Below are 72,089 nucleotides of genomic sequence, written 5' to 3'. Positions count from 1 at the left end.
GGCAACGCTTAGCCTCATGCATGAAAAGGAGACAGTGCTTAGTCTCGATGTAAGGGAAGGTAGAGCTTAGCCTTATGCAATTAGGGAGGCACCGCTTAGCCTCATGCAAGAAAAGGAGACAGTGCTTAGTATCGATGGAAGGAAAGGCAGAGCTTAGCCTTATGCAATTTAGGAGGCAGGGCTTAGCCTCATGTAAAGAAAACGATGAGTGATAGTAGAGTATTTCTTAGTTGGAGGTGCTTGTGATAGATAATTTGCTATCTTGAAGGTAGTGACTCGATGTGTCTGTAGATATCATTGTCTTATTATGCCTGCATCTAAAGAAAAATTGTGAGTTTTGCGGGGGAAGGTTGGTTCACGCTTTTGTCTTCTGCTTTGTCTGTGCTCCTGTCTTGAGATCCTGTTTTGAGTTATACTGGGTAACATCTGGCGGTTCATAAAATTAAAGCTTTCGAGGAAATATATGTTGCATCTAATGAATGTAGTTATTTTAAAAATATAGTAGTATGCAATATCAAGTAAGCTAGATGAACCAATGACTGTGACATATTTTAGAGGCATTGTGACTTCTTTACTTTAGAATTTTGAGGGTCCTCCTAAAAATTCTGCCCCAGATTAAAAGCAATTTTCTGACTGTCCTGCATATGATGAAGTTGGCTGAACTTGCTTCAGAATTTTGAGGGCCCAGTTTCTGACTATGGAAAAAATAAAAATTTTATTGAGATGTGAACGAACCCACAGGGCTGTCTACGTATCCCCTCTTAAACGGGAATCAAGTCAAGCATAGTTCAGTTACATCAGATCAGGAAATATAAACAATCTAAACAAAATATCTTTTGACTGCGTCTGAGTTGATAGGTTTTGGCCAAACTTCTCCATCTATTTCTGCAAGTATGAGTGTTCCTCCTGTTAGTACTCTGTGAACCATGTAAGGTCCTTGCTAATTGGGTGAAAATTTTCCTTTGGCTTCATCCTGATGCGGGAAGATCCGCTTCAGCACCAGCTGCCCCGGTGTGAATTGTCTAGGCTTGACCCTTTTGTTGAAAGCTCTAGACATTCTGTTCTGGTAAAGTTGACCGTGGCATACCACATTCATTCTTTTCCCGTCGATGAGAGTCAGTTGTTTATGGCGACTTCATATTCATTATGCATCACTGAGTTCAGCCTCTTGTATGATTCTCAAAGAAGGAATTTCTACTTCAGCGGGAATAACAGCTTCAGTACCATAGACCAACAAATAGGGAGTTGCCCCGATTGATGTGCAAACTGTAGTACGATATCTAAGTAGAGCAAATGGTAACTTCTCGTGCCATTATTTATGATTATCTACCATCTTCCTCAATATCTTCTTGATGTTCGTGTTGGCGGCTTCCACAGCTCCATTTATTTGCGGTCTGTATGCTGTGGAGTTCCTATGCTTGATCTTGAACATTTCACACATGGCTTTCATCAAATCGCTTTTTAAATTGGCGGCGTTGTCAGTAATGATTGACTGAATCACTATCCTCATGTTGCGTTGTCTCATTACATGTCACAGTCGTAGGTTCATCGGGATAGGTAATAATAATGCTGAAAAAAAAAATAATAATAAATACGAAAAGCAGTAATGCATTTAAAAATCTTAAAAACGTCAACAAGTGCGGCTCAATGGCTCGAGCAATTATTTTAAAATAGAATACTGAAAAATATCTCAAATGCTCAAAACTATTTTTTTTAATTATACTGGAGTTCCAGCAAAGTATACTGGAACTCCAGTATATTATACTGGAGTTCCAGTATATTATGCTGGAGTATTTTCCGGATTTTGAATAGTGTTTTCGTTTAGATTTATCTTTACATGAAAAATGGCTAAATTTAGATGACTTTTGAAACTATGGCTATTTTTGAATGACCACTTGTAAATCTGACTATTTTTGAATTTCTGCCCATTGCTTTTTCTTATTCAAACTTGGCCCACGGCCTATTATGCTTACTCCAAACACATCATCTTATCTCAAGTCATTTTAATTTTCAAAAAAATGAGAGCTACTATCGAAAAATAAAGGAAAATTTACCTACCATAATACATAGTGTTATTCCACTGTATCAATCTTTTTCTTCAACCCTCTCTCTCTTCTCCCTCAACTCTCTCTCCTTTTTCCATCTCTCTTCGCAAGGCCACCGTCCAACTCGGCCGCCGCAGGTCATTTTCTCTGACGGAGCTCTATTGGAGCCCAACCAAACAGCCGCCTCTCTCTCTCTCTCTCTCTCTCTCTCTCTCTCTCTCACACACACACATCTCCACGATCAGATCCAGCAACCTCTCTCTCTCTCTCTCTCTCTCTCTCTCTCTCTCTCTCTCTCTTCCCTTCTCTCATCTCCACCTTTAGATCCAGATCTGAAAATCACAAAGTCGCGATGGGTCCATTACCGGCAGCGAAAACTATGGAGGAGAAAGATCAGATGCGTCACCAGATCTGGATCTAACGGAGATGCCGGAAATTCATGATTTCTTCTCCTTCTTTGTATCTCATATTTAAGTGTATTTGTCTAACAAGAGATGGTCGGAAGATGCTATCTCCGGTGAACTTTCTTGTGTCCTTTGTTATTGAGTCACATACAATGATACAAATACATCATAATCTATAAAAATACACTCAAATTTGAGTATATTTTGTATTTTTCAATGTAAATACAGTTTATTTTTTTGTATACAATAAATTGAATACAACTGAATATCACTTTATTTTTTATTTTGTTGTTTGAATACAGTAAAATTGAATACAATATAAAATAGTTAAGAATGAATATTGCTGAATATAGTGTATACAACCGAATTGAATACAGCATCATACATCCCATGACAAGTAATTAGTAGCTACAGAACGTAATTAGATAAATTATATCACGCCCGACAATAAGCCTCCAAACCATAGTTATTTCAGAAAAATCCTCAAAAATAAATTAGTATGGCATTACAATTTCTCAATCCACGTTAACCTGAGAAATAATAAAATTAATATTAATGGACTATGACACTGGAATTAAGTTTCTCCAAGCAACGGGCGTAAACACAACGTGACACCGCAACGACTAAAATTCATAATGGAAATCGTTGCGTTTAGTTCAGTACACCACTTATACATTAGAGGGGATTAGTGGTGGCAAAATGATTAAAAGAAGACACTAATCCACCCATATTATCCATTAAAAAATGGGTTGGATAATGAACTTTTTGAAAACATATCAAATATGGACAAAAATCATATTATCTATTTAGAGAATGAATAACTAATGGATAACTAATGGGTTTAATTTTTACATTTGTAAAGTCTCAAATTGGGGGTTCCTCAATTTGGAAGACTAGGAATTCTCCCAAAAGTCATCATATTCAAGAAGTCATGGATAATATGGATATCCATATTATCGCCGGTTAACCCATTTTTTATCTATATTAAATATGGGTAAGGTCAGATTTATATTATCCATTTTGACCCGTCTATATCCGGTCCGACCCGCCCATTTGCTACCCCTAGAGGGGGTGAATAGCATATTGACCTATTAAAAGTTTATTCTAAAAATTCTCATGTTATACCTAAAACCAGGGTTTCCAACTAGTTAGCAGTTTCAGGTTACAAAACTCTTTATAACCTAAGAGACTAACCTTAGTCACTCAACAGTATGCAACTAGCTAGATGATTGCAGCTACTCTCTATAAATTAATTTATTAGTCTAGATCTGAAAATAAACTCTCTCAGAAATACTCCTTATAAAAGTGCTTCTACGATAAGCACAGTAGATTACAACTGAAAACATATATATACTAAACGATCAAGACAACTAAAACTAGACTAAATCAATTGCAGGAACTTGGTTCTTCAGTTTATCTTTCTCTTTCTCTTGCAATTTTCCAGCTTGCATGTATGTTTTTTCAAAGCTCTCTATGCAGGTGTGTGAACCTGCAATAAAACAAATGATACACATATATAACACACGGTTAGCAGTAGGGTTACTTAAGAGATAATCATGAAGAAGTCTTCGTACCATAGAGAGTAAAGAAAATAAAGATTTTCTTTATATTATTCTTTCCCATAAGGACTTTACTTCATTATAAACTTGGCCTTTGGTTGAATATTTGAGATCTATCAAGATTCTCCAAAAATATACGCGGGCATAATCTCATTACAATTAAAAAATAATCTCAACTAGTGCAAAAATGAATCCTACCATCTTTAGGATTTCATGTAGGACACAGTACAAGAACCAACTAGTAGAACCAGGGTCTCAAACTTACCAGACCTACTCAACCAGGTTACATGTTTGTTAATCATCAAAACTCAATTCTAACAATTACAAATAGAAATAAGATTTTTGCCCTACATAATTAGAGATAGAAAGGAATGAAAATATCTTGAGAGCAGGGGAGAGATAAAGCCAGCGAGAGAAGAAAGAAATGAACAATTTGGTAGTGTTAGAGAAAGATATCAATATTAGGACTTTGTTAAAGATATAAAGATTGGAAGAATGTTGGAGTCAATGTCATACCCCAACCTTGGGAGGTGCGACTGGCACACGACTCCCAAAGGCTCGTGCGAACCGACGTCTGTTCTTACATTCTTTTTATTCATAAAACTGGGCCATTGAGGCCTTCAAGCAATAACACCAAAATTAACATGTGAATAACTGGTTTGCAAAAGAAGTATCATCATTCCATATATCTTCATAACAGTACGCAACAAGGTTACAATCCCACTCATTTACATACAACCATACTTTAGTCTACAACCCTCTAAGAGTATCAAAAAAGAGTACATGTTTATATGACTTGGCCGGGACAGGGCCCCACCATACCCAAAACGTTTAGAACTTCTGCTTCAGTACCTATTGACTTCTGAACTGCTACTCCAAAGGAGTGGAGAGCAACAACCAATTAGTTGGAATAACACCCTACTGGGGAGCGATGTCATCAGGTCTATATGCACTTGTGGGCATGAACACACTACCCAAAAGAGAAGGAGACGAGCAATCTGGGGATTAAACAGTAGGGACTATAAACTTAAAAATCATGCAAGTCTTAAGAAGGGCTAGGCCACTCATTGGGATTATACACTGAATCAAATATAACATTATTTAACCCTAATTTGGAGCATATAGTATCATATCGTACCCTGCCTCACAAAGGACTCGGTAAGTTTCTTTCTTTTATCATATCATACACGGCCATATATGTAATGACTCGACCGGTCATTTTGAGTATTTTAGTCCCGATTCCCTATTTATTATCTCCTCTATGTTTTATTGTGGACTTGTCGAGTGTGTTTGATTTTGGTTTCTGGTGAGTTTCGGAGTGAAATGGGACATATAGTCCCTATGTTGGAGGTTTAAGTTGATATAGTTGAACGGAGTTTGACTTTTGTGTAGACGACTTTGGAATGGAGCTTTGATGGTTCCAATATTTTGGTCTTAGAAGAGTGTTCGGATGTTGATTTGTAGGTCTGTATGTCGTTTCGGTGTGAATTGGTGAAAGTTAAAAAATTAAAGGTTTGGAAGATTAGAAAGTTGACCGGGCATTGAATTTATTGATATCGGGGTCGGATTCCGATTATGAAAGTTGGAATAGGTCCTTCATGTCATTTTATGTGTGTGTGCAAAATTTGAAGTCAATCGAAATTGTTTTGGTATGAATCGGCATTGGTTTCGTAATTCGAAAGTTTATAGTTTCATAGGCTTAAATTGGGGTTGCGATTCGTAGAATCGATATTGATTTATATGATATTTGGCCTCTAGTAGGTCCGTTAGATATTTGGAACTTGTTGATATATTCGAACGGGGTCACGGGGGCCTCGGATGTGTCAGATCGAATCCGAAACAAGTTTTGACTTGTGAGATTGTTGAAGCACTACTGCTTCTGGTGCAGTCGCAACTGAGCATTTTGGGCTGCATGAGAGAACCTCGAGCCACAGAAGCGTGTTTTGTTATGGTCAGATGGGACTGCAGGTGTGGTCCATGTTCCGCAGAAGCGGACTCACCAATACGAGAAGTGCATCGCAAAAGCGGAGATGGCCAGGGAGGCCTTGGATCGCAGAAGCGGACAATGTCCGCAGAAGCGCTTGTGCAGAAGTAATAAGGAGTCCGCAGGTGTGAGTCTTCTGGGCTTAAGTTGGAACCGCACCTGTGATGAGTTTTTTCTGGTGCGGCATCGCAGATGCGACTAAAGGTTCGCAAAAGCGAAATCGCTTGGTAGAAAAGTGCATATTTTGAGGGTTTGATTTCATAATCTATTTTTGGACCTAGAGAGCTCGGTGTGAGGCAATATTTCAGGAGAGTTTTAAGAAGAACATTAGCTTAAGAAATCCTAACTCGGTTTGGTTAAATTACGCGAATCTATTGTTAATTTATCATATAATTAGTGATTTGAGTTGGAAATTTGAGGAAAAATTATGAAACTTTCTTAGGCTAAAATTTGGGGATTTGGAATGCGATTTGAGGTTGGATTTGAGTAATTCTTATATGGTTGGATTCGTTATCGAGTGGGTATTTGGATTTTGTAATTATGGTCGGGTTCCGAGATGTGGGCCCAGGTTGACTTTTTGAGTTGACTTTTTTATTTCTTTGCAAAGATCATAATTTTTAATGTTCGAAATAGCTTCCTATAGTTTATAGTTATGGTATGAAATTATTTTGTCTAAATTTGAGCCGTTCGAAGTTGGATAATCGAGGAAAAGGCCTACTAGTGGATTGAGTAGCGTATTTTGAGGTAAGTGTCTTGCCTAACTTTGTGTGAGGGAATTACTTCTTAAGATTGGTGTTGTTTGTTATAATTGTGATGTGTGGAAGCCGTGTACGCAAGGTGACGAGTGTGTACACAATCTAAATGTGGAAATTTACCGGTTTTAGCTTTGTAGATTCCTTTCATGCCTTAATTGAGTTATTTTAACATGTTATATTTATCATTATTAATCTATTTTTACATGTTCTACTTGTCTTATCTCTTACTTGCTAATTACTCTACATATTTAGTTGAAGTTCTTGTTTCCTTTATCCCATATTCATTATTTAATTGTTGAACTCTTTACTTAAAGTTGTTATTCTTGGAATATCTTGTTGATGAAATTGATATTGAGTTATAAAGGTCGTGATTCACATTGAGGCAAGGTGTTAAGTTGTGAAATACTATTCTATTGAGTTATTCACTTCTGGTTGTTATTGTTGAGACTCTTGTGTATATTGTGGTTGAGCCATGGGTTCTTTACTGTGAAAACACTGTTATTGTTGGTTTCTTTGGCAAGTTGTGATATTGGACACTTGAGGTGTGATTTGTAATATTGATACGCATGCGGTGGTATACGGTTTTGGGGTTGAAACACATGCGGTGAGATAAGGTGGGCTTGATACACGTGGCTAGTAAGGGAACTACTAGAAGTCATGTGATGTGATAAGGTGGGCTAAAACGCGGGATGCTATTTAGGGAAAATGATTTTCAAAACTAAATGCAAGGCTCCCGCGGTGATATAAGGAAAGATTGTGAATTATTCTTGTGATTTGAGACTACAAGGAGGTACCTCGGTAGTGACTTTTGTTAGTATTTCTCTAATGTTGTACTTGTCTTTGGTTGTTTTATTTCCTTAGCATATCATTCCTCGTTTTCTACTTATTGCATTATTTGCTTTAGCTCCGTATAGCTAACCTTGATATGTTATTATTGTTTCAATTTCATTGTTATCATTACTACACTGCCATACACTTGTACAGTTTTTCTTATTTATTCCAGTAGGGCCTTGACTTGACCTTGTCACACTATACTAAGGTTAGGTTTGGCACTTACTAGGTACCGTTATGGTGTACCCATACTATACTTCTGCACTTCTTTTTGTGCAGATCCAGGTAGCTCCTATCAGCCCAGGTATTAGCGAGAGCTCAGCTGCGAAGACTTCAAGGTATACTTGCCGGTGTCTGCAGGCCTCGGGGTCCCCCTCTTTCTAGACTATTCTATCTTCCTTATCCTTTGATAGACATTGATGTATAGGATTATGCAGTACTATTATTTAGAGCTTGTGGCTTGTATTCGCTGAGTCTTGAGAGTTGTATATGCTGAGTTGCAGAGTTTACTTTATATAGTTGCTGAGTTTTGAGATTTTAATTATCATTTCAGTTATTTTTGCATGAATATCAGGGTTACTTAGTCTTAGGGACTAGGTGTCATCACGACATCCTACGGAGGAAAATTGGGGTTGTGACAACATAGAGAGCTCGTCATACTCGGCCACACAAGGGCTCGGTAGCATCTTACATTACAATATTCCGTACCCGGTTACATAGAGAGCTCGATCGTACCCGGCCACACAAGGGCTCGGTCGTACCCGTCTATACAAGGGCTCGGTAGTATTTCATGTCATACCCAACTGATTAGTGGTTGTACAATAGGTATCGTACCCGACCGTCTATAGTGCGGCTCGGTAATATAACTTAGATACATACACATATAAATGAAATGCAGAATCAACTTCAAGAGATATTAAGTTTAGACTCATAACGAATCATACTTCCCGACCACAAGATACCAACAAGGAACATTTTAAACTTTTAAAGGAATACCATCAACAAGAATGTACGAGAACAAGGATAACATGATCGGGAGGGGCTCAGAACCAACTAACTCCTTACAATACAGGAAGGCCAAATACATTGTCAGCCTCTTAAAGTTGTCCTCCTTTTTCACTTAAATACTCAATCTTAAGTCTGTTCCATTTGAACACTTTAACAGGCCTTTACTGTGTCATTTAGACACAAAATTTGTAGGCAGCAAAATACAAAAGGTGCGTGTAATTTACACACCAAAGTGACGAATAAAACGAGCACACGTGGATTTAACTTTAAACAATTATTTAAAAAAAACAGAACCCCACCCCACGCCATCGTCATCTTCCCCAACGACCCCTCCTTGCCGGAAAATTAATTTTCAGCTATTTCTTTTCCAACTATGTCTTCTATTCCAAAAAATTGGTCTTTTTTTTTTTTCTTCTTCTTCTTCTTCTTCTTCATTCTTCCTTTCTGGGCTAAAATTACAGAGAGTTTGACTGTTAATATAAGATTCCATAACCAAATTGAATGGAGAATACTTTTGTGGTAACGAAAATCAGCGATTAATATTAAAAAAAATAGAAAAAATAAATATAAAAATAAGGACCCTACCCCACCCGCCGTCATCTTCCCCAACAATCCTTCTTCGACAGAAAAATTAATTTTTCAGATATATTTATTCATCTTTCTCATCATCTTCCACACTCATTTCTTCTGCCATTTTTTAAGCCATAGATTCGATACCATTCTTCATCTTCCTCTTCCTCACACCATCCCATTCTTTCTCCTTTTATATCCAAACTCATTTTCTTTAAATATTTTCTGGTCAATACCTAACAAATTATTTCTGCCATTTCAAGTCATTTTTCTATTAATGTTTGAGCCACCTTTTTTTTTTAGCCATAGATTCGGCCAACTTGGAATAGGAAAATATTTTGGGTTTTTAGCAATAGATTCGGCCAACAGGTGGTGATGGTGGAATAGTTGGGTTTGGCATTTTTTTATTTCTTTCCTTCACAGATTTGGGCTTGTTTTGCATTGTATTATTTTGAGAGTAATTTGTGAATGAGAGAGACTGGAAAGTGATTAAAAAAAAATTAAGAAACCAGATGCCGAAAAAATTAGTTGGTTACTCTAGATTTTCTGATGAAGAAGGGTCAGCTAAGAGGGGAAGAAACGAAAAGAAAATAAAAAGAAAAGATAAAAGAAAAATAATGAGAAAAAAGGGTGAGGAGTTTGTTTTTCGGACAATTTCACGCGCTTGAAAAATGTGAGAAACACTTGCCTTGCCATGTAATCTTTTTTTGTCTAAATGACACAGTAAAGGCCTGGTTAAAGTGTTCAAATGGAACAGGCTTAAGATTGAATGTTTAAGTGAAAAGGGAGGACAACTTGAAGGGGTTATCGATGTATTTGGCCATACAGGAATCCTTTAGAGGAAGAGAGATAAATACTTACACCAAATCATGCCAAGAAAATAAAATGCCTTGCATACCTTGTTGAAGAACTAATTACTCTTCTATGACAATTAACTTTGCCTATAACGAATCTTCAGTACCAATACCACCAGATGATATATGTTACAACAACGATTCCAAGTTTTCTTCAAGCTAAATCCAGACAGAACCTTTTTTCTGATTCTGTTTAGTCTATTTTGAAATTTCTAAGGAGATGTGAGAGCATTTTTGGTGAATTATATTGAGTGGTACTCATAAAAAATGAAAGAGAATGAGCCGCACTGCCTTCATATATGTATACCAAGCATTGAAAACTCTGTCGCTTCTACATGCAAAATGGGTCGCCCCGCTTTGACCGTCGTGCCCAGTGAGACAGCTGGCGAAATCTGGTCGCATGCACTTGCCTTCTCTGCCCGGTAACACGTCGCCATCTGATTGGTTTGCGCTTTAAACCTCATAGATCCTCCATTTTCATATGTGGGTGTAACAGTCAACTTCTTTGTAGGTCATCCAACACAGTTTTAAGGAATTTGAGCTAGAATAAGGCCTATACATTCAAGTAAGCTACAAATACTTTTTAAATTGTAAAATGTAGCATCTTAAAATATATGTATATGATTATAAAAAGTATTAATATAAATTGATAAATTAAACAAAAATGTCAAAAATTCTTAAAAAGAAATGTCATCTAACTATAGCGTATACATAAAATGTACCACATTAAAACATATCTAAGTTTAATATAAAATAATATAATGTGATAAATTAAACATAAATGTCAATAAATCTTTAAAATGGTATGATCTAACTACACTGCACAAATCTCAACATAAAATAGTCTGCAACTATATTCTCTATTTATAGTCCAACTTCTTCGATTGCAATCAAATTATCTTTAACATTCTCTATTACCCTATAAATCTTTATAGAAAAGGAGAAGCAAAAAAATATAATGATGCCAAGTGGCTTAATCACAATTCAACACGTGTCATTTTTTAGTACACATCTCCAACAATGTTGGAGTTCAAAATCATTTTAAACTAAACAATGTTGGAATCGGCAATTTTTACATACTTATTTGGGGCTTTTGCATCTATACCCGATTTTGGGGTCACAATTGAACCTATATCCACTTTGCAAAAAAGTTTGCAAGCGTCCCCACTTTACGATCAACTTCAGACTTATCGGGCCTGAAGTTAAAAAAAATTAGTCTGAAGTAAAAAATTTCACTTCAATGCAATTAAGGCCAAATAGGTCTTAAGTGCAACCAATAGTTTTATGCACTTAAGGCTAATAAGTCTGAAGTGAAAAATTGCACTTCAAATGCACTTAAGACCAATAAGTCTGAAGTGAAAATTTGCACTTCAGATGCACTTAAGACCAAAAAGTCTGAAGTGCAACAAACATTTTCATTCACTTAAGGCCAATAAGTCTGAAGTGAAAATTTGCACTTCAGATGCACTTAAGGCCAAATAGGTCTGAAGTTTAACCAATGATTTCATGCACTTAAGGCCAAACAGTCTGAATTGCAACAAACGTTTCCATTCACTTAAGGCCAATAAGTCTGAAGTAAAAATTTGCACTTCAGATGCACTTAAGATCAAATAGGTCTTAAGTGTAACTAATGATTTCATGCACTTAAGGCCAATAAGTCTGAAGTGAAAAATTACACTTCAGATGCATTTAAGGCTAAAAGGTCTGACGTGCAACAAACGTTTTGCTACACTTAGGCCAATAAGTATTAAAGTGAAAAATTGCACTTCAGGTGCACTTAAGGTCAAAAGGTCTGAAGTGCAACAAACATTTTGCTACACTTAAAGCCAATAAGTCTGAAGTGTAAAATTGCACTTCAGATGCACTTAAGGTCAAAAGGTCTGAAGTGCAACCAACGTTTTTATACAGTTAAGGCCAAATAGGTCTGAAGTGCAAATTGCCCAGAAATAGAAAATTGTTATTTGAATTATAACAATCCAATATACAATATAATATCTAAATCTACTCCAAATGAGCTCAAATTTGAAACATAACCTCCAAATATCACCAGGAACAAACCCCAATCATCAATTTGTCAAAACACCAATAAATTTAATAAACCCATATTGCAATTAAGAAAAAGAAGAAGAAGAAACCCTAAGCAATAGTAAAAAATAAAGCGTCATAACAGCTCGCTATTGTAAAACATCATTAACAACATTAAAATACGTTCACAACCACCATATAAAATCATTGTCACCTGAAGAAGAAGGAGGAGGAGAAGAAAACGAAGGAGGAGAAGGAGGAGGAGAAAGATGCCTGAAGTTGTTTTCAAAGTGGGTACAAGTTAAAACTTTTTAAAACAATGGGTATAGGTTAAATGGGGGCGCCCGTGCAATTTTTACTACTTATTTATGCAAAAAGGTTTTTATAAAAAAGGAAGAAAAAAAAAACAAAACAATCGGAGGTTGAAGCCCACGATTGATAGTCTTCCCAAATGTGGGCTTCCAACAAAAATCCTAAACTAACTCAAATTACTTATTTTAAATTACTTTTGTAATTCTTGTTTTCTCTGCTCAGTTACGAGTCTGCTTAATACAACATATTTACAAATATGGCTACCAGTTCATGAAACCTGACTAATTTCAAGCTAACTCGTTGCAATGGAATCTAGGGGTAGACATAAAATTCGAAAATACAAATTTCGAACCGGACCGAATTAATTCTGTATTTCGGTATAATTCGATATCAATTTTTCGATTATTCGTTATTTTCGTACGGTCCTCGGTATTGAGGTTTCGATATTTCGGTATATACCGAAATACCGAATTATTTAAGTATTTCATGTGCTTCCTAGTCCTACACTGCCCGGTGCCAGCGGCCCAACCCAAAATTTTAAGTTTGTATTTCTAATCCAAAATTTTAAGTTTGTATTTCTAGCCCAAACTTTTAACTTTGTTACCCTTAACCCAATAAGACTAAGTCCAAGTCCCTTGCTCTCTTTCCCTTGTTTCTATTTTCTAACCATAGAAATTAGGAATTAGAACTATCACTGTAATTTTGTTTCTGCATGTGTAGCATTTCAACATTTACCGGGTATTTGGTTATGAGTTTTTCTTGCAAATATAGTGCTATTTCAGTAACTTCCATAATTATTTTGGAGTAGTCCATCAATGAGGAAAGGTTTCATTATCTGCCTTTTTTTAAAAGCTGCCTTCATTCTAGAAAAATCAATAGAGAAACTATACACATGATGTGCAATTAAAGATGTATATTACTCTTGATCTGATATGTGTATGGTTTCTTGGTCCGTTTTAGGTGTTCTCGGTGGTGTCACCATTGAAGGAATGTAGACATTCATTCATCTAGTCCATATATTATCATCGTTTTAGATGATGATATAAGCAATTCATAGTTAGCCTTGTCTGATACATTTTGAATGTGGGAATTCCGGGTCCTTTCAAGCCTGAAATGTCATATTTCATAGAGTTGATTTTACGGGATAAAAAGATAACATATTCAACTTTCACATAATTTTTAAGTGAATCATCTTCTCTGCTGCTTTATTTCATAAATTTTTAACAATCTTCAAATACATGAAACTATACTACTGAAACAATTATGTGTAGTACCAGTTTCGTTCTTTCTGTTTCTGAAAGTAGGATTCACAATTGTGCACCAATTTGTACTATATGCAATGAAGAAGCAACATGATATATACTAATAAGTAATCTGCCTTTCTAAGGTGATTGTAGAAAGGCCTTAATCGGGAATTATGTCACTAAGTTCTTTAAAATGAAGAAAAAAAATTTCTTGGCTCTTTAATATCTGATGCATCACTATATTCTTGAAAAATTACTGTTTATCGTAGCCGGTAGGCAGTACATGCTGCGAAAATCATATATGAGTTCTGGAACTAGACAAATTTTTCATTTGTTCATTAGCTGTAGTTTGAATATTAGCATATACATCCTCCCTTTTTCTACCATATTATTTTCTAAGCAATATTTTCTTTTTAAAAATTATAGTTAATATTTTTCACACGCAACGTGGGGTACGGATACTAGTAAAAGTAAAAAGGATAAGAAGAAAAAAACTTCAAACTTTGAATATTAGTCTATTACGTTACTAACAATACCAAGAGTCACTTTTTTAATCTTGTTAGTTGCTCTTACGTCTCCTTTTCCACTCAGTTTCTTATGAATTTAAGGTATATTGAATGTGGTATTCATTTGGAATGTGAATCCGCAGAATCAAACCTCTCGAAAAAAAGTAAAATTTTAGTGCCAGCAAACCTTTGAATCTCTCGATCAACATAATCAAGCGTAACAATTCAATCTGAATGAAGTATTACGATATGAATCCCCACATTGTTTCAAGTTTTGATAGGATCAATTGATATCTGATGCCTTATATCTATGTGGACAAAACACACATTAAAGGATATATTCACTCTTACTGTTACGTAGCTACTGACGCAGTTACAATAGAAGAGGAGTAGAGAAATTTTAGAAACCAATGCGGGTGTGCAGCTTTGTGCGAAAGGAAATATCAAAATGGGATTTAAGAAACACAAGGAAAGTGATATAATCAGGACCGGAAAAAAAATTCAGACACTTTTAAGAAGGATTAAAAGTTCTAAGAGGGAATCGATCCTTGATAAATAATTCAGCACTCAACCAAGTGGCCCATTCAGTCTTTTTGGAGAATGGGTGCCGCAAGTTATATTCGATCAATTCTAGGAAATATGTATATAAAATACTTAATTTGACAAAATAATCATAGGTTCACGTGCACCATTAATAAAGCATTAAATCCGCCCCTGTCAATATGAGACACGTTATAATGCAATATAGAGAAGAATATCGTTCTTGTGATATACAGAGCTATAAATGGAGGAATGCTCTATAGATGAAGAGGAAGAGGAAGAGAAATATAGTCGGAAGAAGAATTTAAAAAGCAGAAACAGAGGAGGAAGGAGATAAGTAGGAGTTGAGCCAAAAACTGAGCTAGAGGAGGAAGGATATGAAGTAGGAGTTGAGCCAAAACCTAATTCAAAAGCAGAAGTTGAGTCAACAGGAGAGAAAGAGATACAGAAAAAGAGTAAGAAAATGGAATATGGCACAAATGCATAGGGGAAAGAGCTAACAACAGAAGAAGGCCACAAGAAGCAGAAAATAGAAAATTAAGCCTAAAACAAAATTGGAATGATTGTGAAATGTAAATCTTTAATCTTTTTATATATACGCCAAACAAGAGAATTAGAGCTGAGTATTCGTACGATTTTCGCAATTCTTCTATTGCACTTTTAGTTACACCCTCCCTCAAAACAACCGGAGTTGGGCTTTCATACTATATTGGCAATTCTTCTGTTGCAATTTTGGTTACACCCTCCCTTCTTTCCTCTTCTTTCTCACCCTAACTACTTTTCTTTTCTACTCTAATTTTTTTCAATTTTGATTTTTTTTTTCTTTTTTACTGTCTTTTATACTCTTCTAATTTTGATATAATAATCTCTTTAGGTTGATGAACGATAGAAAACGAGAAAGTAAAAATGGTGCAGGAGTTAGCAAAGAACCACAAATTTTGATATGAAACTAAGCAACTCGAACTTGTATGAACGATTAAGAATAACAAACTGTGGAAAAATATAGCTCCTGCAAAATGTATCTTTTCCCTTTTCTCCTTTTGTAGCCCTTTGTTTTTCAAAGAGAAGCAGGAGCAAGAAAAATCGATGTGAAAAACTTAGCAACTCAAATCAAAGAGTAATGCACGTTGCATGGGTAAACTAGAATAACAGATTGTTCACAAATTAATGTAGCTCCCGCAATATCGATCTCCTTCCTATAATATTAGCAGTAACATAAATTTAATTCTATATCTTGTTGAACTGATCGTAAGTTTAGCCCGATGGGTTTATCCTGCCTACTTTGCGTTTTTGCAAACAAAAACTTAAGCAATTACAAATACAGAAAAGCTGTAAAAAAGGCTACACGCGCAAAATAAAGAAAAAGAATATTTTTTAAACTATAGCATGCAAGTCTAACCCTGTTGGCTAAACTTTGTATTATTTTCATCCTACTTACCTTGTTGAATTGGTCACAACTCAAAAGTTTAGCCCTAAATGCATAAACTTCCAGTCTTTGAAAATAAATTTGCTCAAATTATGATGAAAAGTTAAACAATTTACTAGATGAAATTACAAATGCGAACACACATATAACCAAAAAAATAGACACTAATATGGTCGATGTGTCTCTATCTTGATTAAAAGAGATATTTATTTTATACTTCAAAAATCTTACAAATTTGTATCAATCGTCTAAAAGAAAGTTTAATTTGATGATGCAATTTTGTTTCATCAAATGAAAGTTGGGTAAGACCTAATCAGTTTCGTTTATAATGCTTCAAGAGTTATCATGCAAAGCAACAAACTTATATTTAAAGGGCAAAATGGTCATCTCCTTTGTGTATTAAATAAAAGGATGCTATTTGTGCACAAGATTTGCATAAAACGAGGTTAGAAAATAAACATTAGGCCAAAAGAAGGACACCCTATGCAATTTCGTGAGTGATATGATCAACCAGAGCTCCGACTTCATAAATTCTAAGAAAGGTTCGGTCTACTGGATTTTTCGATTCATTTTATTTCTCTTCCAAAATTAGGAGAAATTTTAATTTTGTTGTTCCTTCTTTAACCCCCAATAAATAAACCAAAACCAATTTCATCATTTGCAATAATATTGATAACAAAAACAACATTTATCAACAGTCCAATTTCTCAACACTAAGTTTTTTTAAAAAAATGACAAGATAATTGATGACAGCTGTGGGATTTAAACCCACGCCCTTTCGGACCAGAGCCTAAATCTGGCGCCTTAGACCACTCGGCCAAACTGTCGTAGTGTTATACACTATTAGTTTTATTTTATTATCATGATCTTGTGATAAAATCTCCATAAACCATAATATACAAATGGCAATAATTAAGATTTGTTCAAAAATCGAAAACTATTCCCGCATTAAATAGTGCATTTACATCTACATAATTAAGTAATGATTCAAATTCAGACCCATTTTCGTTGGTTTTCTTTCCCTATAATCTAATTAAATCCTTAATCCTATTCATCTATCCATTTGACCAAAATTGATTTTGCTCCGTTCCGACTATCTTTTTTTCTCTTTCTTTTGGTAACACGATCCGATAATTCTGACTTCGTTTATATGGAATCGTAATTTTATATAATTGACTTAGAGATACTGAAATTTTCGCATAATATTTTGTATTTTCCACATTAGCCATAACCTTCCAATTTTACTAAAAATGAACAAAGCCAAAAAAAAAAAAAAAAAATCATACTCAAGCCTTTTTTTGAGCCTCCGATCAGACATTTACAATGCCAATTTCCTAAATGCTGAAGAAAGAGCATTCACATTTCGTCCACCGACAGATTTAGCACGTTACTATGTAATTAGAGCCATGTGATAAGCTCATATTATATAAATCCTACTCTCTGAAAAATGTACTGTCAAAATCGTGCTGATTAAATTACTAACCAGTTTTAATATAGGCTCAGAGCCTCTGACTTTCACTTAATAATTCACTTGCATCACAATGTGAAATTTTGAATTCAAACTCATTCCATCAAAGAAAAGGTTTTTTCTTTTACCATTTTGTATTAGATCTCTTGAGCTGTTAGGGTTATTTGTAAGGGGCACAAGTTATCCCGAAATTGTAATAATGGAATTATAATATGAGGATTAAGTAGTGACCGAATTACTTAGTGAATATATATATAATTAATTAGTAGAATTTATTTAGTTCATTGAACTAAAAATATGATATACGGGGTATAAGTTGGTATAAACTTTTATTTAGAATTTTAACCTTGGATTGTTTAAAAGACTTTGGGGGAAGAGTCCCGAAGAAACGCATTTTTGTTATTTTAGTGTCTATCCTGGGATTAATTAATTTCGAAATTATTATCCCACTTTCAATGTGGATAGACCTAATTATGAGATTAATTAATCCCGAAATTCAAAAACTCGGTTAGGTTGCCATCTAGGTCTCGGTCGGGGGCGACTTCCAAATTATGGTCTCATTCTTCCGAAATAAAGAGTCCCTATATCCTTGTGGTTAGTGGAGAACAGCCATTAGACCAGATTTGTCTGACTACGCCCGCAGCTGACTACTTATTGAAAGACCGAACAGGAAATGAAAAGTCATACTACAACAACTGTAAATAAACATTCCCTCCCCGCTCTGACTTTGATCGACTTGCCCGCACAATTCAACCAAACGTGAAATAAAATTAGGGATCTTTACACAAATAGCTGACCATATTAACTATTTACTTTTTCTAGTCATATACACATGTAATACATAAATTATGCATATATTATACATTCACCGACTATTTTTCGCAACTATTTGGGTTAATTCTTTGTAAAAATTATCCTACATCTAATTCCGAAATTATTAACTCTTATCTCACATGGCAAATGACCCCATACAATAGTTGAGTCTGGAATCAAAATCTAGTTCTTTTGGACTCAAAGAACCAAAATGTCTGGAAAAAAAACATAGAGACCAAAATATGTATAACACCCTTTTAAAGGGCGCTATACCTTAACGGTCGTTTGCCCATTAAGGTATAGCGCCCTTTTAAAAGGCGCTATAGTTGAACTTGAAAAGAGCGGGAAGGTATAGCGCTTTTTATTAAGACGCTACCCACATAAAAACACGTCCCCTTCCCTTCCCCACCAAACCAGAAATCCCCCTCCCCCTTAAAACAAAAACAAAAAACAGCGGTCCCCCCATTGTTAACGAAAAAAAAACTCGAGTGGAGCCCATCGGTCCCACAAAAAGTATGAATTCTCGATCCCACATCCTTGCTAAGGCATATTCTAGTAGTGGGTTGCTCATTTCGGCTCCAAATCACCATATCTTCAACTTTCCTAAAACCTTAAATCGAGGTATTCCGACTTAGTTTTTGTTAAAACTCGTATAAAAAATGCATATTAGTTGTTTTTAATGTGCTCTATGTTATTTTGTGATTGTTTTACGATTTAACTAATTTATTATTTTTTATCCGGACTATAGTATTAGTGTGCTAAAACAATTAGTAAAATAGAGAAATTGTTATTAGTTGTTAAAAAAATATATTAATTTGTTATTTTTTACTGTGATATATGTATTTTCGTGATTATTTTTTTATTAAATTAATTTATTGTTGTTATCCGCTTTAGATTAATTATTTGCTAAAAGACTAGTAAAATAGATAAATTGTTAGTTTAGTTCCCTGTAGTGGTATCTTGTTGCAACGACCAGGCTTGTCGTTTTGAGTAATTACTCTCTTTTCTACTATTTGAAGTCTTGAATAGCTTCATATAATATATTATGACGTGTGTGAATCATCGGTTTTGATTTTTCAGGTGTTTCGGGATTAATTCGGAAGAATGAATTTCATGTTGGAAGCTTAAATAAAAAGGGTTGATCGGAGTTTGACTTTTGTGCAAACAACTTCGGAATAGAGTTTTGATGGTTTCAATAGCTCCGTATGGTAATTTTGGACTTAGGAGTATGTCCGAAAAATTACTTGGAAGTTAATAGTTAAATTAGGCTTGAAATGGCTAAAATAAAAATTTAAGCTTGGAAGTTTGACCGGAGAGTTGACCTTTTTGATATCGGGGTCGGAATCCGATTTTGAAAATTGGAATAGGTCCATTGTGTCATTTATGACTTGTGTGCAAAATTTAAGGTCAAACGGATTTGATTTAATAGGTTTCGCATCAAATGTAGAAGTTGGATATTTCTAGTCGGTTTCGATGTCGTTTCTTCAAGATTTAAGTGGTATCACATTGAGCAAATGAGCTCCAAATTCAGTTTTGATTGAAGCATTAGATCCGTATTGAAATTACGGATCCATAGCAAAAAGAATCGTTGAATTCAGACATCGTATGAGAGAGTTATGCCTATTTCCGTGTCTTTTTCCGTCGCCGCGAGCGCCCATGGTAGCGTGGGGAGCTAACCCTGGCATTGGAAAATTTTGGGATACTGGAAAGGGCACCACAGGCAGCTCCCCATGCTACTTGTGGCTCTTGAAAACGTCAGATGCTCTATAAACGGGTTTTTTGGCCATTTTTGACATAAAAATAGTTGGTGAGCTCGGTTTTGGCGATTTTCAGAGGCAAACTTCACAAAGTGGACTGGGGTAAGTGATCTTAACTTGATTTGGTCCGTTATTCATGAATCTAACATTATTTATAGTACTTATTTCATGATTTGGGGGATTAGAATAGAAATTTTCCAAAAATTGATTTGAGGGTTTGAATGCCGATTCGGAGTCGGAATTTAGAAAATTTTGTATGTTGGACTCGTGGTTGAATGGGCGTTCATATTTTATAACTTTTGTCAGGTTCTGAGATATGGGCCCCACTACTGATTTTTGTGTTAATTTCGGATTTATTTGTGAAATTTAGCATTTTCATATGGAATTGTTTCCTACACCTCGTGTTGATTGTGTCGAATTATTTTGACTAAGATTCGAGGCGTTAGGAGGCCGAATAGCGAGAAAAAGGCTTATTGGAATAAAGAATTGCCCGGATTGAGGTAAGCAACACTTCTAAACTTGGTTCTGAGGATATGAATCCCCGAATTTGGTATGATATGAATTGTTTGGAGGTGATATACATGATAGGTGACGAACATGTTGACGTGCACCACCGAAAGTGTGTCTTGAATAAATCATGTGAAGTAGTAAAATTAAAGAATTATGTTATTATCTGAACATGTGGCACATGTTAGAGGAATTAAGTTGAGGCTATTAAAAAAGATCATGTTTAGGTTAATAAAGATCATGTTTAGGTAATGTGTTGTTATTTTAGGACCCATGGGGTCGTGATACTGTTGAATTAATTGTTCTAAAATATACATTTCACACTCATTAATAATTTTTCATTATGAGCATATTTATGGGATTGAGTAGCGCAATGCAGCAGGCCATCTGACTTTATATATGTTATTATTAAGTGGATCGGGGTTGCCCGCCTGCAGCAGGCCTTATAGGCTTTATTATTAAATGGATCGGGGCTGCCCACCTACAATAGGCTAGAATGGCTTTATACATTATTATTGTTCAGGATCGGGGCTGCCCACCTGCAGCAGGCTTTATTGGCTTTATTATTAAATAGATCGGGGCTGCCAGCCTACAGCAGACCTCATTGGCTTTATTATTATACCGATCGGGATTGTCCGCCTGCAGTAGGCCATATTGGCTTTATATCACGCTTGGGCTGAAAGAGACCCTCCGAGAGTCTTCACACACCCCCAGTGAGCATGGTCGACTTATAACGCTTGGGCTGAATGAGCCCCTCCGTAGTCTGTGCACCCCCAGTGAACGTAGATGATTATATATATTCGGGATGGATTTCCCAGGGCATGGACTTGCTTTACTTACTGCTTATATATATGTTTGCGATGGATTTTCCCAGGCATGGACTTGCCTTACTTATTTATATTGTAATGAATTTACCTGGACATGGATTTTGTCCGTATCATTTACATTTGGGGATAAATGACCCTAGGGCTGGATTGGCCTTATACAGTATTCGGTGATTGACTGTCAGTTGATGTGTATTTATATACGGGTTGGAACACTCTGGGCTGGATTGGCCATAAATAGTACCGAGTGACCAGATAATTTGTGACCAGTATTTATATGAGGTCTTTCTACTGAGATATCATATTCCTCATATCATGTAGTATTGATCTATTTCAATTGTACTGAGTTTAACTGTTAAATTTAAAAGCATGCCTACATTTCGTACCATTATTTATACTGGACTGTAACTGCGGAGCTCTTCATTGCTTTCAGCCCAGAGGTTAGTCTTGTTACTTATTGAGTTAGTTGTACTCATACTACACTCTGCACCTCATATGCAGATCCAGGTGCTCCCGGATATGGCGGCTGCTAGATTTCGAAGTTAATTCTATTGGGGACTATCAAGGTAGTTGCTTGACGTTCGCAGACTTAATTCCCTTCCTGTTTAATTTTTGTACTGTTCTATATTTTTAGACAGTAATTTTGTCAGTCAGACTTTGTATCCATATTAGATGCTCATGTACTCGGTGACACCGGATTTTGGGAATGTTATATTTGAAATTGTGAGTTTCTTCCGCTGAATTTAATTATTTTATGCTCAAACTTAAAAGATATGGTGGTTTGTTGAGATTGTTGGCTTGCCTAGTATTGAGATAGGTGTCATCACGACAGGTGAGATTTTGTGTTGTGACAAGTTGGTATCAGAGCTCTAGGTAACATAGGTCTCACGAGTTATGAGCAGGTTTAGTAGAGTCTTGCGGATCGGTACAGAAACGTCTGTACTTATCTTCGAGAGGTTGTCGAACCCTTAGGAAATTTTTACTTTCTTGTATTCTATCGTGCGAAATTGATTCATCTTGACACATAACTCTTTGAATACCTTCCACGCATTTTGTATGTGCATATGAGCGCTCGGTATTAGCTGTGCATCGCCGGCTTGTGATTCTATGAACGAGGTTCAAGATGTGTATTCTGTGTTTTGCTGATGGGTCAGTCTGGAGGACTTGAGACCAGGTTTAGACCGCAGCTTAGGCTCGGTAGCTTCAGTTGTAACCTATATATTTGGGCTCATATGTCCGGTAATGTCCCTACGAGTGGAATTTGTGGCTCGATAAGCGGTAGAATGGCTTTGTGATGAGTATGATGTAACTGTGGGATGTGTTAAGACGATTTGAATGTGACGAGAAGTGTTTCCTTGAAATGTAAAGGAAGGCCATTTGGTGCTTTATTTTCGTTTTGATGTGATGTACAATCTCGAGTGTGAATGTTTTGAAAGATCTTTCACGTTGTTAAATTTTGGGAAACATCAAATTCTCGTGTCTGGTTAATGAGTTTGGACTCAGATAGATTAAGTGATTTCATAGTAATAGTGGCTGCGAAAGGGTATAACAAGATGCCAATTTGAGACTAAGCAGGTGGGTTATCTCCTGTGGGGTAATCTATGTAAGTGTATTCCTTATGATATGAATAGAAAGTTTCTTTTCTGCCAGCGGGGCGTATGTGTTGAGACTTGAATTTGAATCTGGTTGAGAAAGTTGACTTGAGTATTAAGAGAATGAATGCGAGATTAGCGGATGACTGGGTATTTTATGGTTGGTGTATCTTGAGCTTGAGAAGAATTTTCGTTGAACTGACTGCGGTATTAAGGCAATAATAAAGCATGGGTATTGTGAGTTAATCTATAGCTTTGAGCCAAGTGGGGGAATCTGCTATTGACAATTCAATTCATGGTTATGTGTCAAATTTTTTTTGTTTTGGTCTGAAGTATACTTGGGAATCAAAGATGACTTGCAGAGGTGGAGTCTGAGAATGACTTGAGTAAGAAAATTTTTGGATAAGGGTCATATTGCGCTTTATGAGTATATGAAAAATCATGGGATGAGTAAATTGTTATTTATGAATGATGTAGTGCGCACGGAATATGAATTTGATAGGTGGTATTGAAGTAGAGTTACTTCTTTAAGTGTTGTTGTACTAATGGGGCACGTATCTTTTGGCCCATTTTGGCGGTGTAATATGGATTTGAATAAAGGGGGTGACTCTCGAGAAAGTTTTAACGGATTTGAGATTAATATGTAACAATTGAAAATTTTTGGCAGATTTGTTTATGACTAAAATCTGAGATTTAAGTTGGATGGTGTCGAGACTTGTGGTATTTTTGTATATTATTATGGATTTTATATTTCGGTATCAGAAAAGTGAATAAAACGGCCTTAGACTCAAATAAGGTATTTTTAGAGTGGGGGTTTCGGTTGTGGTACTTATAGGGGTAATTATGATGTGGTGAGACTCTACAGATATTTTGGTGGCAATATTCTTGGATTTTGGTAACCTACGTGATTTGGTCGAGTTAGAGGAATTTAGTTCTAATAGCTTGGTTATGTGTAGATGGATTTCAAAGTATTCTTGATGGTTTCTACCATGGTTTGAACCAGATATTTTCTACTGGTGTGGGAAACGTGTTGTGTATTATGATTTCCTCCTAGAAGGAAGCAAGAGGAAGGTTTCTAACTAACCGGGTATATAATTTGCTAGTGACTCAGAGTTGATAATGGGATTCTGGTGCTTGTCACATGATGGCATAATAGATGTGGTGTGTTGTGCGGGATTAGGGTTTACATGTGCAAGGTGGCAATTCAGTCTTGAAGAAAATGTAACGAATGTTGGACAGCATGGTCAGTTTCAGATATTTCGATGAATGTTATAACTGCTCGGTAATTCCTGAGAAGGGTGCGCATTTCAGAAGGCGCGTTGTGTTTTGACTTACGGATGTTTATCGGTATTGCAGTACTCACCTAGTTGATAGATTATTGATATTCAAATTATTGCTATGTGGCACGGAAGAATTATGAAAGTATTCCTCATGGGATTATCGTGCATGAAAAATGTGTTAGTCATTCGAGTGCTAGAGTTGGGATCAATTACGGTGATTCATGTGTGTGATGAATTTGGAGACTGGGAGTTCTTAGAAGTATATTGTTTCAGGGTTGCGACCTATTTGAGGTGTCTATTTTATTTAAAACTCGGTGGAGGCACTAGTTGCGTTAATTATTTGTGATGGCTATGCGCTATGAGTGCGCATATATGTGAGGTTTGAGCCCATGTGCGGGTAATAGATCAAGTATTCATACTCGGAAGAATGCTTAGGCTATTATATTCCTAGATTTGACTGTTAAGCATAAAGTTATAACGTTTTCCGTATTCGTACCTTTGTTGAGAACTATCTGGGCTATACTTGAGGTTACAAGGAAGATGATTCCCTAAATAAATGGGGCAGTTACTAATTCTGCATTAAAAACAATTGTCGATTTGAAGTGTGATAGCAGACTTTGCACATGCTTACGCTATGACGTGCTATTTATACCAATCTAGGAGCATGTGAATCTTATTTTATTTATCATATACATGTGTACTTATTTGATTGCTCCTCTATGATATGCTTGGACTAGAGGCCTGTGACCATGCCAGGCGGATTATGTTATTGGCACATGAGTTGTCTGTACGAATCCATATACTGATATTATTGGCACGTGAGTTGTCCGTGCGGGTCCAGATATTGATATTATAGCACGTGAGTTGTCCGTGCGAGTGATGTTAACATGAGCTCTAGAAGAGCGGGTTACTGTTATTAAATTTGTGTCTTGATTCTACTATATATAATGAGCTTATAGCATTAGAGTTGTGGTGGTGCCTGTTGGACTTACAATACGAGTCTCTACTTTGAGACATCTTCCATTTTAGGTACAAGGTTGCGCAGTTGTGAATTAAGTTATATTGGTGTGGCATGTCAATAGGATAGTTGCGTTTAATAATATAAGGTCATTGGACCTAGAATGGATACTATCAGGTTTGATTCCGGTATATTGGGAGGATAATATTGAAAGTCGGCTTAGGAGAGGATTGTGGTTCTGGTTGGGGCGAGAGAGCTCCATGGCTAGTTGATCTGATGACTGGTTATGAGTTTTTGATTGTTATTTCATCATTGGCAGTATACGAAGATTTTGGAATGAGGTTCTGTTGAATGAAGGGTTTTATACTAGTACTTGGTTGGTTTTGAGTAGTTACTGTGATCAGAAATGGTGTTACGAGTATGCGAGTTGTGTAGTATGTTATGCGATTGTATCTGAGATTATGGCTAAGGCGTAATACAACTTATTAAGACTCGTACAGTGTGTAGATGTGAGATTCAGGCCTCGAAACGAATGTTTGGATGTTGGAAATTGGATTCCAAGGTTAATGAGCTAAGGCTAAATTAGTGATTTTCAGTTATATGGTATTGTCACGCCTATACAATATAGAGTGACGTGGGATCACCCCCGGGTATGTGCGTAGTAAGGTGTAATAGTGATTTGATGGCTTGAAAACAACTCTTGGCACGTTCGAGGACGAACGTATGTTTAAGTGGGAGAGAATGTAACGACCCGACTTGTCGTTTTGAGTAATTACTCTCCTTTATACTATTTGAAATCTTGAATAGCTTCATATGATGTATTATAACGTGTGTGAATCGCTGATTTTGATTTTTCAGGTGTTTCGGGATTAGTTCGAAAGAATGAAATTCATGTTGGAAGCTTAGATGAAAAAGGTTGACCGGAGTTTAACTTTTGTGCAAACAACTCCGGAATAGAGTTTTGATGGTTCCAATAGCTCTGTATGGAGATTTTGGACTTAGGAGTATGTTCGAAAAATTTCTTGGAAGTCAGTAGTTAAATTAGGCTTGAAATGGCTAAAATAAAAATTTAAGTTTGAAAGTTTGACCGGAGAGTTGACCTTTTTGATATCAGGGTCGGAATCAGATTCTAAAAATTGGAATAGGTCCATTATGTCATTTATGACTTGTGTGCAAAATATGAAGTCAAACGGACTTGATTTGATAGGTTTCATCATCGAATATAGAAGTTGGATATTTTTAGTCGGTTTCGATGTCGTTTCTTCAAGATTTAAGTGGTATCACATTGAGAAAATGAGCTAAAAATTTAGTTTTGATTGAAGCATTAGATCCATATTGAAATTACGGATCCATAGCAAAAATAATCGTTGAATTCAGACATCGTATGAGAGAGTTATGCCTATTTCCGTGTCGGGAACGATTTTCCGTCGCCGCGAGCGCCCAGGGTAGTGTGGGGAGCTAGCCCCAGTGCTGAAAATTTTTGGGATACTGGAAATGGCGCCACAGGTAGAACGCTACTTATGGTGCTCGAAAATGTCAGAGGCTCTATAAACAGGTTTTTTGGCCATTTTTGACATAAAAATAGTTGGGGAGCTCGGTTTGGACGATATTCAGAGGCAAACTTCACAAAGTGGACTAGGGTAAGTGATCTTAACTTGATTTGGTCCATTATTCATGAATCTAACATTATTTCCAGCACTTATTTCATGATTTGGGTGATTAGAATAGAAATTTTCCAAAAATTGATTTGAGGGTTTGAAGGCCGAATTGGAGTCGGAATTTAGAAAATTTTATATGTTGGACTCGTGGTTGAATGGCCGTTCATATTTTGTAACTTTTGTCGGGTTCCGAGACGTGGGCCCTACTGTTAATTTTTGAGTTAATTTCGGATTTATTTTTGAAATTTAGCATTGTCATATGGAATTGATTCCAACACCTCGTGTTGATAGTATCAAATTATTTTGACAAAGATTCGAGGCGTTTGGAGGCCGAATCGCGAGGAAAAGTCTTATTGGAATAAAAAATTGCTCGGATTGAGGTAAGTAACACTTCTAAACTTGGTTCTGATGGTATGAATCCCCGAATTTGGTATGATATGAATTTTTTGGAGGTGACACATACGATAGGTGACGAACATGTAGACGTGCACCACAAAAAGTGTGTCTTGAATAAATCCCGTGAAGTAGTAAAATTAAAGAATCATGTTATTATCTGAACATGTGGCACGTGTTAGAGGAATTAAGCTGAGGCTAGTAATAAAGATCATGTTTAGGCTATTTGCTGATATTTTAGGACTCATGGGGTCGTGATGCTGTTGAATTAATTGTTCTAAAATATACATTTCACACTCAGTAATAACTGTCCATTGTGAGGATATTTATGGGATTGAGCTGCGCAACGCAGCAGGCCATTTGGCTTTATATATGTTATTAGTAAGTGGATCGGGGTTGCCTGCATGCAGCGGGCCAGGATAGCTTTATACATTATTATTGTTCTAGATCGGGGCTACCCGCCTGCAATAGGCCTTATTGTCTTTATTATTAAATGGATCGGGGTTGCCCGCCTACAGCAGGCCAGAATGGCTTTATACATTATTATTGTTCTGGCCACCTGCAGCAGGCCTTATTGGCTTTATTATTAAATGGATCGGGGCTGTCCGCCTGCAGTAGGCCTCATTGGCTTTATTATTATACCGATCGGGACTGTCCGCCTGCAGTAGGCCATATTGGCTTTATATCACGCTTGGGCTGAAGGAGCCCCTCCGAGAGTCTGCACACACCCCCAGTGAGCGCGGTCGACTTATAACGCTTGGGCTGAAGGAGCCCCTCCGGAGTCTGTACACCCCAAGTGAGCGTAGATGATGATATATATTCGGGATGGATTTTCCCAGGCATGGACTTCCCTTACTTATTTATATTGTAATGAATTTACCTGGACATGGATCTTGTCCGTATCATTTGCATTTGGGTATAAATGACCCCAGGGTTGGATTGGCCTTATACAGTACTGAGTGACTGACTGTCAGTCGATGTGTATTTATATATGGGTTGGAACACCCTGGGCTGGATTGGCCATAAACAGTACCGAGTGACTGGATAATTTGTGACCAGTATTTACATGAGGTCTTTCTACTGAGATTTCATATTCCTCATATCATGTAGTATTGATCTTTTCAATTGTACAGAGTTTAACTGTTAAATTTGAGAGCATGCCTACATTTCGTACCGTTTTTTATACTGGACTGTAACTGCGGAGCTCATCATTGCTTTCAGCCCAGAGATTAGTCTTGTTACTTATTGAGTTAGTTGTACTCATACTACACTCTGTACCTCGTGTGAAGATCCAGGTGGTCCCGGATACGGCGGCTGCTAGATTTCGAAGTTAATTTTGTTGGGGACTATCAAGGTAGCTTCTTGACGTCCGCAGATTTGATTCCCTTCCTGTTTAATTTTTGTACTGTTCTATATTTTTAGACAGTGATTTTGTTAGTCAGACTTTATATTCATATTAGATGCTTATGTACTCAGTGACACCAGATTTTGGGAGTGTTATATTTGAAATTGTGAGTTTCTTCTGCTGAATTTAATTATTTTATTCTCAAACTTAAAAGATATGGTGGTTTATTGAGATTGTTGGCTTGCCTAGTATTGAGATAGGCGCCATCACGACAAGTGAGATTTTGGGTCGTGACACTTGTGGCCTAATGTAGTGCTCGTATTTGTAATGTAGTGCCCTTTAGCGTAGTAAACTGTAGTGCCTTTAGCGTAGTATCCTTGTAGTTATTGAAATTAATCATTTAAGTATCTCTTATACCCAAAAATACATCAAAAAGCTGATAGTTCAAACACAAACTTTGTCCAATTCCAGTCAATGATCATAAGAAAATAACATGAGAAAACAACAATATTTTCCGGACTAAGTATTGTTATATGAATATTTAATAATTAAATATTGTATAGTTATAAAAATTAATTATTTAATTTTATTATAGTTAAAAATAAGTGAGTCATAAAAAAAATATAATAATAAAACTAATATATAAAATAATAAAACTAACATATAAATTAATAAAACTAACATATACAATATTAAACTAACATATAAATAATAAACTAACATTTAAAATAACATACTTATTGAGTTATAAATCGGGAAAATTTTCTCATCATGAACACAAAAATTCAGGATGCCTTGGCGCTACTGGGCCTCAAATATCGAGCCCGGAACCCATATGTGAATATTTAATAATTAAATCTTGTATAATTATAAAAATTAATTATTTAATTTTATTATAGTAGTGAGTCATAAACAAAAATATATAATAAAACTAACATATAAAATAATAAAACTAACATATAAATTAATAAAAATAACATATACAATATTAAACTAATATATAAATAATAAACTAACATTTAAAATAACAGACCTATTGAGTGATAAATCGGAAAAATTTTCTCATCATGAACACAAGAATTCAGGATACCTTGGTGCTACTGAGCCTCAAATATCGAGCCCAGAACCCATATGTGAATGTTTAATAATTAAATTTTGTATAATTATAAAAATTAATTTAATTTTATTATAGTAAAAAATAGGTGAGTAACAAACAAACATATAAAATAATAAAAATAACATGTAAAATAATAAAACTAACATATTAAAGTAAAATAATATAATTAATATTGTTCAATTTACAGTAGCCGACATGGAGGTTCTGCCTTTGCATCTCGGACCTGCCACGCTAGAGCTATTGTTGCTACAGGGCGAGCATAGGTCGTCCTACATATGGGAGGGACAATTACTGGCCCAGATATTCCGCGCCAGGAGAGTAGACGATATGTGGGACTTTCTTAGGGCCCACTCTCTCCATCCCTGTATAGTCAGACGCCTCCACGATAAGGGTTTTTATAGGATTGTGGAGATCGGCCGGCTGCAGCTGGATTGGTCGTTGATCACGGCCCTGATAGAGCAGTGGCGACCAGAGACGCACACATTCCATTTGTCCATTGGCGAGGCCACTATCATGCTTCAGGACAGGGAGGTCCTGTATGGGCTGCCCGTTGATGGACACCCTGTTGCTTTGCCGAATTCCATCAGAGAGTATACGAGTTTGCAATACCTGGAGATGCTGCAGCGGCTCACCGGTTTCCAGCCACCGGATGAGACTTCATTGATTGGGTCCAGTCGTCTGCAGTTGACGCCCGTCCGACAACATTTGGAGGTGATGCACGCTGACATCACAAATGATACACCAGAGCTTCATATTCACCGGTACACGAGGTTGCTGTTGTTGCTTATGTTTGGAGGGGTTTTGTTCCCGAACACTTCGGGGAACCTAGTTAGCTTGAGATTTCTTTATCATCTTGAGCAGCTAGATGATTTACATTATTATAGCTGGGGTATTGCTGTTCTCGATTACTTGTACAGGCAGATGTGCCGGGCGATCATGGGCACCCAGCGAGACGTTGCAGGATTTTTGCCGCTGCTGCAGGTGAAAACATAGTCGAATACTCTCTTCATTATAACATACCTAGTAAAAATATACCTTAAATTTTACGTCCATGTTGTATATTAGTTTGGGCCTAGGAGCGGTTCCTGCAGTTGCAGCCACCTCTACCACCCTTAGCTCCGGATACACCACCTCCGATTCTCCCTTTAGCTAGGAGGTGGGTTGATAGGCGAGGATATGGATGGGAGTACGAGGCTCGACATAATCTCCCCTATTGCAGGGATTTGTTGGATTTGCTAGAGGGCGCACAAGTAAATGTATACCTAAGTTTACTTGGCATGGCTTTATATGTGTTGCGTATACTCACTTTTTCTGTTTTAACTTAATAATTCATTTGAAGGCCATACAACGACGAGCTAATAGCTGGCTTGCCCGATTATTGCTCGACCGACCGAATTATGTAGAGCTCTTCCGTCTCGTTGATGTGTCTCGATAATGTCGAGCATCATGCCACCAAGCGAGTACTTCGCCAATTTGGTCGCCCACAGCTTGTACCGCCACCGCTCGCTTGGCATATGACACATTACTAGCGGGATGATCGTTCTAGGGTTGACCAGACACATTACTAGAGGGTGCGGTTGTTTGGACTGCAGGGAGCAGCCGCTTTGCATGAGTATGGCCGGCAGGTTATCGATCTGGCTTCCTGGACATTGAAGAGAGCCCGAGATGATGAGGGATTAGGACATGAGGCTGAGTATGTGGCGCTAGAGCAGTACCACCGTGGGCCACCAGTGGAGCCGGAATATGGTCGACATGGCAGGCGTGCCCAGATAGGTAGGGGTGTCCCACGAGGTAGGGGTGTCCCACGAGTGTAACGACCCGGCCGGTCGTTTCGGGAGTTATAGCCCTGTTTTCCCCATTTCTGCTTCTTTATGTGTTATTTAGCTGTATTGTGTTATACAAGGTTGGGTTGTTCGGGTCCAGAGTGGTTTCGGAGTAGAATGAGATACTTAATCTCTTATTTAGAACCTTAAGTTGGAAAAGTCAACCGGATGTTGACCTATGTGTAAACGATCTTGGATTTGAATTCTGATGGTTCTGTTAGGTGATTTTGGACTTAGGAGTATGTCCGGAATGTAATTTGGAGGTCCGTGGTAGAATTAGGCTTGAATTGGCGAAATTAAAAATTTGGCGATTTTGGTCGGTAGTGGAAAATTTGATATCGGGGTTGGAATGGAATTCCGGAAGTTGGAGTAGGTTCGTAGTGTCATTTGTAACGTGTGTGAAAAATTTGAGGTGATTCGGACGTGGTTTGGTTGGTTTCAGCATCGGATGTCAAATTTAGAAGTTTAGAAGTTATTAGGCTTGAATCCGAGGGTAATTTGGTGATTTGATGTTGTTTTGAGTGATTCAAAGGTTCGACTAAGTTTGTATGTTGATATATGACTTATTGGTATTTTTTGTTGAGGTCCTGAGGGCCTCGGGGTGATTTTGGGTGATTAACGGAACAAGTTTGGATATTGGAGGATTGCTGAAGCTGGAACTCAGCTGTCATAATCGCACCTGCATAAGCGAGCGGGATATCGCAGATGCGAGGTTGGAGGAACTGGGCAGAAGGCGCAGGTGCGATGAAATTCCCGCACCTGCGAGGCCGCAGAAGCGCACAAGAGGTCACAGGTGCGGACAATGTCGAGCTAGGCTGGGTCCGCAGGTGCGTAGGATAGGTCGAATATGCGAGTCCGCAGATGCGGATAGGTGACGCAGAAGCGGAAGTGAGGAAGTCAGGCAGTGGCCGCAGGTGCGAGGTATTTTCTGCACCTGCGTGGTCGCAGATGCGGAAATGGAGCGCAGGTGCGGAGTCTGGGCGTTTAAGTGACTTGCGCAAGTGCGGTTGTTTGGACTGCAGGTGCGGTGGCGCAGAAGCGAGACATTGTCCGCAGCTGGGAAAAGCCTGGGCAAAAACCATAAATAGAACCCTTCGCGCATTTGGTTCATTTCCACCATTTTCAAGTCGGTTTTTGGAGCTTTTGGAGTGATTTGTGAAGGGTGATTCAAGGTCTATCAGTGAGGTAAGTTGCTTGAGCCTTAATACTCATATGTATGGTGATTTTTCGTTGTTTAATCATGTAATTAGTGAAAATGAGGGGTTAGGGCTTGGAATTTTGGAGAGTTTAATTTAAGGATTTGAGGGACCAAACGATGTTGGATTTTGATAAATTTTGTATGTATGGACTCGCGAGTGGATGAGCTTCCTAGTTTTGTAATTTTTTTCAGATTTTGAGACATGAGCCCGGGGGCCGGGTTGAGCCAATTTCGGGTTTTGGGCTAATTTGATAGTTTTTCTTATGGAATTCATTCCATTAGCGTATATTGATGGTATTGTACCGATTGTGAATAGATTCAGAGCATTTGGAGATCGATTCGAGCGGCAACAGCATTGCGGGGTAGAGATTTGACCGTTTGAGGTAAGTAACGATTGTAAATCTAGTCCTGAGGGTATGAAACCCCGGATTTCATATCATTCTTCTATTTTGAGGTGACACACATGCTAGGTGACGGGCGTGTGGGCGTGCAGCATTGGGGATTTGTGACTTGGTCCATCCCGAAGCAACTGTAAAGTTGCATATTTTGTTGAAACTATATAATACTTATATGTTTTAGAAAGTGTTTTTGTAAATTGGGATGAATGCCATGTTTTGGGCCTTGTGTCAGTGCTGTTTGGACCCTTAGGGGCCTTTTTTTTTACTATCCTCTCATTGTTTTCGATTGCAAATCTATACTCAGTCATGATTATGCTTATTTACTGCATAACTCAGTTTTATTACTCTATTTTGATGCATATAAATATTGTTTTGGGTTGAACGCCCTGTTTTTACTGAAATGCCCGAGTGGCTTGAGAGGTTTATGACTGAGTGAGGCCGAGGGCCTGATTTGTGAGGATATTTATGGGATCGGGCTGCACGCCGTAGCATGTTCGATATAGGTCAGGGGCCTGAGTGATTTATTCCATGATTTGGATTGATATAGCGCTTGGGCTGAAGGAGCCCCTCCGGAGTCTGTACACACCCCCAGTGAGCGCAGGTACCTACTGAGTGCGAGTGCCGAGTGCTGAGTGACTGGGAGGCATGAGTGATTGTGAGGTATGTCGAGTGGCATGAATGATTGTGGGGTATGCCCTAGAGGCATGAGTGACTGTGAGGTATGCCCGAGAGGCATGGGTGACTGTGAGGTTTGCCCGAGGGGTTGTATATGAGTGATGTTTTTTCGAGGGGCTGTTTATGATTTCATCATTTTTGCTCAATTTTGCATTGAGTCTTTGTTTAAAAAATTGTTGAAACATATCTTTAAATGATTTTCACTGGAACCGGGTTTAAACGAGATGATTTGATTCAATCACTGATTTTTAAAGCATGCTGTACTTTACTGAATTTTTGTGATATGAACTTGATATGCTTTATTGCTCGTCACTACTGCTCAGTCTTTATTTATTGTTGTTATTTACTGAGTTGGCGTACTCACGTTACTCCCTGCACCTTGTGTGCAGATCCAGGTATAGCTGGGCATGGCAACAGTTGTTGATTATTCTGCTTGCAGATTGTTTCGGGGATAGCAAGGTAGCTGCTTGGCGATCGCAGCCCCTGCTCTTCTCCCTCTTATATTCCTTTAGTTGTATTTAGCTATTTTCCAGACTATGTTAGTCTTGATATTGTCAGACAAATGGTAGTAGATGCTCATGACTAGTGACATCCCGATATTGGGTTTTTCCTTTCCGCACTTTTGTTTGATTTGAACTTCTTTACGAAGGTTTTTTTATTAAATAGCAATAAAAATATCGGTTTGTTTTGAAAATGAGTCGGTTTGCCTAGTTCCACGATGGGCGCCATCACGACAGGGGTTAGTTTGGGTCGTGACAATGAGGTAGGGGTGTCCCACGAGGTCGTGGGGGTCGGCAAGGAGGTGGTCCCCAGCAAGGGGCCGTTGAGTCACCTGTTGAGGATGTTAGAGTTGATCAGCCGGGTGACCACCATGAGCCAGACCATTCTCCCAGAGATATGCCATCATTCAGCCTTCAGCTTACTCCAGGGACTTCGCATGTGACCCCGTCAGCTCCATTATTGATCGCGGGCACAGCCATTATGCGACAAGAGTGGGATCAGTATTTTCCTGACCCATCGACCGTCGTTGATGATCATCCGACACGATATGTGGATAGTGGGTGCCGACTGAATTATGGCTCATCATCGAGGGATGCTGAGAATCTTTCATAGGTGCAGGTTTGTTTGTATTACTATTATTTATATTTATTTTTATCTCATTGATTAGTCATAAATATCTAAATATTTTTTTAAAGGCTTCATCCTCGCCCATCACGGAGGCCACCTTGTGCGATACTGACATGGCTGCGACGGATGATTATATTCAGGAGCCTGACGAGACCATAGTAAGACAATTTAAATTTATGTGACTTAACACGTACATTACTAATACATAAATCATAGACTAAAATATCTTATTATTTTGTAGGTTACAGCTGGATCAACGACCCCTTCTACCGAGCCTGCTAGCCCTACTGACGATCATGCTGCAGCGCATCCTTCGATAAAGAGACGACGGAATGAGGATGATCCTGATAGTGTAGCCAGGCGGGATGGGATGCGCCTCAGGCCAACGGCTACTTTAAAGCACACAGGATGTGGGACACATTGATTTTTATTTTATTTTATGTACATATGACATTCAGTAAATAATAGCAAGAATTTTTATTGTTTATATTATATGAGCATTATATTTTTATTTCTCCGGTTCTTCGTTATTTTAATGCTACAACACAAACACAAACATAGCAACTTATTATAATTTAAATTTAGTACAACTAATGAAAATATATGACACAGAAAACATAAAGATAAAATACTACACTCACCACATACATGTATTTGTTTAGTCACTACCGCCTATTATTCTCTACTCCAACCACTTAAATTTCTCTTCCAGCCTATTTTTTTCTTCTTCCGCCTCTTTTAGTTTCTCCTGCACTGCCGCAATTTCTCGTTGCATTTCAGAGATCGAGCGTTGGTATTCACCGTTCATATTCCAAATATACTGCAAACATGATTTGTAGTATTCCTGGTTAATGGGTTCATCATACCATTCCTAAAACATACATTGATTTCCATCATTGCGTCCAAACAATTGTTGACATATCCAGTATCTGCGCCCAATATTACCATCTGACCAACATGCCTTCAAAATCGCATGTTTGCCACAATAACACCTTGGTTGGTCATTGCGTCCAGACATTTGTTAATGCAAGAAAAATAAAAAATTTATGGAAAGTTTTGCTATTTGTTTTGGTTAAGCACAGATAATAACTAAAATGCGCTAGTTATTTATAGGCAAGATAACACACATAATGTAGTATTTCACCGCACTATGCCTCGTGTGTTAAAGATTCTCATCGGCATTGATGTCATAATCACTATTCTCTTTCTGACTCTGTGCATCTGCCAAATCCCGATTAAATATGTCGTCTTCGGGCAATTGAGTAAGGACAGGACCTTCAGGATGCTCGTTTTCACTGCACAACCAACAAAATAATGAGTTACTCAAATTGATAAATACTTTACATATAGCTATATCACTTCACTTACAAATCGTAATGTGTTGACATCCCATGATGGACATTATCCTGTTGGTGATGACTCCCGGATGGACCACCATGATCCAATACATCAGAACTAGGCATATTCTAACTAGGCGTTGGTTCATAACTTGTAAAATTCATATCTGGCCGGTACCCCCTGTGAAATATATGAGTGTTAATATAAATTCAATACAGAAGTAATAAACATCGTAATACAAAGGAAAATTGAAGTTTACCACTCGTCTTGTGGATTATGTAAACTAAGAGAGAAATTATTTCCTCGCTCCTCATTCGTCCGTGGAGATAAGTTTAGATTAGGCCAAACTCTTTCAGCCGGAACCTGTTCGGCTAAAACTGCTCCAAAATAACTACTCGATGAGTGAGGGATATCCCTGCTTTGCGCAACCTCATTATTGCGAACGTCTTCAACCTTGACGTACATTTTCAATATTTTTATCACAAGAAATTTCCGGTATTTATCCGGAATGCTCAAAAAATCTCTCAGAGTTTCATCATCCTCGATGTTAAACTCAGCATAACAAGCAACCCCTTGCGGAGTGACAGAATACGGATATCTTTCGGTTACTTTAAGGTTCACCGAACGTTTGCTCACACTCATTTTTTTACATAACAACGATACCAATGTATCGTACTCCATTGTAAGTGGCAACTTAACATGACACTGTGGAGATAAACTATATGTTACTGACTTATTCGCCACCACAACCGCACCCCCTCCCTCCCCCCCAATATAATGAAACCCTTATTCTTCGCACTTCAGACATTATGACAAAATGCAAAACAACTTAACGAAGAAATATTTCAGAAGACTTGAGAATATTTGTGAATGGATTTTTAGAAAATCCTTAACCTCTTTAAATAAGGTAAAAACCAATTCGGGGGTACAATTCTTTTAGGTATAGCACTTTAAATAAGGACGCTATACCCAGTTGAATTATTGTTATGTCAGTTAAGCCCAGAAGAATTATTGGTGGACCCACATAATATGTATAGCGCGGTAAGGAAAGGCGTTATATATAGCGTCTTTTAAAATGGCGCTATACCTTAACGGGCAAACGACCGTTAAGGTGTAGCGCCCTTTAAAAGGGCGTTATACATATTTTGGTCTCTATATTTTTTTCCACACATTTTAGTTCTTTGAGTCCAAAAGAACCACATTTTGGTTCCGGACTCTCCAATAGTTGGGTGACTTTCATTTGATTGTAGCATTGGTTAACGTGAGAACTGGCATGTTGGTCGTCCTCATTCCCAGCAAACTGCAGCACACTCAGCTCTTCTTTCCTAATTTATTTTGCAGATTGTAGATACCAAAGCCAAATGATTAAATTGATTTCATGCTTTATGACCCTTTAATTAATTAGCCCATATTTTTTTATTAAAAATCTATTATTTTCTTAAAAAAATAAATCTCTTTTGTAGTCTTTTAAACTTTTAAATGAGCAAGTTAATGTCACATTAGATTGAGATCTTGAGTTCGAGTCTTATTTATCTAAAAAAATATTGTACGGCATGACCTCAACGGGATTGATCTTGGCGAAATGTCCCCAACATAGTTCTTTAATATTTAAAGTTTAAAACTCTTGTTTGGTGATGGAAAGTAGAAAATTGATGATCCATTATTATGAAAATCATTTGAATGGTAATTTATGCTTAAAATTTTTAGTTCAACTATCAATTTAGTGATTTACCGTAAAAAGCTCAAATTATATTATTGGACCTTTGAAAGTGTTGTAGAAGACAAAATAAATCTTTTTGATTTGATATTATTTGACTAAATTGGTGAATGGGGATTATTTCTGTTAGTTTATGGAAGTTTTGTTTTAAATTGAGAAATTTTCACAAACCACTATTGTTTAGTGGTTATTAGCTTGCTATAACTACCATTTACTAAATTACTTCCTATAGCTATGTTTTCAGTTGTTATAGAGTGTATTCGATGTATTTAAGCTACTGTATTCATGAATACAGTAGAAAAACTCGATGAAAAACAGGGGAGTCCAGCTAAGCAGAGATTGTATTCGACTGTATTCGCGAGCTGTATTCGTGAATACAGTAACGTAAATCTGCATAAAAAAGGGTCCTTTCAGCTGCTTAAAAACGGTAAGTGAATCAATTAATGCGATAGACTCCTAATATAACTCAATTATAACACGCAGAATCTGTATTTCCAGTTATAGAAAATAATCCTAGCCGAAAAATATCCCAAAACAGAGCAATCTCTAGATATTCAATCCTTCCTTTCTTTGTTGCTATCGTTCGTGAAAGTTCTGTTTACTAAATAAAATTCAAAATTCATACAATTATATACAGAAATCGGTATAATTCGATTTTACATATGGCAAGTTTAACCGTGCTACTGCATCACTCTCGCAAGTGGAACAGTGAGAATAACTATGTCAATTATTCGATTGAGGGGATACTGATAAAGGAGTATGCGTCGTACAATGATTTGGTTGCTTCAATTTTGAAGCAACTCGCCATAGATTTGAGCTCAAAATCAATTAAAAGTGTATACAAAGTGGAAAAAAATTGCACGCCAATGGAAATACATAACGACATGGGTTACAGGGTGTATATAGAGTTGAAAAAGAGAACAGAGAATTCGAGATGTATCTTTTGTGTATAACAACAATGGACAAAGAAGTTGTAGTTGGAGGTAGTTTAATTCAAGGCGACCTAGTGCAAATACATGAAGCAAATCAAAGGTGTAAATTTGATACAAATGATACACTTTCTCTTGATTCTGTCAATTCAGGTGAACCAATTAAGGTGTTCGAACTGGAAAGGGATTTGATTATTTCAAAAACTAATCGAGAGGTTATAGCTGGACAAGTATATAAGGATAAGGCTACATTGAAAGAGGTGATGGAGGATTATGCAATAGCTGAAAGGTTTCAATTCCGGGTTGATAGGTCTAATGCTATCGGGTTTGGGTGTTCTTAATTACAACTTGTTGAACATCATGTTATATTCAATTGTATGGTTATGTATTCTGAATTTTTGTATAATGTATTCATGGCAGAATATTTTAAAAATACAGCATGTATAATATATGTATTTCATAATATATTATTTCCTTCGTTCTATATCTCTTTTATTAGTGTTTATGTAATTGAGTTTTCTGAAACAATTATTGGATATATACATATTTAACACGGTATTCACATGTATATATGTATATTTTGTAATAATGTATATATATGTAACATTGTATTCACATGTATATGAATGTATTCTGTAATCATGTATACTGATCGTATGTATTACGTAAATGTATTTGCAGCTATACATTATTATATATGTCAGAGGATTGTGAATGGAGATTTAAGGCTTCTAGCATTAACAAATCACAAATGTTCAAAGTTGGAGAGTTTAATGATAAGCATACATGTCCGTTGAAGGATAAGGTGTATGAGCAATGTCAAGCAAGCAGTAGCCTTATCGATGGTATGATTAGGTCCAAGCTTACTAATCATAAGAGGAAATACACTCCAAAGAATATAATTGATGATGTGAAATCAAATTTTGATGTAGATATTAGTTACATGTTGGCGTGGCGGGCTAAAGAAAAAGAAATAAATTTTTTGAGAGGTGAACCGGCTGATTCATACAATAAATTACCAGGGTACTTATATACAATGGATATGACATATCCTGGTTCGTACATTAGAATGGTAAAATCATCAAAAATTGAGATCATGTATGTGTATATATCTTTGTATGCTTTTATAAAAGGGTTCGATCATTGTAGACCCATTGTGGTAGTGGATGGCAGCCACCTAAAATCGGCATACATAGGGACATTCGTCTCGGCCAGCACGTTGGATGGTGTAGGTGAGTATGTTAAAAAAAAAAAAAATATATATATATATATATATATATATGAATTATAATAAAATTTGTTAATTTTACTGCCTAATAAAGATTGAATGAAATTTTGTTAAGATGTATGCAATTGTATTTACAGGTCATATAATGCCACTAGCATATGGTGTTGTTGATTCAGAGAACGATGTTGCTTGGTCATGGTTCTTTGAGCAATTCAAGGAAGCATATGGTGAGAGGGAAAACATGTGCATCGTTTCAGATAGGAATGAGAGCATTATCAAATCTGTATCGAGAGTGTATCCAATGGTACCACATTTTGCTTGTATATGGCATCTATGGAACAACGTATATAAGAAATCCAAAAAGAGTCATTCAAAGTTGAGCAAGATATACTTCTCGATGGCAAAAGCATATACTCAGGATGAATTTGATAGTCTAATGGAGAAGGTGGAGAAGGTAGATATTCGGGTGAAAGAATACTTGGAATTAGCTGGATACAAAAAATGGGCTAGGTTGTATGCACCTGTTAACCTAGGATGGACCATGACATCAAATATTGCTGAATCAATCAATGTCGCACTTGTATCAGCAAGAGAATTGCCAATATACGACTTCCTCGAAGAAGTTAGGAAGATGTTTGGACGTTGGAATTGCAGCAATCGGAAAGAAGCTTCGCACACGTACACAAAGCTTGGAAAAAAGTACCAGGAGATGCTTACTTTGAATGAGGCAATGTCTATATATATGACTATAAGTTTTTTTTTTTTTTTTGCTTTAAGTCCTTGTATCATGTATTTAGACCTGGTATAACATGTATTTATTTCTGATACAATTTTTACTATTCACATACGGCATGGTCATTGTATTATAACAGTTGTGCATGTTTTCTGTTTTATGAATTGTTTTAAAAATTGATCATTATATGTATACATTACTTGTTTATACATTTGCATTTCATTGGTTGAATTCGGTAGTTTTGTTTCTAATCAGATGCATTTCCTAAGCAGATAGACTATATGTTAATGTATATCACTGTATTCATTAGTTAAATGTGATCATCTTTAATAGTCTACCAGCCTAAATATAGACTGTATTCCACTGTATTCAATATATTTCATTGTATATCACTGTATGTCATTGTATTTTATACATACATACATATATGTTTGTATTTCATACAAATATATATTATATTTAGATTTATGAAAGTTAAATAAAAGTTTACTGCTGGATATTATTTTTTATTGTATACATCTATACTGTATTTAATACGTCTATTCTTTGAGATATATATGACTTTTTAAAAATGTTCAAAACTTATAGTTCTATATTTAAATATAGGTTGTACCATCGACTGAATACTTGCATATGGTGAACGATGAAGGAAGACATTACACTGCTTGCCTCCTAGAGAAAAAGTGCAGTTGTGGGCGGTTCCAAGTTGACGAATTATCATGCCCATACGCTTGGGCTGTCTTGAAGAGCAAGTTTCTAATGCTAGAAGATTATTGCTCAGACTATTACAAATCAAAGTCTGTTGTAATGACATACGAGGTGCCCTTGTATCCGCTTCCTGACCGAAATGAATGGAATATACCAGCACATATATCAGAGGAAGTTGTCTTACCACCTAAATGGAAAAGACCTCCTGGAAGGCCAAAGAAGAAGCGCGATAAGTTGTTCAGTGAATTGTTGCAGAAGAAAAATCAACATTCGTGTAGTATATGTAGGCAGTGAGAACATAATAAGCGTACTTCTAGAAATGCTCCACGTAAGAATTAGTTCATGTTCTGATTTGTATTACTGCAATAACGATATGTCATAGATTCCTGTGACAATTTGAATAATACATATTGATTTATTGGTGTATTGGATTATTGCGTGATGAATATTTTTAGTACAGTTAGTAAAAATATTATTTAGTAAACTGCTGAATACATACTGCATTTATTTTTTTCAATAAATATGAATACATGCAGGTGAAGTTATATCTGAAAACATATATACAATATACTGAATACATATAAATACAAACTACATTATATGTACACTACAATCTGCTAAATACATATGAATACATAATGCTTAATATATAGTAGAATATATATATGAATACATTATGTAGATATATTTGAATATATATGAATACAAACTGTAGTACATATACAGTACAATCTGCTGAATATATATGAATACATATGAATATATACTGCATATATCTGAATATATATATACAATATGCTGAATACATATGAATACAAACTGCAGTTATATATACACTACAATCTGCTGAATACATATGAATACATAATGCTTAATATATATTGGAATACATATGAATACATAATGTAGAATATATTTCATATTTTTTAAGTCTGGTCAAAATGAAGTGAAGGCTGGAGAAATGCAAGAAGGGAACATGGACTTTGCTGGAGAACTATCAATGACTCTTGTTGATGCAAGGAAACTCTCTTATATCATCTATGGTATGAATTTGTTCATCTATCATCAGTGACATCACTCTTTCCTAATTCTGATTTTTGCTTCTTTGTAACACTAAAAACTTGTCAGTTCATTCTTCATATTCTTTTAATAGTAAAAAAAATATTGTGTACATATTCTAATCTGGTGAAAGAAAAAAGAAAGAAGGTATTTGTTTGAAAATCAGTCGAAGATCAATGTGACTTCCATTGCATGAACAACTACTTTGAATACTATATACATCTAATGACTATATTCCATAGTTTACTAAAGGATTATTTTTAATAAACTGCAGAATATATACTGCTTATATACTTTGAATACATGTGAATACGTACTGCATATACATCTGTTGAATACATATAAATACAAACTGCTGAATATATACTGCTGCACAAAATAGTGAAACAATGTGAAACTTTGAAATTATAAACTGCTGAATAAACACTTTGAATACAATGCATAAAGTGAATACATGAGTTGTTCTTAACAGAAGATCATCTTTACCAAAATAATATTCAAAAAACTATATTCACAGAAAACTATATTCACCGAAAATTATTCTAAAACTATCTTCACAGAAGTATCCGAATCTGTCATTCATCAAATAATCTTTACGGGTGCTTCATTGTCGCTTATGGCATCAGCGTCTATCTTCCGCATAGCATAGTCCCAAAGAAGGGCACCATATCTTTGACGGAGTAAATTGGCATCAAATGTTGTTTGTGGAACCAATCCATAAGTGCTCAAATATTCTGCGTATGTCGCGACATGCAACCCACAATCCCTGAAAATGTAGATTGACATAATTTAATAAAACTCATATTATTAGTAATATAAATGATACAAGAATACAAAATGAAATGAATTCATACATGCTCCCAGCCATTTGTTGAGGCACATTCGAAATAAAAACAACTGCAAAGGGATCAGTTTGTGCCTTGTCATTGTATGGTGGTTCACGAGACCAATCTATTCATTGCTCATCTCTGTAGAAATCACTGATCGATAGGTATAGAGGTACAAGCTTAGACATCTTATCTATCTTAGTACGCACATAAACATCATGGCCTGCTGATCGGTAGGAGTCATATACGTTGATATATCTCTCCTTAAATGAGACAACTGCCAATATCTAATGAAGTTTGTCTTTGTGTTAAACTGAAAATCTTCAGCGTCACTAACACAATTGAGATCAGTGGCTACCGCAAATTCCCTGATTGAGAAGCATAATTTTGTACCATTCACATATATTGAAAATGAATTATCATGGCTTTCTTCCAACTGCAGAACCATAAAGCACCTGAACAATTGATGTTGAACCTCATAGTGCTTCATTTCGATGAAACTTCCAAAATAAGTATTACAAAATAATTTGTACTGCTCTGGTGTAAGTTTGTCTTTGAGGTCGGAGACTATGTCTGTGTTAGTGTAGGAACTGATATGTGGTGATACAACATGCGGGTGTTTAACAAAGAGTTTTATTTCCTGCATACAATAAAAATTAAAAAGATAAAATAAATGATTGAAAATACAGATGAATACATATATTTGGAATACATAACACATTCATGATTTACAAACATAATGTATTGATAATTACTACAAAAAATAAGAGATATGAAAATGAGTGTTGTTCTAAATACAACAGAATACAGTTGGCTTGAGAATGATGATGAGAACAATTAGTTGGAATACATCACTAAAGCTAGAACAACATACATCTAAATACATCTAACTACAATAGTAAAAGTCACTGTAATAAGTATTTATCAGTGTTGGCACTATTGAATACATATAAATACATCAAAATATAAAGAATAAAAAAAAATAATGTATATGGTAATAATCAATGTATGAGGAATAAATTACATATAAAAACATCCATGGTTACCTTTTCTCTCAGTGTTTCCGAGCTAATTCCTGTATCGACCTTTTTTCCCTTAACCCCTGAATCGTCATCTATAAGTTTTCTTCTCTTTTCTGCATCATGAGTGTTGATTCTTTCGGAAATTTCTCAAATTGGGCTTGTTTCGATGTATCATTGTGTATTTTTGTTCTCTTTTCCGCAACTGTATTTGCTGTTGAACCTGCAAATACATGTTCCGCTTGAGTTATTTGCAAATCGAAAGATGGCCTTTCGAAATTGAGTGCTTTGGTCGGTATACCTCGGATAACCCTATTGTAAGTAGTTGAATCAGCTATTGAAGAAGAAATTCTGAGTTTTCTGTAAAAGCATAATAATGGTGATTATTTCTAAAAATATAGTATAGAGATACAGAAGAATAGAGATGCCAGCGAAAATCTAACAAGTTTAACACTTACCATAACTTTTTTGAGCAATCAATTTTGAAAATTGAGAGAGAGAATGGAGATGAATCAGTTGATAATAGTGGTTGTATTCGTGGGGAAGATACTGGGTTGGGAGAGAAATAGTGGAGGGAGATCGTGAGTTTAGCAAAATTGTATACAATACCGGTGTTATTGGGAGAGAAAGAAAAGCAAGTAGGAGAGAGAAATATATTTCACAGCGTATTTAATGGCTTAACAGTAGGAAGTGACCATAAATACATAATTTGCTGTAAAACCTTAAAGGTAGCTATAGAAAATAAATTTTTAAAAAGGTATTTATTTATAATAAATAAGGTGTAAAGGTTTGCTATAGGAGGTAAAATTTTCTTTTAAATTTGAGATCATTTAGAGCAGATTTCAGGTGTTTGATCAAAATTGAAGTTGTAAATACGAAAAACATTTTGTTAAAACAATAACAGATATGTAGAGTAAATATAGCAAAAATTCTACTAATCCAGTATAAAAATCCCTGAAGAGCAAATTCATGTCAATCTGATAGACTTTGATAAATAATTTAACACATAAATAGAATAAATATAGCATAAACTCTATAGGAAGATAAACGCTGAATAGCAATTTTGTACCTTTGCCTTTTCTGCCTTTTTTTTAACTGCAAAATGAATAGTTAGATAACTAATCAATGGAATTTCCGAGATATAATGAGTAATGACATTATCAAAATCCAGTTCTCAAATCGAACAAATTTCTAATTTCTATTATAATTAAGGCCAATGAAATGCAGTCATGTTCTCATAAGAAAATATCTTAGAGTCCGCTTCCACCTTCTGCCACCATTATTTTTCTTGCAATGTTTTCTCCAACTTGTTTGTCTTAGACAATATTGCCCTTCTGATTATCCAAACTCATATTTGCCCTCCTTTTCTATTAATTAAAAGGGCAATTTTTTAATTAAAAAAATAATTGGAAAAAGGGATTGACTAGTGAATAATGAGAGAGAGAGGCAAAGAAAGAACACCCTTGATTATATTTGAACTATACACTAACTGGATGTAGAGTGAAGATGAATTAATCACTAACATATAGTAACTCTATTCGTAGCTCTATACTATACATGTTAATCGGGCCCAGCTGACCCGTTTACAATCCGGTTCAGCCCGGTACTATAGCGTGGGGGGCGGGCTGGGACGGGTTGGACGGGGAGCGGGTTTCAAACGAATAGTTTTTTGATACCGGTGCACCGGAACCCGCTAAGCCCATTAACTCGTTAACGGGCTACAACCCAATTTTTAACGTTTTTTTTTTAAAAAAAAATAATTAAAAAAAAAGTTTTTTTTTTGACCGTTGCCAACGGTCAAATTCAAATATGACTGTTGGCCAACAACCCTTTTTGCAAAAATGATCATTTCGGCCTACCCCCTTAAGAAAATAGCCCCACACCCCTAGTATTTGATAAATTATAATTTTAACCTTTTAAAAATTATAAATAGCCCCCATTCTTCTTCATTTTTCCTCACAATTCACTCTCTTACTACTCTAATTCTCTCTTGATATTATTGATTATTGTTCTTAAATTCTCAATTACTTATTATTTCAAGTTTCATCAAATATTTAGTTTAGCCATTACAAAATTATTATTATCAAATATCAAGTATTCAAGTGAAGTGTGGTATCAAGTATCAACTATCAAGTATCGATCTATCAATTGAAGTTTGATTTTTGATATCAAATTTAGTGCGGCATCCGAAATTTCGGTACACTCGTTCTATATCTTTCTCTTCTTTGGTGTACATTTATTTTATTATTTACAATTATTAATTTAATTTACATAATGGATATATTTAGAGCAGGCAAAAAAGCGTGCACTAGTAGAGGTGGTAGTAAGAAAACTTCCAAAAAATCAAGAGGTGGTGCTTGTTCTTCTAGTAGCTTTACACATATTTCTGAAAGTTCAAGTAAAAATTTAAATGTAGATTATGGGAGACTTCAAGAAAATTATGGTATAGATGATGATTTAGATGATAATTTAGATGATATTCCATTTTCATCACCTGATAATCTTGAAACACCACCAGCTATACCTGGTAATGCTAGTCAAACTCAAAATATTAGGGGTGGAAGTCGTGGTAATACAAGTAGGCCTTCCCCTCCCTATTAAGAAGAATCGAAGATTAAGAAGTAAGTGTTGGAATTTTTTTGACAGACTAGAAGAAGATAAAAATTATGTAAGATGTAGAATTTGTAAGGATATTTATAAACATGAGACCGGTAAGGGAGGGGGAACGGGTCAACTTCGTAGGCACATGGTAGACAACCACCCTCTTGATTGGGGAGTAGATGAGGAAGATGGACAATAAAAACTTAACCCGGGTACTGGAGGATTAATGGGTAAATACGATATTAAGAAAGATCGGGAAGAATTAGCTAAAATGATTGTTTTAGGTTGTTTACCTTTTAGTTTTGCTGCTTCACCATATCTTGTTACTTATATTCAAAGAATTTATAATCCTTTGTTTAAAGGTATTCCTAGAAGTACTTGTAGAGCTGATATCTTTAGGCTTTTCGGACAATATCAGACATATATATGTTATTTGTTCGTCAGTCTTTCTTGTAGAATTTCTCTTACTTCTGATATTGGTCGTGCTGTAAATGGTAATGATTATTTGACTGTTACATGCCATTGGATAGATGATAATTTTTGTATGCAAAAATATATTATTGCTTTTAAATATGATAAAAATCAAAGTCATACTGGTGCATTTATAAGTAATACTACCCATGAAGTTGCTATATTTTATAATCTTGCAGAAAACGTTTTGTGTGTGTCATTTGATAATGCTTCTAACAACAATGCTGCTATTACAATATTAAAATTGCATCTATACCCACCACTTTCTGAAATATTTCATGTTAGATGTGCATGTCATATTTATAATTTGATTGTGAAGAGTGGCCTTGAATTATTTAGAGATGATATTACTTTAGTTAGAAGAGCTGTTGGTGTAATTCAAGGAAATAATAGAAGTGCTAGATTAAATGTATTTAAATAAAAATGTCTACACTATGGAGTAAAACCAAGACTCATGCCTGAAGAAATAGTTACTAGGTGGAATTATACTTATTTATTCTTAAAATGTTGTTATAAATATAGAATGCCTATAACTGAAGTTGCTAATTCTCATTGTACCGATCCTAACCGTTTGTTAACATCTAGAACTTGGGATGTCATTGAAGATGTTGTAAAGTTTTTATAAAAATTTTATGTGGCTACACTTGAGTTTTCTGGAGCTTATTATCCTACTATTACAAATGGTTTAGTTCATATTGCTGAAATTTCTCTTTTACTATATAATTTGAAAAAGAAAGAAAGATATACTTCTGTTGTTGAATTTATGCTAGATAAGTTTAAAAAATATTTTTACCCAATTCCCTCTATTTACCTAATTGGTGCTATTTTAAACCCTTCTATCAAAATGGCCACTTGTCGCCAATTAATCACTCCTTTATATTCTTATATGGATATTGGACCAACTGAAACTCCTGATATTGACACTTGTATTTCTGATCTACACAAACATTTAGAAACATTATATAATTATTATGCTAACATTGTTGATGCTTCTTCTGCTGTAGATGCAAATATTCCTTCAAGTTCAGTTTCAACATCTGGGACCAGTGCTTTGGATGATAATGATGGTGTTGAAGATTATTTGATTTGGTCTATAATAAGGGAGCATCAACAAACCAGTAGCAGGAATATTGATGAACTTCAATTCTACTTGCAAAAGTCAGCAGAGCCCCGCACAAAGGAATTTCTACCACTGGGTTGGTGGAGGAGCAACTCAAATCAATTTTCTGTTCTTTCGGCCATGACTCGAGACGTGCTAAATGTGCCGATTTCAACAGTTGCATCAGAGAGCGCATTTAGCCAAGCAAGACAGCAACTAGGAGATACCCGTCATTCATTGGGTAGCAACGCTTTGGAAATTCTAGTGTGCTTCAGAGATTAGATAAGATCAGAACGACGAAATCAAGGGCGTGGCGAGGTAGATGAAGCGGAGGACCAAGAAATTGGAGATATAATGGTTTATGGTTCTGATTCAACAAATGCCGGAAATCAAGAAACATGGATGAACTTACAAAAATGATGCAAAACATGTGATGTACTATTTATTTTTTATAATTGTTGTAAACTTGTAATTTGCAAGTTCAAAAATAACAAAATCAAAAAAGAACTTGCAACTTAATTTGAAGTATTATATATTATTCAATAAAAATATCAAATGAAAGTTTTCGGAGCTTGATCCTTACATATAGGTCTTATTAAATAATTTTTTGTAGCCACTTACTTTCAAATTTTAATTTTAACATTATAAATTCAAATTTCAAATTTAAAATTTTAAACTTCAAAGTTTAATTCTAAGCCTTAAAAGTTTGCAAACACTTAAGTATCAATAATATTGAATAAGAAAAATAAAATTTACTTAAAAAAATAAAAAAATCCACGGCCCGTTAACAAACCGCTAACAGCCCGCTAAGCCCGAACCCGGACGGACAAAAAAAATTCCGAAAAAGTACAGCCCGCAACGTTAAACGGACGGACTGATTTTTTTTGTGTCCAGCCCGTCCCAACCCGCCCGTTAAACACCCATACTCTATACTCTTTTACATGTTCATCATCTTTTATTGTTACTTTAATTGAGCCAAGTGAAACTCTGTTTAGGCTTTCTTTCATTATATACTTAACAATATTCACAACAAACTACTAAAAGGAACTTATAAATTCGACCAAATTAAAATGTGACAAAAGTCTTTATCTAAAAAGGATAAAAAAAAATGTAATTGATTTTGTAAAATATATATTCAATACAGAATGATCACAATCATCACGTCGACGCGCAAATAAATTTTTCCAATTCGATTGTTATCGCAGCGTTATGCGATCAATCAAATTAGATAGATGATTGATCTCAAAGACCCACCAAAGTATGTAAACCAGGATTTAAAAAGACATATTTGAGAATATTATCTCTGTGTGACCTATAGGTCACGAGTTCGAGCCGTAAAAACAGTCATCAATACTTGTATTAGGGTAGAAAGTCTACATCACACCCCTTAGGTACGGCCTTTCCACCGACCCTGCGTGAACGCGGGATACTTTGTGGATGAGGCTGACTTTTTTAAAAAAAAAAATAGAAAAACCAAACATTTTCTTCTTTATAATTTGGTTCATTTAACGAGGTTAAAGATGTAATTGAACTTGGCCACAAAACAAACACAACAAACAGTAGCAATATTTTAATTTTCATTTCTGCTCTCAACATGACTCAAGCGACAATTGCGTATTACTTTACCATATATTATGATCACTCGCAAATCTAATACAGCTGAGGAGCCTCACTCAGTTCTCATTACTCTCGAGAGCTTAATTCAACAGACATTAATGGAGAGAAAGGCTTCTTCATTAATGGTTAATCTTCTCTTAATTGCAGCTTTAATTGCTGTTTTTTGTTCACTATCTCAAGCTGAAGTTAAAGGTTCATTTGATGACAATTTCAGTAAAAGCTGTCCTGAATCTCACTTCAAAACTTCTGAAGATGGACAGATCTGGTATCTCTCCTTAGACAAAAAAGCAGGTACTTAAAAACATAAGAATTCAGTGCTTTCCATTTAGTACACTTTTTCATTTCGTTGTGGCATTTTGAACGGGTAAAAATCATTTTTAGCCCGCGGCCGAAACTATTTAGCTACAAAAATATATAAATTTTATATATTTTATATATATATATATATATATATATATTCCGCTATTATTTTTAGAGCGGCTATACAATGTCATTTTCCCATTTTGAATCTTGAAGTTCTTGATAGTTAACTTTGATGAATTTCTTCTATATAGGATGTGGATTTATGACAAGGCAGAAATACAGATTTGGTTGGTTTAGCATGAAGTTGAAATTGGTAGGAGGTGACTCTGCTGGTGTTGTCACAGCTTATTATGTAAGTTGCAAGATTTTGAAGTTTTATGCATGAATAAATGTCAGCTCTAACAATGCAAAATTTAAATCTTGTAAGAATGTAAAAAGGATTTAACTTATATATAGTGACTTTATAAAAAATATTTATACGATCAGTAAGTTTTCTGGTTGCAAGAAGTGATCTGTTCTTAATTTTCAGGTTATTAATTCTACTTTTTTTATGGATGATTACCCGTAGTTATATTTTAGTTGACGTGAAAGTTTAAGAATTTTGTTACATTTACTGTTTACAAGTTAAACTCATGTAAAAATGTGTATAATGGGGAATTTTATGTGAGTGCAGATGTGCACAGAAGATGGGGCAGGGCCAACTAGAGATGAGGTAGACTTTGAGTTTTTGGGAAATAGGACAGGGGACCCTATCTTATTCAGACCAATGTGTACAAAAATGGCACTGGTGGGCGTGAGATGAGGCACGTTCTCTGGTTTGACCCCACTGAGGACTTCCATTCCTATTCCCTTCTTTGGAACTCTCACCAGCTCGTGTAAGTAACTCTTTCTAACTTTTAGGTGTTGCTCGGTGTCTCCTAAAATATAGTTGAGTGTGTCGGATTCTTCACAAATAATGTATTTTTGAAGAATCTAATACGGGTGCGGTAATATTTTTAGAAAGACCGATATTAAAAGATGAAAAGTGTGGTGGTGTACACACTATTTCTACCTGATTCAATTACTTGAGGATTCGTAAGGTTTAACCAGATTCTCCTTGAAACATTTCAACCTACTCGGTACTGACCAAAACATGGTTGCATTTGCTTAGGGCAGAGAGTAATTTAGAATTTTTAATCAATGAATGTGGATTACTATTAGTCAATTACACCTACTAATCCTTTATAGCAATTGGTACGAAGTGCAAACTTAGTAGAGATATTTGCTCTAAAATTACTCAAACATTCATATTTATGTTCAAGCAGCAGGAGTAACATTTTCTATCTAATTGGGCTCGATGAAAATAATTTACAATCAACAGGTTTGAAGTACTATTGCACTAACTGTTCATATATATTTATTTCAAACATATTATAAATATATAAAAATTGGGATTACTATATTTTTGGGCTGCCAAAAATGTCTATGTTTTGTATATTAAATATTGAATATACATATAATATACATAAATATACATAATATGCATATCATATATAATCAGTGTATATTTGGAATATCGCCTCCAACTATTTTGAGCCGTCAGGACGAAAACGGAAAAGCCCTAAATAATTTTACAGTTGTTCAACCATATAATATAAATACAATTCGACAACACGCGTTATCAACAAAGTGTGTCTGCCCTTGTTCACAATCAGATTTAATTTACATCATAATTCTGATATTTGCAGGTTTTTCGTGGATGAGGTTCCGATAAGGGTATACAAAAACGCGAATTATACGAACAATTTCTTTCCTAATGAGAAACCAATGTACTTGTTTTCAAGCATATGGAATGCAGATGACTGGGCTACTAGGGGTGGTTTGGAGAAAACAGATTGGAAAAATGCACCATTTGTTTCAACATATAAAGATTTCAGTGTAGATGGTTGCCAATGGGAAGATCCTTTTCCTACTTGTGTTTCAACAACCACTAAAAACTGGTGGGATCAGTACAATTCTTGGCACTTATCAAGTGACCAGAAATTGAATTATGCTTGGGTACAACGAAACCTTGTGATTTATGATTATTGCCAGGATACAAAGAGATATCCAGAAAAGCCTGAGGAATGTTGGTTAAGTCCCTGGGATTAACTGACCAAAATATAGATATATTCTTTTGTGAGATGAAAGAAATTAGTGTTTCCATTTTGATTATCAATTATTTCATTAATTAAAGCCTTTATTTTTGGGTCGAAATGTACTGATATTTTAACTTGAATTTGGGAATCAGAGTTTTAATTTGTGCAAATGAATATTTTTTTTCTGCAAATAAAGTAAAATAGGAGAGTAGGAGTGATCTTTTTTGACATACCTTGAAACTTTAGGTCAAATCCATTTTTGGATCACTTTTTTCGGGGTTAATCTGACTTTCTTTCCTATCCATTTCTTAGGGCTTTGGTGTATGCCACGTCGCATTCCATATTATCCAGATGCTTTACGCTTGATGGAATCTGACAGTTTTGGCTCTTATATATCCGTATTTGGGATTTGTCGTTCCTTTGTGTTAGTAACAATCATTTCAAGCAGTAAAAAAAAATAAAAGATGTGCTCCAAGTCCTTGGGCTGACTGTGATGTATAATGTACATGTGAGCTCGAAAATTATGAAATTGAAGTATGAAATTAAGGTTAAATTGTAGTTATCATTTTCTTTGGAATGGATTAATTAATAACAAAATAATACCACATAAAATTATAGTTATCATTTTCTCTATAAACACCATTGCTCCATGCCTGCATCATCAAACATTATTTCATTAATTAATTTGTAGAACTAGAAAATTTGTACAACGAAAAATTTATAAATAAATCTTCGCCCTTTAAAATGAAACAATCAAGAAGTGGCAAAATTAAAATTAAGAAGAATTAACCCAAATAACCGCCTACCTATTCTCTTAGGGCACGTTTGGCCATAAAGTTTTTTACCTTTTTTTGAAATTTGTTTACTTTTTTCTGGAATCGGTATTTGGCCATAAAAATTTCAAATTTCACTTGAAGTTGAATTTCGTAATTTTTTGAAAATATAAGAAACTCGAAAAAGTTATTTTTCAAAATTTTCACTTCAAATCACTCACAAATATTCAATGCTGCTCCAAATTGTATTTATGACCAAACACAACTTTAATTTTCAAATACCATTTTCACTTAATTTTCATTTTTTTTTTACTTTTTTCGTGACTTCACAATTCTTATGTCCAAATTCCCACTGAAACCAAAAATAGTCGGCGGATATATAATATATGTATAATTCATGTATACCATATGTATAACTATGTATAATCAATGTAAAATCTATGTATACCAACTAGAAAAAATAAACATTAAATCTGTCTGGCTATTTGTATAATAATAACCAAAATTAATCCATCTTTTTAGTAACTCCCCCAAACTGCCTAAGTTTATACGAGTTGAATTATGACCAATTTGTTGACTTGACTCTACGAATTGAATCCGAAATGACCCATCACACTGTTGGGTTAAAATAATTAGTCAAATAATGTAATCCAACGGGTCAATATGTAACTCGAACCCAAACACATATAGAAAATCAATTTTGGAGATATGGATAATGAATTTAGAAGAACTTAGACTAATTGTTTAACAAAATAATATATTAGCTTTCACATTTTGTTTGATTAAAAAAAGGAGATGAGGTTGGGTCATGTTGGTTTGATTATCACAAGTTATTTGACTCATCTTGATCCAGTTCATTTTGATCCAAATAAGCTTTGGGGATCTTTACACATATAGTCAGTTGAATTCATTGTTTATTTTTTCTAGCTAATATACATAGATTATACAATAATTATGCGTAAATTATATATATATATATATATATATATATATATATATATATATATATATATATATATAGTATACATCATGCGATTATTTTAACTTTAAGAACTTGGGCATTGTAAGCACGTAATTTTTGACCCGTCACGTTTTCGAGCTATTTTAGTATTTTATATATTTATTTAAGTTAACTTTAATTTTATGAAGTTTTAGTCAGGGCGTATCTAGGAGGGTTCCATGGGGCACGTGAACCCATGCTCCCCGCCCTAAATCATGTATAGTAATGTTATATTTTTTCAAAAAATATTTAAATATATATATGTGTGCACCCATGCTCAATAGTGCACCCATCTTGCCAAAATTCTGGATCCGCCTCTAGTTTTAGTCTACTCTTACTTCAAATTACAATTTAAAAAACACAAAAATAGTTTCATATTTTTAGGATAGTTTAGCCTAATTAATTAGAATTGATTTTGCATCTTGTAGTATTTTTCATTTTATTTTGAAGAGAGGTAACTAAGATTTTGGGTCAAAGCTTTTCAGATTCTACAAGCCCAAATATTGTCAACCTCCTTCAGCAGCCCAACCCCTTAACCCACAGCCCAGTACCCGTCTCGACGCACCAGCCCCTTAAAATTAATCCTTCAATCCCAGCCATCCATCCTCTCTAATCTTATGGCCATCATCAATTCTCCCACCATATGTAAACCTAATAAAACTCAAAATCCTAAACCTAATTTCTACAAACCAGTCGCACCACCCCCTTTACTCCTCTGCCGCCGCACCACTACTCCCAAACTTGCTGGAATCAAGCGAGTTAACTCATTCACTTTCCCCACGTGGTCCCTCCTCTCTCCCTTTGCCACGTAGCCTAACGAACTTTTGATAAAATATTTTTTTATTCCCTCAAACGCATTTTTGATTCTCTTTTGATCGATTATTGGATTAATGGGAGCCGTGGAGTGATTCATAATGAATCCTTGCCTTTCATTTGTCCCTAAATCGCCCACAAAAAGAAAATCAGAAGGCTCTTGGATTTTGGGACGTTTTTCGGATTTTGTTTGAGGGACTTTTATCCACTGTTTCTTGGAAAAAAAGGAGGGAGGTTCCAAAGAGTGATATAAAAAAGGGATTTTCGGACAAGAAAAAGAGGAGAGGAAAACGTTAGGGTTTTAGGTTCTCCTCCAATTTTCTTCTGATTTTCTGCTAGAGTTGATTAATATATTAAAAAATAAATAAATAAAAATCAGTTTTGTTTTCATTTGATAATCGAAAAATACAAAAAAAAAATTGGTTCTTATTTTACATTTTTGTTCAAGAACAAAATGGATGTTGGTTGAGGTTTGAAGCCGATTCGAGTTGTCATCCATTGTTCAAGCTCGCAGTTCTTGCCTCATTCTTGCTGCTGTTGTTTGCAATTTCTGGTTCGAGTTCTCATCGCGCTGTAATCATCGAAAATTTGAATATATCGGAAAGCGATTTCAGGTCCATTTCCCTTCTCATTATCTTACTGTTTGGTCTGATTATAAGTATGATAAGAGCTTTGGTTTGAAATGAGTTTCAAGGTTTAAAACTCGGTTAAATTTGTTAAAAATGAGGATGAACATGAAACGAATTCAGTTGAGGTTGTTAATTCCGAATGAGATATAGAGTTTATTGCTTGGCTTCATGGTTTGCTTGATATTTTCTGTACTGATCTTCCTTGTCTTTTTCAGCATGAATCTTAATTAAACTATTAGGTTTGTTTGGATCGTTTCAGTTTCATGTTCTGTTGGAATTCATGAGTGATATTCCTAGTTAGCCTCAAATGTCTCTTGCTATAAAATTCTTATGAGGCAGTGCTATTGGTTTTTAAGTTTTATGTGCTCAAATTGATAAAAGAAAGTTAATCCATGTGATATTAATCTTGAGTTATGGAGACAAGCCAATTATGTTAGAGACATTAAGTTTGAAATTGGATCTTGTTTGAATAAAAGGTTAATCTATTTTATGAAAATGGCCTGTCAATGGTTTAGAAATTATTTACTATGTGAAAATAGCATGTTAATGGCATCGTTGGTTAGTGTAAATGAATTTTTCATGAAACGTATCTCTATTTTAACTCTAGTGTAATGACTATGAGTCATGAAGAATTATTCACTTTGTTCTCCTATGAATTGTAGCGGAGTGTATCGTTTGTTTTAAAAATGGATGATGAATTGTGAAAGACTATTACTTCAGTGACTGAGTACTTTGTTTTGTTTGGGGTTTTAGAATTAAGAGATGGCATTAGTGGGCTAATATGGCACAATTGGGATTTTAACACAGCTCTTATCATACTTATAATCTGTCTTTCATTATTCAGCCTTATTTTGTTATTTTTATCTTTCCTTTATTTTATTTTATTTTATTTGCATGCTAGTTTCATGCGATTTGGAAAGATGTTGTGATTGAATGATTATTTTCCTTCCGCACATTTTGTTAAATGATATTGGGTCTTGGGAAGTGGGAAGATCGAGCCCGTTAGCTATTAACCTTGACTTGCATGCTTAAGAATTGGGCTAGGTTTAAATAAATAAAAACATGAGCAAGATTTAGAGTTTTTCTTTTATTTAGCTATGTTTTATTTATTTGTTTATTTTGTTATATTATTCGCTAGTAGCATGTTTAGGCCGACCACACTTGGGTAGGCAAACTTTAGGTCTTTTCTTTTATTCAAGGTGAGAGTTCGTCCCTTTAGTTTATTATTTATCCGGGGAATGTCCCGTAGTACTTTTATTTGGAGGCCGTGACGAGCATCGTGAAGGAAGCAGTGTAGGATAGATTAGATTTTTAGTATATTTTCTTTTAGTTCTTTCTTTGCTATTCTCTTATTTTTCTTTTATTAGGTAGGGACGACCTCGAGCCGCTTTTGTGTTTATTTTCGCTTTTATGTGTCTCTACCTCAATCGAAATATTCTTAAAAGCCAATCTGATAAATTATGCAACCGTACTAGTTACGGGACTTGGAGAGTGCCTAACACCTTGTCCCCGAGTTAAATGAACCTCCTTACTTGGATTTCTCATGCAAACTATGTTTTAGAGTCAAAAATATTTTTAAGGAAAAATTGCTTTTAAGCGGTGACTTGGCACACCGAGATTCAGGTCAAGTGGCGACTCTGAGAAAATTCCTTTTACACAATTTTTTTTCAATTTTTGATTGAAAATCTTTTTGAGCTTAAAAATCCTTTTATCTCTTTTAAAGAGGGTTAAGAAAAAAAAGGGTGTGACAGCTTTAGCGACTCTGCTGGGAATTGCAGGTTCGAGCTGATACTTGATCTTGTTGGCTTTTTAGAATATTTGGTTGAGATTTTTTATGTTCTTTATTTGGTTTTGTTGTTTCTTATTTAGTTTTATTTTATTTGCTAGTTATTTATGTGTTTACCATTTTCTTTTATGTGTTACTGCTTTATAACTGTCATCATTTGCATAACTCTAGGTCAATTCTTTCTGCAACAAGTCTCGTCGTACGCGTCGCGTGCACGAACTCTTTATTAAGTCACCCTTATTTTAGGGGGGGAGGGTCGTCAGACGTATGGAGTGGGTGAAATGCTTGAGCAGCCACCATCGACCATAAGCTCCCCCGAATTGCCTTGTTAGTGAACCCCAAACGTAGGTGAGCCTTTAGATCAGGATTATGTGCATCATATCATTATGACCTAGAACGGCCTGGTCCTAGGTATCGTGTTCCTTTGTAGTAAGCCTGTCTAAATTATGTCAAATGGGCCCGATGGGCCAAAATGACATCCAATCATCCTATGTGCTAAATGTTGCATCTTTGAGGGTCAAAAGGTCATTTGGCGGACTGATATTTGGGAAAGAAGGGTGAAAAATAAAGTAAGAGAGAATATTGAATTTTTTTATCACTTTTAGTTTTTTCCCCAGTTTTCTAAAAAGATTAAAAACAAAAAGAAAAAAGAGAATTTACACTTTCTTCATTTCATTTTTCAAAAAGACAAAAATAGTTTTTTCCAAATCAGTTGCATTTTTCAAAGCTTTCTCCTACATCCAATCCTCCCGAACTACGCATACCGGATTCTCGTCTTTCGGGGGGAGGGGATACATAGGAAACCCACATAGGGTCCGGTCTTCTGAGTGAGTCTCAAGTTCTTGGCTTCGGGGGTCGTAGCCAAGTCTTGCATGTCTAGCCACATTTGGCCACATCAATCGTCTTTGAAAAATAGGGATATTTTTGCAAAAGTGTCTTGTTAAATCATGTATTAGAGTCCTAAGCCCACAATAAGGTATCCTATTAGTTTAAGTTCTATACCTGTTGAATTTGCGTGCTCAGCCATTTCTGGCCACATAGATAATTTTTGCAAAGGGGTCATTTTTACAAAGTAATTCTTGAGATTATGATTCCTTGAAGTTTAAGGCCATATAGACCTTCGTGAGGTGTTTCCATGTCTTAGAGGTCACCCTTATTGAGTTTACGCTTCTAGCCACGTAGGCCAGTTTTAAAAAATAACCTTATTCGTGTATTGCATGTATTCAATAGGAAGTGTTATGGTCTCACATAGGGTCTTGAGTCACTAACTTTATTTGATCTTATTATTCTAATTCAATTATTGTTCCATTTACCAGAGTTTGAGCATGACAGACGCTCCAGGACCATCCCAGCCAGGATCGTTGCCTTTAGGAGTTGTTTGAGGAGACTTTTTAAATTTTTGAGTCTATTTTCATATTTTATTTTACTTTATTGTCTTGTCCAGTAGTATGGAGACTTTTAGGTGATGTCAGAGTCTGTCATAGTCTATCTGAGTATGTCGAGTCTTTTGTCAACGTATTTCCCATTTGTATTTGAAAACAAAAAAAAAGTTATAAATGAAAAATTCAAAAAGATTTTTGCTTTTTAGTTTATTTTGTCCATCACTTTTCTAGAACTACGCTTGGCCTGATTCATGTGGGAAATGATACGTAGGCAATCTACATCGGGTTCGATCGAATCATTTTTAAAATTAAAGAAAAAAAGAAGAAGATAAAATTGCAGGATGTGAAGAATGAGACGAAAGAAAAGTCATGAGCAGCAAGGAAAAGAAAGGAAAGAAAATGAGTAAACCAAAGAGCGTTAAAAGAAATTAAAAAGGAAGGTTGGAACGAGAAAATTGGGATGATTTCATACACCTTTAATTGTTGCTAGGTGCATTGCACGCAATGTGATATTATTATTTGATAAATGCCGTAACGCTAACATTGGTGGCTTTGTTTTGCTCCTCTTTGTTATTTTCATTATTATCATTTTAGGAAGGTGGTTAGTTTGTGGTACTTTGGCGAGTCATCCATACAACACTAGGTCAAAGCACAAGGCAGCCATGGCTAGCAAAAAATTGGGTACATGTGTGTTTGACCCACCGAGGGAGATTGTGGAATCGATATCTGAGTTGAAAGAAGAGGTCCAAAGGTTGAAACAACAGATGACAGAGATGTATCAGGCTTGGATCAGGGGGAATCCTCCATCCTCATTTGCCACTAATTACACAGAAAAACCTGCCTCCATCTCACCACTATCGCAAACCCAGATTCCCATTAGAGTCGATCTTTCCGCACAACATCCTCCAGGCTTTACCCCTTACGACAACTACCCTGGAACGTCGTCCCAACCTTTTCATGCTCCACCAGCCAAAACAATCTCATATCCCGCCCCAACATCCACTCTTGTTTTTGTAGCCCCTCCACAACCTACCATCCATCGATCTTCTAGTGAACCCACATTCAAAGTTCCTCATACCCAATATTATGTTCTAGAACCAACTTTTAAGGTCCTAGATCTCTATTGTTATACCCCTCACTTTGAGCCTCCCGTTGAATATGGAGCAAGATGAGATATCTAGGAAAGTGAAAATCATGGAGCATTTTTCAAGGAACATGCAAGGAATATGGAGCCAAGTGAGTGTATCTTACAAGGACCTATGTTTGATCCTTGATGTCCAACTTCCTGCGGGATTTAAGATACCAAAGTTTGATTTGTACGATGGATATGGAGATCCCGCAGCCCTTTAGAGAGGTTTTTGTAGTAAGATGAGAGTTGCTGGCAGAAAAGACGAGATGTTTATGGTCTATTTAAATAAGAGCTTGAGTGGGAAAGCCTTGGAATGGTACGCCCATCAAGATGTTAATAAGTGGTAAATGTGGGATGATATGGCTAAGGCTTTTCCCGACATTTTCAGTTCAATATAGACAATGTCCCAGATCGTCTCCCCCTGGGGTACGACATAAAGAAGTGTCGGCACTTGAAGAGAGAAATCCAAGAGCTTATTGATACAGTTAAAATTACAATTCAAAGCCCAGATATGCCAAACATTAACCAAAATCCTTTACCAGCACATATAGAAAGACGCATGATTGAAATAGTTCGAAAAGAAGGGGAGTCGGGGAGTTCTTCCAAGTCCATCGTGATGGTTCGTGCTAGTGAAGGTAATTCAGTTAAGGATCTAGGCACCACAAAAGCAATGCCCTTGACGGTCGAAGAGGTGACAGAGAAACTAAGTCCTCTTAACGTGAAGAAATATGTGTTGGTTGTGAAAGGACCTTCGAACGATGTTGGGGAAAGTCAGAAAAAGTCGATATTGGTTGTACTAGGGATCCCAAGAAATCTTGTTGTAGTCGTGAAAGGGTCTCCCATTACCCCTGTTGTTATTAAACCAGCGATTCAGTTGCCAGTGGTTGATACAAAGGCTGTCCAGTGGAACTATAAACGAACAATAGTGACATATAAAGGGAAAGAAATGGAGGAAGATTTCAATGAGACCGGAGGACCGACTCATTTGGGGAGGTATTTTACCTCAGAAGAATTGAGGAAGGCCAAACCCTTCAAGGATATCCAAATGCCAGTAAAGAAACCGGTCACCGAGGAAGAGGTTGAAGAGTTCTTGAAAAAGATGAAAGTGCAAGACTATTCCATTGTCGAATAATTAAGGAAAACTCCAGCTAATATCTCTCTCTTATCTTTGTTGATATATTCAGATGAACACCACAGAGACATAATGAAGATTCTGAATGAGGCACATATTCCTGATAAGGTCACATTAAATCAATTGGAAAAGATTGCTAGCAGGATCTTCGAAGCAAATATGACCACTTTTGCGGACGATGAGCTTCCTATAGAGGGTACGGAACACAATAAAGCTCTTTATATCATGGTGAAATGCGAGAATTATTTTTTCACGAGGGTGTTGGTTGATAACGTCTCCAGTGCAAATATTTTCCCTTTGTCTAATTTGCAAAAATTAAAGATCGACATTGAAAGAATCCACATGAATAATGTATGTGTTCGAGGCTTTGATGGGGAAGGAAAAGATTCTGTTGGAGATATAATTCTTGAATTGGTGATAGGGCCAGTTGGGTTCACTATAAAATTTCAAATGCTAGACATGGCTGTTTCCTATAGTTTGTTATTGGGATGGCCCTGGATACATGCGGCTAAGGCAATGCCATCTTCTCTACATAAAATGGCAAAATTTGAGTGGGACAAGCAAGAATTAGTTGTCCACAGTAAGGAGGATCTATCTCTGTATAAGGATTCATCAGTTCTATTTGTTGAGGCTGGAGATGATAAAAGACCTTTAGTTTACCAAACTTTCAAAAAAGTATCTGTCGAAAAGATTCCTGAAGGAAAATGCATTCCACGGCCGAGGCTATCATCCTCGATTGTCATGGTAGCTAACGAGATGTTGAAGTATAGTTTTGTACCAGGTAAAGGTTAGGATTCATCACTACAGGGTATTGTGCATCTGGTGTGTCCACGTGAAAACCTTGGTACATTTGGTTTGGGATTCATGGCCATGGAGAAGGACAAAAAAAGGCTAAAAAATAAGAAGAGGAGGTATGGTCACTTCCCAAGCCTGTCCCGTACATCTCCAAGCCCTTTATCAAGTCGGGGGTTGCAAAACATCAAAATTCTTCATCAAAATTCTTCATTGATTTTGATGAAGAATTGATCAGAATGTCCCAAAATCTATTTGATGAGGTTGATATGATTGAAATTGGAGAAGGTTCTAGCAACGAAGATGTATAGTTTATTGGTCCGAGTGTGATGCTTAGCAACTGGGAAGCTACTCCCCTCCCCACCCGGGAGGAGTTTTGGTAGTTTGCTTTGTTTTTCTTTTTGTTATCTAGGTTATTCATGAGTTGTAACCCGGATTTCACTGTTGCTTGTTTTTATGTTCAAACCCTTCTATCCTTTTATTTTCAGTGAAATGTAATTTTTCGTCTTTTATTGTTATTCCCAATATATGCTTCAATTTGTTTTTCTTTTGTACAATTATTTTTATGCCGGTTTTAATGACATGACATGTATGAAGAATTTTTAGCCAGATCTTAAAAGCCAGTCTAACCTTGAAATAATGATCCAAGAAGTTGAATGTGATGAAGAGGTAACATTTGCAAAAATAGAGGTTCAGATCCTGTCTCTCTGAATTATTGTAGAAGTTGAAATTGATGATGATGAGTGGTGCAAAATATCACGGTCAACTTAATCAAGAGAAAATGGATAGAGCTTACAACAAGAAGGTGCGTCGCAAGAAGTTGAACAAGTCCAACTAGTATTGAAGCGCACCCGTCCACATCAAGCTAAAACTAAAGCCAAGTTTGCCTCCAGGAACTTCCTGAAGAAAAATGCATTCCAAAGCCGAGGCTATCATCCTCGATTGTCATGGTAGCTAATGAGATGTTAAAGTATGGTTTTGTATCAGGTAAAGGTTTGGGTTCATCACTAATGGGTATTGTGCATCCGGTGTGTCCACGTGAAAACTTTGGTACATTTGGTTTGGGATTAATGGCCATGAAGAAGGATAGAAAAAGACTAAAAAATAGGAAGAGGAGTTATGGTCACTTCCCAAACCTGTCCCGCACATCCCCAAGTCCTTTATCAAGTCGGGGGATGCAAAACTTCCAATATCATCAGTCCCGAAACCAGTAATTAATTTTGATGAAGAGTTGATCAGAATGTCCCAAAATCGATTTGATGAGATTGATATGGTTGAAATTAGGGAAGGTTCTAGCAATGAAGATGTGCAGTTTGTTGGGCCAATATGAAGCTTAGCAACTGGGAAGCTACTCCCCTCCCCACACGGGAGGAGTATTAGTAATTTGCTTTATTTTTCTTTATGTTATCTCGGTTATTCTAGGGTTGTAACTCAGATTTTACTTTTTCTTGTTTTGATGTTCAAACCCTTCTATCTTTTTATTTCCAGTGAAATGCAATTTTTCGTCTTTTAATGTTATTCCTAATATCGGTTTCAATTTGTTTTTCCTTTGTACATTTCTTTTTTATGCTGGTTCTAATGACATGACATACATGAGAAATTTTTAGCCAGATCTTAAAAGCCATTCTAACCTTGGAATAATGATCCAAGAAGTTGAATGTGATGAAGAGGCATCATTTCAAAAATTAGAGGTTGAGATCCCGTCCCTCTGAATTAGAGGTTGAGATCCCGTCCATTCTAACCTTAACTTCAATTGCATGTCTTGTACTCGGTATTTCCAAAGTTCGGTATGACGAAGGCGTTTTATTCAGCTACCCAAACACTTTCATCATTTGCTACCCCTTTTAATCCTTAATTTATTTTCTTTCATACCCCTAATTTGGAATCAGAAAATAGAGTTAGAAAATAGAAAATAGAGAAAAGAAAAGAAAAAAAAAGGAGAAAGAAAAAAAAAGTAAGAAAGAAAGAAAGAAAGAAAAAATGAATTGTAGTTGGAACTACGCTCCACCTGATTCATTTTAAGGATATGTAGGCAGCCTTACTCCAAGGTTCGGTCCCATCAAAATAAAAATCCAAAATTCCTCAGACTCAAAGAAACTGGGGTAGAAGTTTTAGTTTTGCAAAAGATTTGATTCTAAAAGTTGTAATTTTGAACCCTTTCATCTTAAGTTATTTTGAGCCTTCATGCCACCATTTCTTTCTAACCCTATCCAAAAGCCTACATTACTGTCCAAAGAAAGACTTTCTGATCAATCTTTGAGGATGCTAAGTCAAGCGAGATAGAGGTATGATTTCCTTGCATCATGGGTAGCACTTTGTTTATGGGCACAAGGAAAAATGAATAAAATGAGAGTCTTAGAAACTAGACTCGAAGATCTTTCAGTTGATAGGTTGTCCATCACATAACTCCTTATTTATATGTAGCTATGCTCGTCCAAAGTTTGATCTTGTGCGTACTCATTTGAAACTTTAGTCTATTATGAAATTTTTCAACTTGGCTTAGACTTAGGACTTTCCTTAGACCCCATATTACTTATAATATATCTCGTACACTTATTATCATATCCAATAGATATCCATCATGTTAATAGTCCTTGAATGAGAAGTAGAGTCCGCCCCCAAACACATAACATAATTTATCTCTTCTTTCGCACATTTCAATTTCTCGAATTTTACTAACTCCCAAAATTTTAAAATATTTCGCCAGAGTTTCCTTTGTAACTGGGCCTATCCACCTGCCAGAGAATCCCAGCCTATCCTAACAACACATACATAATCCAATCAACGTAACATAACATGATACAATACTAACAGTGGCTTCATAAGCAATATATTTCTAGAAAAGGAACGACATTAATATCAACTATTCAGGTGATATGTAACTCATAGCAGGTAAGCTCCCAACATCTTCATAAAATATATAAATGAATGTTTAAATTAAAGATGATATTTTTGGGTCATCACATTCTCCACCTCTAAAATAAACGTCCGTTCTCGAACGAAATTAGAAAAGTACCTGAGCTGGTGAAAAGATGTGGATATTTACTACGTATGTCCGACTCGGACTCCTAGGTAGCTGCCTCAATTGGATGACCACTCCACTGTACCCGAACTGAAGGATAACTCTTGGACCTCAACTGTTGGACCTGACGAGCTAGAATATCTACCGGCTCATCCTCGTAAGTCAAATCTTTGTCCAATTAAACTGAGTTGAAGTCTAACACATGGGAAGGATCACCGTGATATTTTCGGAGCATGGATACATGGAATACCGGATGAACTGCAGAGAGACTAGGTGGTAGTGCAAGTCTGTAAGCCACCTCTCCAACTCTCTCAGGAATCTCAAAAGGTCTGATATACCTCGTGCTCAACTTTTCCTTCTTTCTGAACCTCATAACACCCTTCATAGGCAAAACCCGGAGCAAGACCTGTTCACCAACCATGAATGCAACATCACGAACCTTCCGATCCGCATAACTCTTTTGTCTAGACTGAGCTATACGAAGCCGATCCTGAAACAATTTTACCTTTTCCAAAGCATCTTGAACCAAGTCCGTACCCAATAGTCTAGCTTCGTCCGGCTCAAACTAACCCACTAGAGACCGGCACCGCCTACCATATAAGGCCTCATACGGCGCCATCTGAATGCTCGACTGATAACTGTTATTGTAATCAAACTCCGCAAGTGGCAAGAACTGATCCCAAGCAGCCCCAAAATCTATCACACACGCACGAAGCATGTCCTCCAGTATCTGAATAGTGCGTTCGGACTGCCCGTCCGTCTGAGGGTGAAATGTTGTACTCAACTCTACCCGAGTACCCAACTCACACTGTACGACCCTCCAAAACTGTGATGTAAACTTCGTACCCCGATCAGAGATAATAGATACCGGTACACCATGAAGCCTGACGATCTCGAGAATATAAACCTGCGCTAGCTGCTCCGAGGAGTAAGTAGTAACTACATGAATGAAATGAGTTGACTTGGTCAATTTATCCACAATCACCCAAACTGCATCGAACTTCCTCTGAGTCTGTGGGAGCCAAACAACAAAATCCATAGTGATCTACTCCCATTTCCACTCTGGAATCTCTAACTTTTGAGGCAATCTACCAGGTCACTGATGCTCATACTTCACCTGCTGGCAATTTAGCACCGAGCTACATATTCCACTATGTCTTTCTTCATCCGCCTCCACCAATAGTGTTGTCTCAAGTCCTGATACATCTTTGTTGCACCCGAATGAATGGAGTACCACAAACTCTGAGCCTCCTGGAGAATCAACTAACGCAAGCCATCTACATTGGTACACATAGCCTACCCTGCATCCGTAATACACCGTTATCTCCAATAGTGACTTCTTTGGCATCACCGTGATGAACTGTGTCCTTAAGGACAAGCAGATGGGGGTCATCATACTGACGCTCTCTGATACGATCATAAAGAGAATATTGAGAAACCACACAAGCCAAAACTCGGTCCGGCTCGGAAACATCCAATCTAACAAACTAGTTGGCTAAGGCCTGAACATCCAAGGCTAAAGGCCTCTTTGCTGCCGGTAAATATGCTAAGCTGCCCAAACTCTCCGCCTTATGACTCAAGGCATATGCAACTATATTGGCCTTCCCGGGATGATAGAGAATGTTGATATCATAATACTTAAGCAACTCCAACCACCTCCACTGCCTCAAGTTAAGATCTTTCTGTTTAAACAGATGTTGTAGACTTCGGTGATCGGTGTAGACCTCACAATGGACACCGTACAAATAATGCCGCCAAATCTTCAAGGCATGAATAATAACTGCTAACTCAAGGTCTAGGACCGGATAATTCTTCTCATGTACCTTTAGCTATCTGGACACATAGGCAATCACCCTACCATCTTGCATCAACACTACGCCGAGACCAATAAGCGATGCATCACAATACACAATATAAGACCCTAAACCTGTAGGCAACACCAATACTGGGACTGTAGTCAAAGATGTCTTGAGCTTTTGAAAGCTCTCCTCACATTCCTTGGTCCACCTGAACGGAGCACCCTTCTGGGTCAATTTGGTCATAGGTGTAAAAGTAGAAGAGAAACCTTCCACAAATCAGTGATAATACCCTGCCAAACCAAGGAAACTCAGAATCTCCATAGTTGAGGACGGTCTAGACCAACTCTACACTGCTTCAATCTTCTTTGGATCCACATTTATCCCTTCGCACAAAACTATATGACCTAAAAATCCCACTGAATCAAGCTAGAATTCACACTTCAAAAATTTTGCATACAACTTTTCTCTCAAAGTCTGAAGCACGGTCCTCAAGTGTTGTTCATGATCCTCCCGGCTCCGGGAGTACACCAGAATGCCGTCAATAAATACAAAGACGAAGGAGTCAAGATAGGGCTGAAATACACTGTTCATCAAATGCATAAATGTTGCTGGGGCATTGGTCAGCCTAAATGACATTACAAGGAACTCGTAATGACCATACCGAGTCCTGAATGCAGTCTTTGGAATATCTGCTTTTCGAATCTTCAACTGATGATATCCTCACCGCAAATCAATTTTTCGAGAATACTCTGGCACCCTGAAGCTGATCAAATAGGTCATCAATACAAGGTAATGAGTACATGTTCTTCACTGTAACCTTGTTCACCTTGCAGTAATCAATACACATCCGCATAGAATCATCTTTCTTTTTACAAATAAAACATGAGTACCCCAATGTGATACACTGGGCCGAATGAAGCCCTTATCAAGTAACTATTGTAATTGCTCTTTTAATTCTTTCAATTCTGCTGGGGACATACGATATGGTGGAATAGAAATGGGCTGAGTGTCCGGTAACAAATCAATGCCAAAGTCAATATCCCTATCGGGTGGCGTACCTGGAAGATCTGCTAGAAATACATCAGGAAAATCCTTTACTATAGGAACTGACTCCACGGTAGGAGTATCAACACTAACATCTCTCACAAAGGCCAGCTACATATCACACCCCTTCTCAACCATTCGTTGAGCATTAAGAAACGAAACAACCCTACTAGGAACATAATCCAAGGTACCTCTCCACTCTAGCCGCGGTAGAACTGGCATAGCCAACGTCACCGTCTTGGCGTAACAATCAAGGATAGTGTGATAGGGCAACAACCAGTCCATGCCCAAAATAATATCGAAATCCACCATACTGAGCAATAATAAATCAGCTCTGGTCTCAAAACCACTGATAACAATAAAAAACGAACGATACCCGCGGTCAACAATAATTACTTCACCCACGGGTGTAGATACATAAATAGAAGAACTCAAGGAATCACGGGATATGCCCAAATATGGGGCAAAATAAGATGACACATAAGAATAAGTGGAGCCTGGAACAATAAGACTGATACATCTCTATGATAGACCGAAATAATACATGTGATAACAGAATCTTATGCTACTGCCTCCGTCCTAGCAGGAAGGGCATAATATCTGACCTGGCCTCCCCCTCTAGGGCGACCTCTACCTGTCCGACCTCCACCTCTAATTGGCTGTGCAGGTGGAGTAGCAACTGGTGCAGTGATCATGGCCTGAGATAGCTGAGGGCCCTGTGGAATAGGTGGTGCCTGAGAAATCTGTGGAGGTGCACCTCTCCTAAGTCTGGGGCAATCCCTCATAATATGAAGAGTGTCACCACACTCAAAACAAGCCCTCGGAGAATGTGGTTTCTAGGACTGGCTCGGGCCTAATCGATTAGATTACCCACTGAAAGCACCCCGTACAGGAGGTACGGTAGATCCTGGCGGTGCATAATATGGAACCTGAGGTCTGGAAGTAGCAGGAATACCGCTGGAAGCTGGAAGTGATGAATGAATAGGACAGCTCATATAGCCTCTACTATGACGGGCTGCAGCTAGGGCACGAGAACTGTTATATGTGCCCGAATCCCGAGGTCTCTTAACTTCCCTCTCTTCTCTCTCTCGAGTTCGCATACCCTCCAATCTCCTACCAATTGACACCACCTGTTGGTATGTGATATCCATATCCGATTCTCGGGCCATACTAAATTTGATACTAGGGTGGAGCCCCTAAATAAATCGACGAACCCGCTCTCGAATAATAGCAACTAATGTTGGTGCATGCCTAGCCAAATCACTGTATCAGACCGTATATTCTGACACAGTCATAGAACCCTGGCACAACTACTCAAACTCTGCGTGACATGCATCTCTAAGACTCTGAGGAACATACTCCCTCTAGAACATTTCTGAAAATTGAGTCCAAGTGAGTGAAGCTGCCTCAACTGGACTATCCAACTAGTATGCCCACCACCACTGGTAGGCTGCTCCTCTAAGCTGGAATGTCGTGAAAGAAACCCCACTAGAATCCACAATACCCATAGTATGAAGGATACAATGACATTCCTAAAGAAAACCATGAGTATCCTCTGAAGCTAAACTGCTGAATATGGGAAAGAGGTATTTCTTGTACCTCTCGAGCCTGAGTTGCTCCCCCTTTGAAACTACTGCCCTAACCTCGGGCCGAACCGGGACAACTGGCTGCACTGGTATAACCTTTGAGTCGTGATCAACTTAGGCCCGTGGCTCTGGGGTTCGGGCGGCGGGAGTCTATGCTCCTCCCCCGGCCTGAGATGTGGCAGGAGCAAATGGAATCAACCCTGCCTGAGCTAGAGTGCCAAACATGCTCAAGAGTCTCCTAAAGTGCAGGGGTAGTAACAGACGTCTCAGGTGCCTGTTCTCCAACTGGAGCTACTGGTGGTTTTGCTGCAGCAGCTCATGCAGTTTCTCTGGCTGCACCACGTGGTCTTCCTCGGCCTCTGCCCGGCCCAGGCCTCTGGCGGCTCCAACAGGGGGCACGAATGTCTGATCATCGAATCCAGTTGTGCGTTGTCCTCACCATCTGTAAGAGAATGGAAAGACAATGGTTTAAAATTTTGAAGTCAACAAATGCGCACGATAAGGAAAAAAAATGAATATTTTCCTAACAGTTCCATAGCCTTCCGAAGATAAGTACAGACGTCTCCGTACCGATCCGCAAAACTCTACTAATCCTGCTTGTGACTCATAACACCTATGAACCTAGAGCTCTGATACCAACTTGTCACGACCCCAAATTTCCTCTGTAGGATGTTGTGATGGCACCTAGTCTCTAAGACTAGGTAAGCCTATCAATACGGAATAACAATAGAAATCTGAAATAACTAAATCTGTAATTCACATAATTACAACTTCCCAAAACCCGGTAGGAATAAGTCACAAGCTTCTAAAAATTTATCCTCCATGTCTATATATATAAGAGTCTAAAGAAAAATAAGGAAACAACATAATAAGGATAGAATCGGACTCCGGAGTCTGCGGACGCTAGCAGATATACCTCGAAGTCTCCGTACACAGGTAGCTCACTGATATCTGGGCTGGTAGAAAGTACCTGGATCTACATAAAAAATATGCAGAAGCGTAGTATGAGTCACCACAACGGTACCCAGTAAGTGCCAAGCCTACTCGGTAGAGTAGTGACGAGGCCAGGTCAGGCTCTACTAGAATAACAAAAGACATGATGAAATGTTTACCATTATAATAACAATAAATGACAATGAAAATGAATCAAGTAAGTAGTATGTCACCATTAAATTATATAGAATAAGGGCAAATAATACCTCGCGGAAAGAAAACAGAAATTTACAACTTTACAAAATATCACGACAATAATCAAAGGCAAATGCAGCCATAAATAAATATCAACAAGAGCACTCCCGAGGTACCGCCTCGTAGTCCCAAATAATAAATAAATTCACAATATCTCATTTCTTTATATCACCGCGAGAGCTTTCACATTTAATTTTAAAGAAAATATTTTTTTTTCGAAATAGCATCCCGCATTTTAGCCATCCTTATCACACTGCATGACTTCTATTAGTTCCCCTACTAGCCACGCGTATCAAGCCACCTTTATCACACCACATGCATTTCAACACACAGACCTTATACCATCGCATGCGTATCAATATTACAATATATCACAATCTGCACCTCAAGTGCTCAAATATTTTAATTTGCCAAAATAAATCAACAACATCAATATTTTTCCACAATAGGGAGCTCACGGCTCAATCACAATGAGTATAAAATCTCACAAAAATATTCGGGAATAAATAACTCTGCAAAAATAATATTTTACCATTTTTAACACGTTGCCTCAATACCAATCCTAAGGTAAATTTACCTCACACAAGGTTAGACAAGTCACTTACCTCAAACCACACTCAATCAGTCAAGTAGTATGCCTTTTCCTCGAGTTTCCGACTCTGATCGGCTCGAATCTAATCATAATTAATTCGATTCAATCAATACAAATTATAGGAACAAATTCCATATGAAAATATATTTTTTCTAACAGAATCTGAAAGTTAACCCCAAAATAGCCCATGGGCCCCACGTCTCTGAACCCGACAAAAATTATAAAATATGAACAACCATTCAACCACGAGTCCAACCATTCAAATTTTACTAAAATCCGATATCAGATTGCTTTTTAAATTCTCAATTAAAGTCTTTGAAGATTTCTACCATTTTCAACCCAATATTTACCCATTTGAACTCAACAATCTTCCCACAAACGTTATTGGTACATGCATGTATAACTAATACTCTCACATCCAAGAATCATCTTACTAATTATCCATTTCTAGTTGGATTGCGAAATTGAAGAATTGGGAAAAGGAATTCTTACATCTTTGAAGCCTTAGCAACCCTTTGATGCGATTTCAAAGTTTGATTCAAGGAAAAGTAGTGAAATCGTTAGTTCTCCCCTTTCCTCTATCTATAATCGCTCTCCCTTCTCTCTAAAACACCAGATATTACCCTAAAATGAACCCCAATCGACTTAAATGAAATGAA

General features: G+C 36.5%; 1 protein-coding gene, 1 non-coding gene and 1 pseudogene across 2 annotated transcripts; 2 read left to right on the top strand and 1 right to left on the bottom strand.

The window, feature by feature from the left end:
- Positions 1-16,810: 16,810 nt before the first annotated feature.
- On the bottom strand, positions 16,811-16,890 carry TRNAL-UAG (transfer RNA leucine (anticodon UAG)). Its single transcript has one exon. It is a non-coding gene; the product is annotated as a tRNA-Leu (tRNA).
- Positions 16,891-39,010: 22,120 nt separating this feature from the next.
- Positions 39,011-41,944, top strand: LOC138897124 (uncharacterized). Its single transcript, XM_070183082.1, has 5 exons — positions 39,011-39,035; positions 39,135-39,270; positions 39,663-40,213; positions 40,347-40,936; positions 41,549-41,944. The coding sequence occupies exons 1-5, from the start codon at positions 39,011-39,013 to the stop codon at positions 41,942-41,944; spliced, it is 1,698 nt and encodes a 565-aa protein (XP_070039183.1).
- Positions 41,945-50,283: 8,339 nt separating this feature from the next.
- On the top strand, positions 50,284-52,881 carry LOC104105028 (probable xyloglucan endotransglucosylase/hydrolase protein 8; annotated as a pseudogene).
- The last annotated feature ends 19,208 nt before the right edge of the window (positions 52,882-72,089 follow it).

This window comes from Nicotiana tomentosiformis, chromosome 8, assembly GCF_000390325.3.
Source record: "Nicotiana tomentosiformis chromosome 8, ASM39032v3, whole genome shotgun sequence".
NCBI lineage: Eukaryota > Viridiplantae > Streptophyta > Magnoliopsida > Solanales > Solanaceae > Nicotiana > Nicotiana tomentosiformis.
Note: the sequence above shows the minus strand (reverse complement) of the source record. Positions and strands in the feature narration are given on the sequence as shown.

Bases quoted from the DNA above. Each gene is read 5' to 3' on its own strand.
- LOC138897124 (XM_070183082.1), top strand. From the start codon at position 39,011: ATGGACAAAGAAGTTGTAGTTGGAG. The intron at 39,036-39,134 runs GTAGTTTAATTC...CTGTCAATTCAG, and splicing joins CAAAGAAGTTGTAGTTGGAG to GTGAACCAATTAAGGTGTTC. The intron at 40,214-40,346 runs GTGAGTATGTTA...TTGTATTTACAG, and splicing joins CAGCACGTTGGATGGTGTAG to GTCATATAATGCCACTAGCA.